Consider the following 72,089-nt stretch of genomic DNA (forward strand, 5'->3'; position numbering starts at 1 on the left):
TACATAAACAATGGACAAAATTACCACATAATTTTGTCCATTGCTTCATTTGTGGTTCTCACCAAACCTGTTTCCAGCTGCAACATGCAAGTTTCCAGTCAAATACTTCTAATAAACAGACAAATCAACTCTTTGCTAATATTTATATTTATACTTATAATGCCACACTACGTTGAACATGTATGTGATGTTGAGCTTTTAGTCAATGGCCAAAAACACTGACCACTACTGCTTTAATACAGACAGAAAAAAAAGATTTTAATAAATAATTATAAATGTGACATGCTTCTAAATAAATGAAATCAACCCCTATCATATTAAATTGGGAACAACTTCTTTAGATTGTGCTCCTGCTAGAGAAATGGAAAATGGTTTATAGCGTTTTGACACCATAACATAATAAATTTATATTAATTAAGTAATAATTCAAACAATCCAGTCAGTGAGGACATTGTAGTTTTTCTTGAGTGAGGTCTTCAGTGAGGTTATGAACAGGCCTGTGGTTTGGCCTTATCCTCCCAGAGCATGACTGCTTTCATTATTTTAACAATGTGAGGAAGAGAGGACAGCCATAAACACATCAGAATTTGATAAATGTTCCAGTCATCAACACCAAAATTATTTGCTGTCTAGTAAGAAGGCTTCATTGTAAACAGACACAACAGGGGAATATGAGACAACCGCAGAAGCTCAATTATCCTCGTTAATAAGGAGATTTTTCCAAGGCTTTTTACCATGAAACTGTCCTCAGTTTTATCATGTAAATGCCCTTGGCACACCTCCTTGATTCAGGAGAATAGACTCATAATGAATGGCTTTCTAAAATGGATCTAATTAAATGTCTGGAGCAACATATTACCTAGGAATTATTTTATTCTCTGTCGGTAAGTTAGGTGTAAGGGGTACTGATTAGTGATGGATGGTTGATTTAGTGGCAAAATTTTAAGAGCATCGTTGCAGTAGTTTGTAACTTTAATTATTTCAGTTCTGTTGAAATAACAGAGGGAGGATTCTTCAAGGATTGTTTGGCAGTGGAATTTAAATCAAAAAGCTGCCATACGTGCTGTGATTACACCATAAACTCATCGTTAGATGGACACCAGTTGAATAAAAATATATATTTCTAGACATCTGAATGTCTCAAAGAAAGACAAACTTCAAAGACATCAGAGCAAAATGATGAAAAGCAGACCAGTTTAACATTGGTTTCAACCTGAAAGTACTGTAATACCTTTATATTGCCTAGCGACACAAGCACAACAGTGTCTGTCTATGAAAGGGAGTATATTTTATTAAAATATCCACATTAATCACACAGGCAGGGAATGAAATAAATACATTTGGTCACCATGCTAAAGCTGATGTTACAATAATGAACCCTGTCTCTGGAGTTTGGCCTCATGTGACACTGAACATGAGTAAAAGGAAGAAATGAAAACGTTCTATTCATTTCAGAATTTGCAACCTGTCATAGTGGATTTTACTGGAAATTTGTTTTGTTTTTTTACACATAAAATAAACGTGTTGTATTACAGAAATAAAAACGTCTCTGAGGCACGTGCTACTCAATACTCCACATGAAATATTGAACCTTTAAAGCCAAAACAAAGTCCCTAATAACTTTTGGAATAACAGTCTATTCAGGAGCAAAAGAAAAGAAAGTGAATTTTGATACTAATCACAGACATTGATTCACCAACTTCACTAACAAATTCACAAATGGTTTTTCCAGATTGTTAAAATTAAAAAGTATTAGGTGAGGTCATTCATTTGGATGATATTTAGAATAACCTGTATTCTAAGAAAAGAGCAATGACTTCAGCTGTGTAGGTGAATACTGCCACCCAAAGGGACAAATGACTCATGCAAAGCTGATCTGCATCATAACACAGGCCTCCATTACACTATAAATAACAAACTCATACAAAAGTAAGTTCTTAATGTCTGTATGTCAAGCCTTTAGCACACACTGAAGTAACTCAACCACTGGATGGATTTCCATGAATTTTGAAATTTTCAAATATAATGATCAAAGGATTAATCCTCATGACTCTGGTGATAACCTGATGTTTCATCTAGCACCACTTCATCTAGCCAGGGCTGGATTGACCTCCAAGGGGAGGTCTGTTTTCAGGCCCCTGTTGAACCCACTATACATGGCAATATCATTATTTCCTAAGCAATACTTAATAGCTGACATGCTTAGTCAATTCATTGATTAGTTGGTTGACAAATTTGATAATTTATTGATTGTTAAAAATCTTTTTTAAGCAAGAGTGGCAAAAATTTCAAATGTGAATAGTTCCTAATTCTTACAGCTATTATAATAAGCTCTTTAGAGTATGGTCAACGGCATTCCTGTCAGCCTTACCTGTTTGTGTTTCGTGCTAATTATTAGCAACATGCTAACACTTTAGAAAAAGATGGTGATTACAGTAAACATAATATTTGCTAAACATCAGCATCTTAGCATTGTCATTTTGAGCATGGCATGATGTTGTTAGCATTTAGCTTGTCATAGAGCTTTTAGCATGGCTGTAAACTCTCAGCATCTTCTTCAGGATCTAACTCTTAACATCTTTAGTTCCTTCAGTTCTTCACTTTACTTAAACTTAGAGAAGGAAAGAAGGAATGTTTTGATACTTAAAAATTGAGTAAAATAATTTGGCCACAGTTTTATTTGCCCACAAATAGCATAAGGGGGTTCAGATAACATATCCTCCTTGACATTTATTAGTGCACCACACACCAGGAATTAAAAACCGCAACATCTTTAAAGTCAAGGCGTATCACACCACCAGGATTTATTTTTCCCCAAATGCTCCCTTTATGGAGCTATAATTACAGAATTCTCATTTCCATAAATCCATCGTAAAATCCATCTAACCTTCCATGAGAAACGAAAGCTTTGTGTTCTGATCGTCGCTGAGATGAATCAGTGCTGGAGTTATTACTAATACTTCAGTTTGTGTTGCTCACTGGGACTAAACATTCTCACTTTCCCTCACTCAAATAGAAGCAGTTTTAAACTTTGCACCATTTCTTGGGTGGCTGAATGGTATAGTCATCTGGGCAAATGGAATGATTACTTGGGTGTCTGTCTGCTCCTGTGGCTTGTGCATGGAAGCAGGTATGACTAAAATGGTGTCTGTGGCAGGAATGTTGTGGCTTACCACAGCTATGTATGGAGAGAAGCTTCACATAAACAAAGTTGCCTTGTTTTAATCCAGATTCATATAATTCAAACAAGACAGCTTTAATACTGTATATATCATGTCAGGTTTCTCACTGGGCTTTGAGTCAACTGTCTGACTTTCCAAAGGTTACAGACAGACCCCCCTCAAATAATTCTCAAACAGCAACCTGTCACTCTTTTCAGCCTGAAAAATAGATCTAACATTTCACTCCTTTGGATTTAATTTTGATATTCAGAATGATTTTTCTACTCAGTCATCCTTTACTGAACAATACGTTAAGCACAGTTTGCGACAACATCAGCTACCAGGCAAATCGTCTGGGTGAAAATAGTACCACCAGTGTTTTAGGGCCCACTTGAGAGTAAGAGTGAATTACAGCACTTCTTGCTCATTTATCACAGCCCAGGGTTCAAACTTCAGCTGCAGAGACTGTTCCGATCACGGCCAGGATTCTTCTTAAGAAGAAACGTGCTGCCAACAAGAACAACCACAGCTGGAGGGGAAAATAAAGCCTCTTTCTTCAACATGAAAATTAGCTGTGTTGACTCAGTGTAACATTTTGCAGCATTTATGTCTAAAATGGGGACCTAGTTCAGCCGTTCTCTCTTAACACTGAATGCACAATGTCATGCCCCAACTTGAAAGTTTTACTCAACTATATGTGAAACCAAAGAACTGGACAACGCTGGGAAAAAGTGTCTCTAATTATGTTGTAAGTATAATGAGGATTTCCACTGAGTACCAATTGAATATTATGGTGCAACATATACTGCAAGGTGAATAACCCATGCATTAAAAGCATAGAGTTTGGTATGTTTTGAATTTGAATATTTGATTTACTCGCATAATAAAAAGGAATAGGACATGACTAAAAAATATTTCCACTTTTCACCAGATGATGTCCTGTGTGAACCAGATACTTTTTAATGCACACCATCAACTTCCTATTGTGCACAAGGACATATATGTTGCACATGGGATACCATTTGGTGTGTATGAGAATCTAGCCATGCGCATTAGATCATTTCTGATTTCTGCTCTGCACCAGGCCCAATCTCAGTTGTGCATCACGTAGTGCAGTTTTTGGTAAGCATTAGCTTGTTTTTGGTTAGCACCAAGTTAGCTTCTGGTTCACACAAGATAGTCTTTGATGAGCACTAGTTTCCCATCCACACCAGAAACCTAAACCTGCTTAAACCTTCATGAACCTGCATTCACAGATAAGTTTTGCCACCTGGAGCAGAAACAAGCTGTAAACAACACAATTTTCAGTGTATTAAGGTGATATGCCGTATTAGTTAGAAAACAGGTGCCTATTTACCATCCAGCTGACATGTAGCAACATTAGTATTTGGAGCTGTGTTTGTGTCAACATGATGAATGCATGTTCATTCCTTTTAGCTTTGTTTTTGGTCTCCACCAACTCCTTAGAGAATTTTCTGGCTCTGCACTATGTTTTCAAATGTGTGTTTGCTGTTTGGTGCTGAGCAGGTAGTGTAGAGTGGGTTTTTAGAGCTTTCTTGCTGAAATCAGCTGCAGGTGAAAACAATGCTGACAACAATGAGCTGAAAGACACTAAAATGCTCCATAGAGCTGAGAGGCACTGTAGAGTCTGGTGATAATTTTCTGCAGGTTCATCACTACTTGCATCTCTCTTCACAAACAAGTAGTCATTTGATCCATTTTGTAATATAAAATATTGTTTACAGCCCCTTTAAACTTAAAATTGGATCTTTCTTCCCTGGTGCCGTTTGAAGTTAACTATTGTCACAGTGTTGCTCAGTAATCAGATCAAGTATGCAAATTTTGAAGCTGTTTTCACAAACTCTTTTTCTAAATTTTAAAACTCAACAATCAGCCAACGCTAACAATCATGTTAATGCTCCTGGTGGGAAAAACTATGAACTTTTGGTGAAGTTTTAGTAAGTGACTGGACTCGAGGAGAAGCAGTTCCAGTAATCTCTAAAATAAAGACAAAAGGCAGGCTCCACTCTCCCTCTCATCAAACATTTGCACTTCCTTTGGCAAATTCCAAAACAGTGACTTGTCCAATAAAAAGATGAAACATGTTTTCACTGAAACACACTGTTGTGTAACACTGCATCCTTAGGAAAAAAATCTGATGCTCACTTTCCATATTTTCCCTGTCGTTGAATGTATTTCATATTATATGTCCAGAGCTGGATTGAGTCCTCCAGACATGTCAATGTCGACAGATTGCAAATTAACGAGCAATGGGATCATTGAAAGTTGTCTGTCATTAATAAATGACCAGAATGCCTGAGGGTTTCTGTTCTGCAGTGGCTTTAGCTTTAGTGTGATTTCTCAAATAAAAAAGTCCATAAAACAAAGCACCTCTTTTTGTCATTTACTGACCTTAATAAAATTGCATTTCCCTTTTAACCAGAATACTTTATTACTTTTCATTTGACCCATAAAAGTAAAGTTTTGTTTGTTTAATCTTATTACCAAACACATATTTCACGTTAATATACCGCAAATTTGACAGTATTAGTCGCCGCGAAGAGAGTGCCAGTCAGTCTGACGTAAACAAGCTCAATCCGATGTAAGTCTGTATAAATATAGTGCATATAGATATCTGAATAGCTGGAACAGCAGAAGCTATGTTTTGAGGATTTTCTTCAGTTTCTTTCATTGCATAGCAACAATGTTTACTCAGGCCTCTCAACAAAGACTCCCAGAGGCCACTCCACACTGCTACAAGGAATCTGTATTCTTTTTGGCTGTGTACTTATATGGCTAACTTGTTGCAGATGTGTGATAAGAAATGCAATTTGGGTAGAAAAAAAAACTTTTTTTCACACATTCTTCTCTCCGGTACTATACAATAAACCTTGCAATAAACCAACAAAAATGTAGGTCCATCACGTCTCATTTCTGGAATCAGCGTCAGTGTTGTTTTTATATCATTGATCATAAAATGACAAATCACATCGTCACTCTGGACATGTTGTTCCAAATGGTGTGTATCACTCAGGTGCAGGCTAATGACGAGCACACCAAAATAAGACAAAATCCAAACAGGGTGTCTTTTCATTTTTAAAAAAACAAAAAAAACAAACACTGTGACTCATGGTGATTTCAGTAAAAGTATCATCAGATTATCAATGAACCAGAGGCCGTCTTCAGACTTTATTGGCAGAGTGGAAAAGCTAAATTGGATTTATTTCGAGAAGTCAACTCACTGATTCTCGGCTGCAGATGTCTTTACAGAACAATTATTGGCAACACTGTCAGAACCCACAGTTCGGGATGTTCGTTTATATTTTTTCTCTTTTTGCTTGATTTAGTTACACAACCTAAATTATGAAGGCTTGTTTGTTCTTTTCAGGATTAACAAACAGCAGATTTTTCTGGGTTGTGTGCTGTTGGTACCACCAGTCATACCAGACATTCCAGCCACCTCCATTGACAAATCCTGCGTGGCTCAAGGTTTAAGTCCTTAGAATACACACTTAGTCACTGCCAAGTCTGTTATGTAATTAAAGTCTGCTGTTCCTGAGACCTTTACAGTGGTCGTCCCTCTCAGCTCTCACACAATATGAGGACAGCGGCGGCCATATAAGGGTAAGGCTACTGTGTCATCGCAAAACTTCCCATAATCTCCCAGGCAGGAATGGTATGTACCCGGGGAAAATGACAATTTTTACTTTTCAGCTGTCTTTGATCTGTGCTGGCATGTGTGCCTGTGTCCTGTTTGTTCCTTTTGCATTAATTCTTTCACATTTCCTTGAGGAACAGTTACATGTGTGCGTTCAGTCGTTTCTGTCTGTGAGACTGTGAGAGCTGCGAGCCTGTAATTTGTTTATATTAAGAGTTTTTTTCCAATGCATTCACGGCTGACGTAATGGGAGTTTTTGCTCACTGAATGCACATTGATTGATTGTTGCTCAAACAGAGTCATATTCATTGTGGTAGCTGGAAATATGCTACTGAGCCACCGCAACATTTCATTGTATTGTCCAATGATGATTAAGATGGCGTTTCAGAATGATCTGCTCCCAGTTTTGGGAAGAATTTAATCAAAAACAACGCGTCTGTAATCACAGTCTCACTTTATTTATGGATGGCAAACAGTGCAGGGGGGGCACCAAGTCAAGACTGTTATCATTTGGATTAATCTTCAAAGATACCTACACATACACTCCCAGACTCTCTGTGGTGAGGATTTACCACTTTAGAGGCGTGAAATAAAACATCTGGTACATCAGAGTGGAACACCCGATCAGATCTAAAAGCCATTGAATACTTTAATAATCATAATCTTACGGGAGTAAGATGCTCTTTTCCCGGATTCAACAGGGAAAGAGATCTGTAACATATTTGTGGTACATTTTGCGTGTGTTTGTGTGTGTGTGTGTGTGTGTGTGTGTGTGCGGTGTGTGTGTGTGTGTGTGTTGTGTGTGTGTGTGTGTGGTGTGTGCGGGGCTCTCTGAGGTGTGCCAGAGTTCATGTATTTGATTGGGTTCAGATGCTGTCAACAGTGCTTACTGAGTTAAACTGACTAAACTGAGCTTCTTCATGCACTTGTTGTACTTATGAATCTATTTTTATTTCTCCAACTACTTCTGAAAGGGGAAGATAGGGTTATAGTGTTTTGATGCAGTCAGTATAGGACAAGACCTTTGACATGTCAGCGCAGGGGAAGCGCAGGTGTAATGAATAACACTGACAGTGGCTGCATTCCATTTAGGTGAGCCATTTCCATGTTCCTGGTATTGTGCATGCTGCATCACTAGAAAGAGCTTACTGGGACGCTTCATGCAACAAAGCTGTCACTAATGCTATAAAGCATAACTGTGCTTTTCCACTTATGACAAATCAAACTGTCTGCCCTGTCTGTCTCTTCGTCGTAAGTATTCTGTAAACAATTTTCCCTCTTCTTCCAGGAAACAGTCGATGAAAGTCACAATTTGACAGCATCACTCCTGCAGCAGTTGATTTTGGCCACTTTAAGGTAGCTTTGAGGTAGCATTACAAGCTGTGTAAGCTCAACATTGACATCTTATATAGTTGATGTAGCTAACGTGTTAGTGGACAGTTGCCTTTTCATGCATCCAGCCTATACAGAGCAGTCATTTGGAGTTGTGTCTCAGGCGACTTAATGAATATATGTTTATATATATTATTAATATTGATCAGAGCAGGTTTAATCTTTATAACAGTACATAACTTAGTTTAAAAATTATAGAAAAAGTTGGAGAACGTACTTAGAGATAAGTCTTTCAACCTGCAGATACAATATAACTGTAAGTAGTAGTGTTATACACATTAGCTTCAATAGAGGTTTTGAAGGCTACTTTGCTACTTTTGTTTGAGCAGTATTGTAATGATTGTAAGCTATTTTTCTCTCTGTCCAAGTATCGAAGTAGTCTGTACCACTTTGTTTTCCAAACCTTTATCCGAAGCCTGAGTGTCGGGACTGTGAACCGCTGATCCATTTTCATCTGTCAGAACATGAAATTATTGCTAAAGCCAATATCCAGACACAGCACAAGCTTGCACATGTAGTTTGTAGAACAAAACAGGGACAGAGAAAGGGAAGAAAGAGAAACAAATATTTGGGTCGCTGTCATTTGGCCACAAAGATGGCTGAAGGCTACATGCAAAACTCTTTCTCCGAAGTTTCACATTCCAGATATCCCACACTAATTACTGAAATAACCAAAAAATGAATACTTTTATGATGACTTTGTTTCCATCATATCTTGTTTATAAACCGAATGATTGCATTGCAGTATGATCAAAGTCCAGTGCCAGAGGAAAAGGACGGTACAAACTGATATAGCAGATTTAAAATTGTTTAGTGAAGTGTTATGTTGGCCACTCTCCCTGCCGGAGCTGGCTGTGTCTGTTCTTTGTCTGGGCGCGAGTTACTGCTCTGCCATTTCCCTTTCTCCTTCCCTCCTTCTCCCTGCTGAGGTAAAAATGAGTCACTGAGTCAGCAGCAGCTGGTCTCCGTCATCCCCAATATCGCCCAGGATTCCACAGGAGACCAGCTGCCGAATCGTTACTCTCTGACAACATCACTTCCCCTTTGCCCTTTTATAGACATATTCACTGCCGGCATAAAGGCTTGTAATGATAAGATCTATGATGATTAGATTTTTGTTAACGTAAGTCGATTTGTAATTTACATGTTTTGGATTTTTGTTTAAACAAACCCTGTGTTTTCAACCTATGCTGCAAATTCATTTTACTGCCTCCTCTCAAGAGTTCATTCCCCAATAGAAGCCAGTGAAGGTGTACATCATAGAAATCAGTGCTGTTTTTCTCTCTGAGGCCACCTACATCAGCAGGAAACAGGCCCCGACAGCGGGGCAGGGGTTTACAATAACACTCACTCTTAAGAGGCAAAAGCCTCAGTGACTCTTTGAGGACCTCCATACATTATTTTTACAGCGACTTGGCTTCTCATTAGCTGCTATGTGTTATATTAAGAGTCCCACTTATATTTCTTAGGTGACATAAAAAAAACCAGTGGAAACATGGGGTCAACATATTCCCCCATCTATATGACTGAAATAACCTTTTCTATTTCAAAATTAAAGACAATCCATCCAAAAGTCAAACCTTCCAGTAGCACTAGAGCAAAAGTCAGGGAATCACCAAACCAAGTATGATTCACTCTGTGTGGACTGTTTACATCTGGAGAAAATTGTATGGTAATCCATCCAATAGTTAATGAAATATTTCAGTATGGACCAAAGTGATGGGCTGATTTCCTAGGGATATCCATCCTGAGAAGCCATGCTGCTAGCATGGCCAAAAAAGTAACCTTTACGAAGCAGCTGTACTGGGTCTTGGAAAAGAGGATATGGTCAACTTTGTTTTGGAGTTGGAGTCTCCAGCGAATTCTTGTACTTTCTTTTTCTGTTTTACTGCATAGAGCAAAAATGAATCATAAAAACAAAAGGGAGATATCCGTTTTTGTCAGAGCTGTTGAGTACGGATGAGTGGCTTCCATTATTGAATGTTTAAACCGAGGTGTTTAGTTTTCCCATTCCACTGGCTGAAAGGACAGTCAGGTCTCTGTCTCGCTCCATCTCATCTTCCTTCCCGTTTTCCTGTGAGGGGAGGTGTCGTGCCGTGTGCTGCTTATTTGAGGAGTCTCTATGGAATCTGCTGTCCCTTCTATTTTGACCAGGCAGCCATGACAGTGGAGATGAGAGCCTGGATCTGTCACTGCCCACTGACAGCTCACTGTCAGACAGCCCATTGTGCTTGATGTTTATCCACAGGGCTTTGTGGAAAATACAGCCTTGGTTCTTGGAGACACCATTTCACCTGTTTTGTTTTCCAGGTGGAGAACTGCTGGGCCTACCCGAAGGCCCTTCTCCACTTCTTCTTGTGTAGTTTATCGCTCCACCGCATCTGTCCTCAGTTACTTAAGTAAAAGCAAAGCCAGTGGAAAGAACCAAATGTGTTTTACCTTCTGGAGAAAGGGAAGATAAAATCTCTACATTACGTATTAATTGTTGCTTGGAGCCTCTTGTTCAACCTTCTGGCTTCATTGACTTTGGCAAGCTGAAGACGTTTTAGTATTAGAGCACAGGGCACTTTTGTTTTTCAGCTCAATAGTGGTTGATGTTGCCTGAAGCAAAGACTCTCATTGATCCAAAAGATTAACTTTGAGGATGACTGGGCACGGTTTTGTTCAACAGATCATTCCTGCCCTCAGGTGACATAGTCTCTAATGACTAAAAGCTTTGCAGAATTAACCCATAACGAGAAATTAAAATCATTAATTCAAGTAGAAGCATACTCTTCCCAATAGGGAGCTGTGTTCTTCACAGTATAATGCAAATTGTGTAGTGTATGCAATTGAAATTATAATCCTTAACTTCCAAACTCTGTATTTGACAGTATTTATGGTCTGTCTCTTTCCCACAATAGCCAACCAATGTATTTTCATTCTTTACCTCTCTATATCCTCTTGGAGTCAACCTGTTTTAAACCTAATTTGCAGATATAAAGTGTAATGCATTTATGAAACCTCATTTGAAAGGTAACATATTCTAGTTTCTGGAAATATGCTTGTTTTGCATGTGACTACAACCCAACTGAAACTACATCAGCTCATACATGTTATTTTTTAGTATTTTTCAGTCACCTGCAAAAAAAAAAGAAGGTCATATTACATAACTATGAACAAGATATACTTTATACAAGAACAAAACAAAGAAAAAGTTCCACAATACTTAAAGTCAAAAACTGCACTGTGAATCTTCAAGGCCTCTAGGTCTAATAGTTTAGTTTAGTAAGCCTTTATAGTTCACCTTTTCACTGGTGCCCATAAACCTCTCTAAATGAAAAACTGAGAGAAATGTGCTTTAACTCTTTAATATAAAATAATATAAAACATACTGAAGCATTTTGACGCCTAAGAAACCTTTTGGAATAATTCAAAATAGAGCTGACCTTTGTCTGCGTCATAAACTCAGGCTATTGGCCTTGCCTCTGAAGTGCCCACCCCCCTAGTGTGCTCTGATTGGTCAGGGGAGACGTCTTCAACAAGTTAGAGTCATTCAGAAAAGCTGTGAAAAAAAAGGGTTTTTTTCAACGGAGAACGTCATTACGTGATATGCTCCCTGCCATGTGACCCTGAAGTGAAATGTGATTGGATCTTTGATCTTCACAGGGAGGCCTCCATTTTGTAAACAATAGCAGACCCGCAAACACCGCAGCAGATGCCCCCGAGGGACAGAGAGAGGAGAAGCAGAAATAAGATGAAGATATTCATAACCTGGAATACTTTTTATAAGGAACCCTTTTGATTTTTGTGACCTGTGGACCCTTACGGACTAAAGGAATACAGATAACGGAGAAATGGAGAGAAAATCGGGAGTGCTGGTAAACAATGTTGGTAGATATTAATAAATTATATTTATGTGCTAACGGTTAGCGCAGAATGAACTGAATATTTGAATTCTGGAGACTCTAGCTGATTGAGGTACAGCCTGTCTATACTGACAACCGTTCAAGCCGTACACGGGCCGGCGGGCCGTGTGAGGATATAAGCAGTGTTCAGTGTAGTGCAGGGAACACAGTGGTGGCGTGAACGTGGCGGCTGATGTTGTTGAACTGCTGCGGAGAATCACGCACGTGTGTTCACACTGGCTGCGTCTCTGCTGCTGCAGCTCTATCCGTCTACATAGAGTTTGCAGGTTACTGGAATGTTGGATTTATTTTAATTGTTAATTCATTTCTGATTCATTTTTGTCAGAAAACGTCACTAAAATGTGTCTGTCTCCACATGCAGCTGCGCAAGTGGTTAAAAAATATAGCTACATTTTTCATGTCCTTATCATATTCAGATTCAGCCTAGACAGAAAATATAGAGGTAGGAGTCAGTTTTGTGTAATGTTGCTGGTCAACCTGCTGATGTCTTTTATCTCTATTTTTAACGGGAGATGCGCGCGGCGCATAAAAATAAGCAAGAGGCTGAGTCTCATGTGTCAGCAGGTGTGTGCGCTCTAATCCGTAAACATAGGCACCGAAGTGAAAATCAATGCATCCAGGCCGGGAACACACTGTATCAACGCAGCAGAGACGTAGCCAGTGTGAACACACACGCGCGTGATTCTCCGCAGCAGCTGAGCAACATCAGCCGCCACGCTCACGTCACGCATCCAGTGTGTTCCCGGCCTTAGTGGTAGAGTCTGCCCTGAATTCAAATTACCACCTACACGTAAGTGATTCACAGGAAACGATGTGCATGTAATCCAGCATGCTGTTTGAAACTTTATCTCACCAATAACAGCCTCACTGCTTACTCTTTACTCTTCTAACACCAAATCAGAAATATATGAAGTTTCTGCTAATGCAAACGGAGTAGTTTTTACTGCTGCTAAGACAACTGTTGTGACACATTCACAGGAAATACACAGTATTTGTCATAGAGTTTAGGACAATCGCGACTGTTCATCGCAACTGTGTCTACAAAACAATGACAACCATCATTTTCAGCATTTCTTGGCAGCAAATGCCACATGTAGTAATGGAACAAGAAGAACCAGCTGCAGTGAGTTGTTACTGTGTGTTCAGATAGAGAGCAACAGTGTGTTTTGTTACCCTTTCGCACGGACAGGTTCAGCCCTCTAATTTGTGCGAATTACACAGGGGAAATTCAAAATACGAAAAGAGCTGCAGGTGACCAGCTGTACACCTCCAACTTCTCAGCAAGATATTTAACTTTACTGTGCCAGGCTGTTGTGTGGACTGCCATGTGCAATAATTACTGAGTCCAAGAAGTTCTTATCTAAAAGCATATTCACATTACAGAACAAAACAGTACATTACAGTTCCTTGTTGGTCAGTGCAGTATTACCACTCCAGATTTCCTGGCGGCGCCTTAGCTAACAATACTAATGTTGCTAGCAGGAGTTTGTCACATTCCAGAGCAACTGCTTGTTGATGTTTCGCTTGATAGATATCCTTTTTTGTCTGGTCTGCATATTTCAGAAACACGCAGTTTTTCATCCATCGTTCACTTCCAGCAGTGGACGGCAGTGAAGTGCGCCAACAAAAGTCAGCACAGCTCGGGTCAAAGGTCCACGGCGCTCTCCACGAAGCAGGGACATCCGTGCGGGGCCGACACAACGCACCACATACACAACAACGGCAAGGTGTGTGTATAAGCTGTTTGTTTTTTTTTGTCAAAAAAAGGTGAATAAGCATACTTCCAAAACTTTTAACTATTAATCGAATGCATAAAGCGGTGTTGATTACTTTCCACAGAAGAATATTCAGTACATATTATCGCAAGAGGACACATCGTTCCTTGATTATAAAGTTTACAGACCGATGCCAGAAACTCTTTTATTGCTACAAACAGTTTTTGGGGGGGTGTTGGATTGGATACCAACCAAGCCCAGGAGAGACTGTGCTGAAGGTTGATACCAGGGACATGATTGAATAAAGATGTCCGGATTGATTTCAGATGAAACTCTAAAGCTTCGCCATGCTCTGAGTGAATGCTGATTGTTCTCAATTGTAATTGCTCACCCATTAACACAAATTATCACTTAAGTGTAAAGTATGACTCCGGGTGGTTAATTTTGTTGAGCTCTCCATTAACAACAGTTACTGATAATGAAGATATTATTGTTGGATGTTGGCTAGCGTTACACAGAATGGCCTGATGTGGGCTATTACAAATGTTTAAGGGGACTTTTCTGGTTCTTGTGGGATATAGAGACTGGACACCCCTCCCTGTGTGTGAGCTGCTCTGTGGTGTTTGGCTCCCAGGCCCACATGACACCATGCTTCTGTGTACTGGCCAGACGAACTTTCCCTCTCATTTAACTTTGGTGACTGCTTTTATTATATTCTTACAATCTGCTGCACAGCTCTGATGAGAAAGTGAAGAAATTAGTTCAAGGCTCACGAGGAGAGGAAAAGGAAAGCTTTTTTACAGCATACTTGGGAGAAAACGTGTCTCACTGGAAATTCTCAGCGCAAACTTTTGGTCACTGAGTTCTGAGGTCATTTTCTTTCAACTCAGTCTCACCCTGGGTGCGTTCTGTCCAGGGGTTCACTTCACACCCCATTTTAAAATATGCTGCAGTGGCAAGTCCAAAGAGATCAGTGAATAAAGGAACCCACAAAGGCTGAGCTGTGGAGCCGATCTTGTGTAATCACTGTCAGTTAGTGCTCAATCTGAATTGAGGCGAGCACAAATAAGACCTCAGGGCAGCAGAACAAGCCTCAACATCTGCAGCTCTCCTCCTCTCTTCCCATCTTCTCAGAAAATATGGCTATCGGAAACCCCATAGCTAAAAACACCTTCGCCCCATCATCTGGTCCTCTTTAACACCCGGCATAGGACCCGCCTGCTTGGGCTCAGTGTTTGTGTGATACTTCAGCGGGACCTGGCAACTTGTGTTTTTTTTTTTTGTTTTTTTTTCATCACTGCTGGACCAATTTGAAGGATTTTCACTGAGTTTTTTTTTTTCGTCTGCCACCTCATGAAGGAGTCAATTCTTCGCTTTCCAAAAGCAACAATCTGCACATGTTGATTCTCGTTAGAGCTGACAGTGTTGTGCCTGTATCACAGTGATTTTCAGACCCGTCTTTGATCAATACTGATGAACAGTATATGGTATCAATAAAGGGCAACTAAACATTTCAATTGGGAAAATGCACATCACTTTCACAGCCATCTGTTTGTCATTTTTGCATGTGTGTGCCTCGGAGCGTATGTCCACAAGCTGTTGCTATGTAGACAGGCTGTATACGATCCCTTAGCTGACCATTGGGGGAGCGCATCCAAACTGGCAGTAGGTCAAATGGCAAGCCCAATTCCACAGAGGACAGTGGGAGTGAGAGGAAGGACATGAGGAGGCAGGGAAAGGGGCTTTGAGTCACGCAGCGCTAAGTGAATCACGCCTCGCTGCAGGGCCGGGTGACTGACTGACTGGTGTTTGGATCTGTCGCAGTCGTGGAAAAGCTGGAATCTAAGCCATGATTGGAAAGACACTCCACATGTGTGCACTTGACAGGAGCGTGTGCTGATGAGCCCACACACTTGTTAAGTCAAAAGTCACATATGCAAATTTTCACAGATATATGCAGACACACGCACATCAGAAAGGTCATTTTCTGATTGATGAACCTTTTGAAATGTGGCTTTGGTTATGTGAGGGCTAGTCATAATTTGTACTTACTTAATTTTATAGACTTTTATGAGCCACATGTGGATCTTAAGAAAAATGTAATCCTAGAGGGGAAAATAACAAAATGTAGCTCAGAATATGATAGTTTACATACCACAGAGGAGACCGATTATGGGGACACACAGAGCAAAGACAGGAAGCACTAAATCAAACACATGTTGAAATCTCACCTTAATGCTAACCCCATAGCTGACCCCATGCCAGCTTTGGGCTGAGACGAAAAACTAAAATTGGACACTGGGAGGAAAAAGATGAGTAGCTGACAATGTTTATTTCTCCCATCACTTCCTGAAGGCTGGGGAAAGTCGGCTCTTTAGGATGTATCGTGTGCTTCAGTTTAGCTGTGTAATGGTGTGTAATGCTGTATGAAGCAGCTACTTTTCGCGTCGTGCTCGTCTTCATGTCACATCCATCATGTGCATCCCACATGATATGTCTTTGTTGCTTAAAGGCAGCTGCTGAATCAACCTGTTTCTTTCCTCACAATAACCAGATGCCCAGAAGTGAAGACAGACATCATATTATTAAACTTCTCATATGAAGGCATTCTTAAAAAGCGGGGGTCATACTGGTACAAACCTGGTCTGGGACAAACCATTGAATCATTGACCTTTGAGATAAAGTGAAACAGATTTCCCAAAGCATAGGGAAACGGTTTCATCACAATAACCTTTGTGATTTTCTTTTGAAGGCGATTGCACTAACCACAGCAGGAAGGGCAGCCAGCATCCCGCTCCAAAACTATTTAATCTTGTTCGCTTATAGGCTGGAATGTGGATGATAGCCATGGGTATGCAGACTGGGAAGTCTTAAATCACCAACAGAAGTTTGCTTCTATTCTGCAGACTCATGCTTTCTCTTCTCTGTCCCATTTGTTTGAGTTCTATCACCGATCTTGCCAGGCTTTATATTCTGTTATGCAGAATGCAGCCATGATGTCACTAGCCTTAAAGCTGCTCTAATGGATATTTATATGTCAGTGGATCAAATTACTATGTGTTCTGTGCAAGGGATCGATCATAGTGAGCAACAAACAAAGCTTTTTAGCACCTTTTGGCTCATTGTTTTGGTTTTAGAGCCCACAACTTTCCTGTTTTGATTTATTCTCAACACTTTCATTATCATTGTCTCCAGACATAAAATGGCTGACAAACTTAAAATGCGATACGTAAGTTGTGTTTACAACTCGTGCTTGGCACAAACAATCATTTATTGCATGTGTAACTGTTTTACTGTCTCCTTGCAGTATGTCTGCAGGAGTAGTTCATAATTTGCATCAGTTAATTGTTTTCACAAATGTTTTGGCCATCTAACTGAAAAACCCATGAACATGAAAAACAAAGGTAATTATTAGAAATGTTCGCTATTTTTCTTATATCAAAATCTATTCAAATTTGAATATTTTATGTTACTGTCATATTTATCATTTTATGATTGAACTCTACTGTATGTGGCCAGCTACTTTTATGCCTAGTAGAAAAAAAGAAAAATGTATGAAAATGTTTGGTTTTGTAACTCTACAGTGAGCCTGTCTATAGAGCACAGTGAGTGCAGACGATGAGGATCTTCATAGCTTTTGTACTTTGGCCTGGTCCACGTTAGAGAGATCAAAACGTAGCAGCTGACCAAGTCTCTATCAGATAAAGAGGCCCAAAGACCTGAGGACATTTCATGCACATGTGGTCTCTTCTGCAGGGTTAAACCCCGGGGAATGAAGGAGCTGAAGATAAGAATCACCCAGAGAATCACGGCTGAGAACCTGTGAAGTACAGTGCCTATTACTGAACTATTCGAAGTATTCTTTAGGAATTATAATAACTTCCCAAAATATCAGTTCAGTTATAAAAGTGTCTCTTTTCAATTTTCTTGTGATCACTTGAGCAAAACATTCAGAGGTTGCTTCTTTGTGGCGGAACCACCTTTTCCGCTACTGTCTTTTCTATTCACTGCCGGTCAGCACGTGTTACACACGTGTAGGTAGTTTATAGGTTTTGGGGAATATATCAAATCAGCAAAATTTACTGTGAAATATGTGTGATTATATTTAGGATGCAATCCAAACTCACCACTACTTTACAAAAACACCAAAACCTACTTTTAAGTTTGAGCTGGTCTCTGTCCGCATGCTAATGTTTAATTGAAATGACATTGGAGCAAATGGTAGAACACGTTTGAGGTAGCAAGAAAAACACAGCAGGCTGCCATGGGACTGTATATCCTATATTCATGTTGGTTTAGGTTTGGTGGGAGAACAAATATTGAAGTCAGATTTAAAAATGAATCCTGTGCGCCGCTTTCCTCTGGAGCTTACATAAAGAGATGGCGACCGCAACATCCCTCCCTTTCTCTCTGCAGCTGTAGGACTCTCTCTCCCTCTCAGCCACAGAACACCAGCCTCACTAGACATCTCGTATGACTCCTGTCAGCATGGTCATTAAGTCTTTCAGTCTGGGTCTGTTTAAACAAGCTCCTCTGGCGGCCAGTGGCCACACAAAACCAATTCCCAGCCATGGGATGATTTGCTTCTCTCTGCCCAAATTCATGCCTTGGTCCATTTAAGGGGTGGTCAAACATACTTATTGTAAGGCAGAACAAACACTCCAAGTCATGTTTTTGTTAGCTTCCTTGGCTGCTTGCAATGGTACAAAAACTGCATCCACCTGTTGCTTTTATCATCTAAGAAGAATGTATCTTATCTGCTCTGTGAGGGAGTCCTTGAGTGATTTGAGCTAAATGCTAACATCGATGTTCTACCATGTTAGCAGGTGTAATATTTACCATGCTCCCTATCTAAGTTACAAATGTTAGCATGTTAGCAATTGCTAATTAGTGCTAAAGACGAAGTACAGTCGAGACCGATGTGAATATCATTAGTGGTGCAGGTATTTCGTCACAAACCAATATTGGACATACCTGATGATAAGGGGGGGGGTGTTAAGGGATTATAATTCATCCTAAAAGGGGCATTGATGTCTGTACAAAATTTCATGGCAATCCATCCTATAGTTGTTGAGACATTTCACTCAAACCCACAAGTGTCAACCACATTGTTCTGCTAAATGAAAAGTCAGGGGATCACCAAAGTCAATAGGCTTCATCTTCTGGGGACCATGAATGTCTGTCTAAAAGTTCATGTTCAACCCATGAGGTTGTTGAGATATTTCAGTCTCAACCAGTTGGCCCAACATTGCAATTCAGTGTCATGCATCGCTAAAAACATTTTCTCAACAAATTGTTGCATATTGCAAAACGGAACACTGAAACAGAGCAGGCTATTTTTGCACAAAAGAAGAGTGCAATTTCTTGTTCTTTGGTTACATTTGAACTCAGCCATGGCAAGCGTCACCGATCTTAATTCCTAAATCTAAGCCAGATTGATCCAGATGTTCCAGATACAGAGGCGTAAGGTATCCTCACGGGTCTAGACAGGGGACATACCTGTCTGTCTGAGTCCAGTTGTAGCATGTCATCAGGCCAAGGACATCAGTGTCTGCTAATGACAAATCCATCTGCTATTGCTGGACAGATTCACTGAATACTTTGTATTCCATAATGTGAGACATCTGTGTTTTTGTAGCAAGCCAGTCAGTCCATCCCCATCCAACAAGCTGGTGAGGAGGAAACGATTTTTATTTTCAAGGTACACTGGAGATCTACACAACCCATTCATTTGGATCTCTGAGCTCTCCATAAACACTGAAAACCACCTTACCGTCAGTAAGACAGTCTCATATGATCACACACAAAAACAACACTGGATACCGTCTCCCCAAGATGATTACCTTTACAGCCTGAAATGTGGCTTTGAGGACAGAGACTGTGCTGCCCATCATCTGTTTCTATTTTACCCTTTGCTTGGTTACAAGCTCTCCCTCCTTCCACACACACTCACACTCACGTTCCTGACCCTTTTTCAGCCAACGTGTCAGCCAAAACCAGGGGCCACACTGGGCACTCCAGAGTGTTTGAGGCCATCTGAATGTTAACATGCTGCCCTCCAGACCGGACAAGGTTTGACCCTGAACTTGAGGTGAGAAAACAGTCTTATATGCCAGAATAACCTCAGGTGGATAAGAAAAAAACAGTTTTGACTGCTTTCCTTGACATGGCCATCTTTTTGCTGAGTGTTGAAAGATCCATTACTGCTAGCTACCCTGCCAGTAGCATTGTGGATACCACTGGAGTTCCTAAAGGGTCCTGCACCAACTCCCCATGGGAAACAAGGTGTTGAAATATCGTCTTATGACTAGAGTCAGGTTATGCCCTTGTCATAACATTCTTACAGAGCTAAATGATTTCCTTTGGGCACTGTTGGTATTGCTTACCGCTGGGTGATTGTCATGTCAAATAGTAGCAGCAGGCATGTGTTTAAAATGCTCGAAAGGGCTTGCGGTTTCCAGCCCTCTGTTTGTTTCCCAATGTGAGGAGTGTGAAGTATGGCCTCTACACGTGCCGGGGAGGTTGAGAACACTCAAAGAGTCCTCAGGCTCTTTTTGTGACATTTTAAGGGGGTAAGAGTTGAGACTTTTGAGTGCAAAATCCATTATGACCGTTAATCACCTCATTCCTATCTAAATGGTTTTAAAACCAGAGCTTTAAAAGAGTTCTTGCGTTACCATTCCTGTAAAATTCTGGACATGTAAACCACTCACTGACCTTTCCTTTGCTAGGGCTTGCTAGGGCTCAGATCTCAAGTGCTGATAGCATGATGGCTTTGTATCCAAAATGATAAAGTGAGTTATTCACCTCAACACAGCCTGTGCTCTACAGCGATGCAGATCTGACAGTGGACAAGGATCAATGAGAAAATTGCATTGTTAGCAAAAGTATCAACAATGAAAGACCTGCTATTTGGTGAGAATGTAACAGGAACCAACGTTAAAGGAGACAGACAGAGACTGGCATAAACAACATTTAGGACACAAGATAGGCATAATGAGCCTGGCATTGTTCTAAAACAGCATGCTGCATTCTGTGAGAGCATTTGGTCAGCAGTGCCAGCCTGTGAGAAGAGACACTTCTGCCGTGCAATTTGTCTAAACCAAGAGGCATGACCGGAGAGTATGTGCAGTAGTTAAATGAGTTGGATCCTTGTGTCTTAAGGACACAGGGGTAAATGTCCACAGCCTTGGTCTCTATGGCGTTCCATGACTGGTTAGGTGTAGCCACAAAACAGATTGATGGTTCAGGTAATGAAGCCAACAACAAGACACAGACAAAAACAGATCTTTTTGGAATGCATGCCACAATATAGTCTTGCTCATTTCATTATAGTGGGGCATTCTTCACAGTCAGTCACTGGCAAGAAGTTTGACGTCATATTGTCGACAGATCAGGCTTAGTGAATTTTGTTTCCCCAAACTGTGCAGACAGCTGAATGAGAATTTGTTTTTTTGGATTTACCAGACCCTAACACGGACTACTTGAACCGAGTGACATGCCACAGCTCTGCCTGCCAACGGCAGCCGATGTGGTAGCATAACCCTGTTGTCGTACAGCTAAAAAGGCCCTTCGAGTGCTGAGGCTCAAAGTTAATGAGTTGAATCTCTGCCCCCTGGCATGAAGCTAGTACTTCCTGCAGACTGAGAGGAGATCAGGTTGGCCTGCTGTACTCTTCAAGAACAACGTCGTCTGTATGCAGAACAACGTGACTCATGTATCCTGAAGTTCTTCTACTTGGTGGGGAAGATACTTGAGGAGAGGACAGGAGGAGACAAAAAATTAGGGACCAAACCCTTTCACCGTTAAATTGCAGGATGATGATGATGATGAGCCCAAAACAAACTAGAATTTTTCTTGCTTGGCTAAACAGGAGTAGTTAACTTAATGTCTTCCTGATAAATTGCAGCATTACTAATCTGGATGGATGATTGTCGAAGCACTGCCACTGATGCTGGCAAGCCCGATTTTTGAGCTGCCTGTTTATGTGCTTGTGGTCAGAACTGCATGGAAATTTTTCCATCTGTAAATAATCAGACGCAGGACATTATATTTAGGGGGTGAACGTTGAGTCATACTGCACAGACTGATCCTTTACGTCAGTGGTTCCCCAATCTTTTTTTGTCTGAAGCACCTCCACAGCTCTGTCATATTAGCTCAGGTGCTGCTTAATTGACATCTCTGGTAATGTTACAAGGGTGTCAATTGGAATTGATTTTAACATCAACATCTTCCATAGTAAAGTCGATATTGTTGATATTTTTTCATTCAGTGGAACCTTGGAAGTTTGCAATCACCACTGAGGTGAAGTTGAATGGTTTTATCAGTTATTCAAACATTTATTCAACAATGTATTCATTAGGCTACTTTTAGTTAACTATTTTAACAATTATCCATTGCTTTTAGCTAACTGTGTGACTGTGCTAACTATTTTCACACATTCTCAATCACAACACATAGGCTAATGTTTAAGTGTTAAAACTGGATAAAATCAAATCATAATTGCCAATTTTTCAAAATAGTTGAGCTACTCTACAGTATTTTCCTACAAGGAATCACCGCTTCACATCATTCTTTTAGATAAAACTAAGGACAATGGGGAGCAAACTGTAAGATATAGTGTACTGACAATCACACTTTGTATCCTTGAAAACATCTGGTATATTGTGTTTTACTAATGGTAAGAACTTACAGTACGTGTTTAAGGTAATGAATCAAAACTCTGCACATTTTGACAGCACGTGTCTCCTTGTTATACTGATATGATTACACCCCTGGTGCTCTGAGGAGACAGGATTTGTGTTGTGACTTCCTACTGTGGTTTATCAGTGAGGATTCTTAGACTTCAATTTGAATGTTATTTTGACCCAGGCAGCCTGCCTCACATATCCAGAAATAATATACTGCTTTTATTAAATGCCCAGTCTGATCTATTTCAGTTTTTCTTATGGAGAAAATGCATTTTGTATTTCCCCTCACAAAACCCTGCTTCAGCTTGGGCGCTATCGTGTTTACCTCAGATTTACCAAGGCAATATAGTATGTTCTCAATAATGCACACACTGTGTTCCTGTTGATGCCACACTGTGAAACCCTGTAAGTCGTTGTGGTGTTGATGTTGAGAGTGCAATTATGGTAAGAATGTGCGGCGATGTGCCTGGGCAGACTGTACTTTGCTGTTTGTCTTGGTGGTGGTCTGAGGCTGCTTAATAGTGGCGCTTTGGTACTGGAAGAACACTGAGCTTCTGGATTGATGAAATATCCCTGAGATCCAGCATCTGAGGGACTGAAATTCATTACACATGTCCCCAGTCTCCACAGTTTAACCCTGTGATCAAGCGCTGCCCCTTGATCACCCGTGGAGAGAAATACCACACAGAAGTGCTCTCCTGTTCTCCTGAGGGAGTTTGTTGTTGAGTGTGAGAGCCACTAGACTCTTGAAAATAGATAAATAATGTTGGTAAGCCGCAGAATTTAACTGAATTGAATTTAGAGAGGTCTTATGGCCTTTTGGTGAAGAGAAAGAGACATCTGCTTCTCAGTCTAGCATGTGGTCTTTAGAGAGTTCATTACTTTTAGGGTTTACTGAGCCATAAGCTTTGGAAAGGATAAATAGCTGTTGATGTGTCATTAGAAATTAGCCTGCTGCGATGAAGTTATCTGAAGTGGGAAAGCTATGTGGTCATGTCAAGGTCTTGGGATGTTGGGTAGTCTAACCAGACAGCAGGTCCTGTTGTAGTGACTCATCAACTGGAAGTGAATTCCAATGTAAAATTAGCCCAATATGGACAAATCCCAGTCAAGTGTAGCATGTCGAACTGCTGGGAACATTGGTGTGCAAGAAGGCACGAAAGAGACAAAGGAGCTGGGTATTTCGATCTGCTTTTTGTCTGAAAATGTGAAGCCACGATTCCTCAAAGCGAGTTTTTTGTTGAAACAGTCTAACAAATTTGACCTCTGACATGCCAAAGCCCTTGCGTGAAAGAGATAAATTGGCTCTCTGTCACCTTGTTAACAGGCAAGAATCAATATCTGTCAACAAAAGACCTTAACCACAATACCGCGAACCTGCTGTGCCTCTATCACAGGCGGTAATAAGCACATCATATTTCAGCAACAGGCATGTGATCTGAAGTGACATGTTATTTTCTCCTCGCTTTTTTTTCCTGGATTGCGATCAATGTTTTTTATTTTTTTTATTTTTTTTAGGTTTTTCAGAAATCACATGAACAAAATAATGAAGAGTGTGTACGCCACGTGACGTGCTCATTATTTAAGGCAAGAACTTTCCATCCATCCATTTTTGCATCATACATTGTACATAGATGACTAACTGGAAAACAACCAGCTTTTATTGGACTATAAATGTGGTCACTAACAATTGTAAACAAATACAGTGATTCAGTCTGGGCTAAAGTCTGGCAACATGTACTCTCCCCTGCAGCCCCCCGCTGGTCTGTGCAGTCTGCACTCCGCACCACTTCTTTCTTGTGTCTCACTCAGTGGGAGACAACTATATACTGAGTACAGCATGAGCAGGTCAGAGGTTAGGAACTCAGTGGTGCGGGACGTCTCTTCAAAGATACTTCTACAATCGTGAGGCGGTGTGTGAGTGGCAGTTAGCAGCGGGTAGGCACATCAAGAGCATGTGAGTGCGAGGTGTGATCACTGTACGCTTGTGTCTCTTTCTTCCGCCAGACACCACTGTGCTGTGGGAAGTGCAACAAATCAGCGGTTAGATTTACTGACATTGCTACTGACGCCTGACTACTTCAGGACTCTGGGCTTTCTATGAATAACATGTTCTGACACGTTGACTTTGTAAAATCTGCTATAATTTTGCGTCTTTTGGTTATTTTGGGGCCTTCAGCTTTTATAGTGATTAACATGTCTCCTTTTATTGCATGTGCTTTGGATACAAATGTCTGCTAAATAATGTGCTATATGGTAACTCGTGTGTAGTGTTAATGAATCGTTGATTTTGTATATGTAGACTATGTTGTGTCAACAAAATTATGCTGAGATAATTACACTCTGGCGCTAACAAGACAGCTTGACAATTGAAAACACAGACACATGCAGATCCATGCTGGTTGTCAGCCAATGCTCATCAGAGGCAGCATGCTGTTATTAGGAATTAATACCACCGTAGTGGTCAGAGTCATGGCATGAGCAACACTCCTCTGGGGGAAAGCGCCTTCTCTCACTCTGCATGTGCCCAAGCCACAAGCATCCCTGAGTTACATAAGAGTCCTTTTTTGTGTAGGCGTAGACTTCCATGTGTCTTTTTGTCTCCTGACGGCCACTCAGGACAATGAAATGAGGTTCTAATATCCTGATAGGATTAGCCAAGGGAGAATCTGTCATCTTGATAAAGTGATAGAGGCGAGGCCTGATCTGTCTAAGTGTATTTCCAGGATTCTGAAATGAAAAATGTGCTCTGAAGGGAATGGGGCCGGGTGTTTGCCAGACTCATGCAGTCTTTTTCTGTTGTCAATGGATTATTCATGCAGCGAGGAAGGGACTTACATCTAAACTAAAGAAAACTTAAGTTGGACTGCAGTGAAGAACTAAAGTGACCAAATCCAGACATGGATTAAAAAAAGCACAATTTATTCAAATGTAAAACAGCTCTTGATGCCTTGTTTACAAAACACTGTTTAGTAAATGGCAAACTACACTTTCATTATATACATTCACAATAGATGATCAGAATATACAGTAATGGTCCTCTGATTGGATAAAACATTCTGGAACATCTCTGAAATAAGTGGATTTATCAATAGTCAGGGGGGAAATATAATTTTTATCATCACTGCATAATTAGTGTGGCGCAGCAGAAAGAGGTGCTTGTTTTAGGTTTAAAGTGCATTTCCTGAGTAGATTTATTTGAAGGATGACGGTCCTCAGAATCAGGCAGAGAAGCCATGCTTTTCCTTCACAACCCATATGCTGTCAATCACCTTACCATACTGGAAGACAGAAAAGGCTTTGTTATTACTTAAGCAATACTCTTTGTGCTTAACATGTATCATTTCACCTTTGCTTTGCGTGTGTGCCTGTGTTCCCACCTGATCATCAGAGACCTGCTCCAAGTAAACATGGGTAGTGTTGACCACTTGCATGCGAGTGTAGCCGTAGTCTGTGCTGCGGAAAGCGCTCCACTCTTTGGGGTTTGGATTGAACCTGTCAGTCCTCTCTCTGCAGCCCTGCAGAGGAATCAGCAGTGACTAAACTGAATCTGTTAGAGATGAACCTCATGTCTTTCTTATACTCTGTCCACAAAGCCCTGTGTGACATTTACAACTGTGGTTGTGCCTCGGTGTGAGTCTGGCTGCCTTTCGATAGGCTGATGACTAATCCCTCTGTGGCTGGATGACAAAGCATGCCCTGCGCTGCTCGCTACCACATCAGAAAACACTTAACCAGAGGAACAGCTGGTACTAAACTCCTGTGGCAGACCAGCTGCCGCACACACTGGCCTATGTATAATACATAACATTGTTTTTGTTGATGTTGCTGTCAATTCATGCATTGATCTCTGTGGGAAAACGTTAACAGTGATGCGGTGATGTGAAAGTACTTACAGCAGAGCCTGTGATAATGTGAACAGGAGCTCTGGGGTTCACGTAAGGCTGCTCTTTGCTCCCATTGTACACCTAAAGAGAAAAGCACAGTGAGTCTCTCTCTGATTCAAAACAGAGGCTAAAAAGACATAAAGAGTGCTGTGAATTAGATAATATAATAGCTGACCTTGTCACCATAGACAGGCCAAAGCCTCTCATATGTGTGCTCATGTGCCCATAGCTCCAGATCCACTCCTGTGAAAGTGATGATAGTCAGCAACCTTCCATAGAAAAAATAACTGCCCAAACAGCTCAACGAAACACATCTTGCTGTGTAATCTAGTGTTCCTCAGATCCTCTGCCCATTTAATTTTGAAATTTCTCAGCAATCAACAAAAGCTTAGGATCAGAGCAACCAAAACTTTCAATGTTCCACCACAAGTTAAATAATTAAATGCAACAAACAAAGGTCTAAGAAATGTAATACAGGAAAAACATTTGGGAAAGAGCTGGTGGGATATCAGCCAGACCAAAAGCCTGCTTTTTTACTAAAGGATGTTTGGATTGCTGCGCTCGCTGCAACTGTTAAGACATTAGTCTGTCTGAGCGTGCAAATTTGTGATCTTAAACACCCATTAGCAGCACGCAGCTGGTTGTCGAATAGGGTGCATACCATAGCTGTAAAATAGATCCTCTAGACCAGGAGCTGGTGGTTTGGTGTCATTCCGTCCCCGTCGTACCTGAGATATAACAGAGAGGAACAATGACGGCGTGATTTGGTATCAATGTCCGAAACACTACCTGCTACCTGAAACACTACCTGGTAGAGACCCATTACGCCCATGCCAGCCTCTCTCGAAACACTGCCAAGTGCTGAGAGGAGCTATTCTAACTGGAAACTATTTGGTCAAAATTACAGTGATTATGAGAGCATACCGTACCCAATGTGCTTATGGGCTGTGATGTGGACTGGCCAGCATGCAACATGCTTGACACGTCTGCTACCAGGGCCAATTAAAGTGTCAGGGAGTGCAACAGGAAATAAAGCCCACAAATACCTTTATATGATAGAATAAAACCTTTAACAATACAGACGTGCTGTTGTTTGCATAACCAAGGACACAGCGCAGAATAAACAATGAGTCCTTTGTAGGTAATTTATGTAATGTTTAAGGAAATTATATAATTCTCTAGCTTTGCTGAATTAAATAAAATCACATCAGGTATGTAGTCGTATTACCAAAATGGTGATAATTATGCTTTGCTAATAAAACGTCTGCCCTCAGGAATTCCAAGGGGTGTGAGTGGCACCATCCTCCTTCACTCAGTGAGGACTGTAGAGCTTCTCTAGACTTAGTTTCCATCTACATAAGATTACCTGTCAGTATGAGTTTGACACAGACTTCCCACCAAAATAAAATCAATAGTTTTGGTTCATATGTACATTAGGCAAAGACTATGAACTCATACATGGGGATTCTGTGGTCTACACTTACATAGGAGTCAAACCCGGTACAGTCATCCTGGTCATCATCGGAGCAGTACATGGGTCTGTGTCCCATGGTGATAATCCATGGACGCACTGCTCTGTTCTCTGGCTTGTTGGCCTCCTAGATCAGGAGATGGACACGCATATGTAAACGTGTGCCAGATTAAGAAAGGGAAACAGAGGTTAATTCAATTTTATTTGAGACAGAATGATAAATCAGTAGATTTATAATGGAGAAAAAGAGAATGGAACTACTTTGAAAGATAGTATTGTGCTGAAATGGAAGTTTAGAGAAAGGCAGAGAGCAAGTGTGGGAACAAAGGAGAGCATTTAGTCATCGTGAATGTGTAATTGGTGTAGTCATTAACCTCCAGGTCTTTCTTCAGCCACTCATACTGCTTGAAGAGGAGCTCCAGGCCGTAGTCGAGATAGAAATAAACCTCAGTGGAGAGGGAGATGATGTGCGCTGACCCCAGGTTCCAGCTGCGGACACACATCATTAAAATCATGCACAGCCTCGACCCAGTAGAGGAAGTAAGAGAGCAAGAGCAGGCTTCACTTTAACCTCCGGATTGTGTGAAAAACACTCCAAAATGCATGCATGCATTGCTGGCATGTTGATGTTGACCACAGATGATTAATTTTAATGAATTAACACACATTTGTTTCTCTCAATCATTTCAAGCCGCGTGGGATTTGGGGGTGTACTTTTAACTTAATGTGAGAAGACATGGAGCAAAAAGATCTTACAGTAATAAGAATGCTTACATGGGACGTTAAAAAAAAAAAAAAAAAAGGCATGTGTTCTGTACATGTGTGCTGTATGTTTCCAGTAGCAGTTGAGGGATTTCCGATTGCCTCTACGGTGTCCTCTCTTCCTCCCCTTGTTCATAACCGCGCACATGAGCGAAGGGCTCTCAGCCAGCAGGCCTGTCTGGGTCTGGGCCCAGGGACTGAGGAGTGGGCAGCTGGCCTGTGGACTAACAGGGTATTATCTTACTGTCTGAGAGAAGGAAGTCTGAAGTGGGCTATGAGTCACCTAGTCAGATGTATAGCTCCTTTGTGTAGTTCCCTTGTTCCTAAGATAGGAGAGGCAAACTAAACTAAGAGAAGGGAGCGATGCTATCCTCTGCTCCCAGTTTCTCTGGGCTGCCCCTTACAGCTCATTAATGCTTGCCTGAAACTGAGTAGGAGGTTTGGTACAAGTTCACATGATACTCTCATGGGGCCTCTGTTGGAAAATAATAGATTTTTCCTTTCTAGCTTTGTGCGTACAGCTAGCATCCACTTCTTGCATGAAATGGTCTTCTACTGACCACAACTGCTTGTGGTTCTTTCACCTGCTTAAGCCCGTCAAAGTTCATCTTGACTAAAGCAACTAATATCGTGTTCTTTTCCCTTACCTGTACCACAGGCTCTCAGTCTGGCCTGGCATACTGAAGCGATTCCTGTAGTTGGAGAAGTTGCTGTGAACAGAAGATCGTGAGAAATGTAATTAGATGGAGTGATCATACAGTGTACGCTCCTTGAATATCTAACAAACAGCAATTAACGCCACAAACTGCCGCTCTCTCTTATTTTGCGGTGCCTACAGCACAGCTCTGCAAGACCTGCAATCCATTCAGAATACAGTCAAGATAATTCCAAGCTTCGCTATACAATGTGACTACACTTTTATTTTAAGGCTGACTTCTTAAAATAACAGTATTTTATGTCCATTTTCAGTTTTCACTTGGCAGACAACGCAGGGCGGTATATCATCGGATAAAGATGACCATCAAACTGTGGTGTTGACATCTGCTTCTAACCTCTAAAAAAAAAAAAAATGTAGCCATCCCTAGATATTCTGAGAAACCATACACTTTGCTGTAGCCAGGCTATCAATGGCTGCCCCTCCAAATTAAAGGCTGTAGAAAAACATGGATGTAGCCTCTGTGACATCACCCTATAGGTTTTTAAGAGGATGTTTTGAAGCTTAGAATCTTGGTCAGTTTCTGAAGCCAGATAATCAAAATTTGGGCGATGCGGGGGAGCCCTGGGTGGAGCCGAGATCGGATGAGCAAGTAGGAGCCACCATGGCTGAGTGTACTACACCTGTCAATCAAGAAAAGAGGCCTCTAAATGCACCCTTCTTTAAACCATGACAAGAAGACTGTAATTTTAGATCCAGCAGCCATTAGAGGAGTCACATTTAAAGGCACTTCCATAGTGGTTTTAGCATTGAGTTGTGGTGGTTCCTACTTGATCCAGATATAGTAGGGTGCTTACCTAGATCAATCCACCACTACACTTACTGTATATATCATCACTACCACAATCGCCACCACTGATTTCTAGACACAGACACATCCTCCAAAAACTCGGCATCAGCTGAAAGAGCACCATCATCCACATTAAACCAGTCATGTCCAAATATTACAATGGGTGCACCATGCAAAGAGGGAAAAACTCTTTCATGGAAAGCTCTCCTTGACGCCAATCCGCCAGTCTCTTTTCACAGCTTTTTAATTGTCTGCAGAATGAAAGCAGGAGCCAGTCTTCTCAACGGGCCATTAACTAAGCGAGGTGATGGGAATAATTGTTTTCTTGTCTTACGTAAGGAAGAAAAAAAAAAGGCTACATTCTGGACAGCAGCCGGGGCAGGGTGAGACAGTTCAGATCCCTCCACTGACTGGGTTAATGTTGAATTAGGGGTAACTAGAGAACAGCAGGGTCAGAGGTCAAAGGTCATGAACAGGGACACACAAGGAGGATCGCAGAGACCTTCACCAATGCTGAATAAGTCTACAAGTAATGAGACCTGAGGTTTCTGTGGACACCTACATCAGGTTTAAAGGGCCAAGATCAGTATGATAATCAGTAAAAGCTCAGTTTGTGAGCTGTGATCAGTCAGCAAGGAGAAAACAGTTTGATTCAAAATCTCTTTGTATCCATTTTGACTATTTTATTTTACTATTACCCCAAATCAACACAATCTTCAACAGTTTATAGCTAAAACTTCAAAATTTCATGTTTAAGTCTTGATTATAAAAAATACTTGAAACCAGTATCTAAGCATTCACAACAATGCATCAAATGGAGTTAGTATATCCTAACTGAAGGGCAAAATTCATTCAAGTTAAACGAGGGCCAATGGGGTGTGATCTGCTCCTGTGGAAACCAATTAAGTTCTGGAGTTCTAAGTCATGGCACTGAACCAGGAACAGTCAGAAGATGGGTTTATACTCCCACCTTGTGGCTAGGAAGGGAACCGGCAAACATCTAGGGGCATCTGGGAAGGCATTTCTAGTTAGTAGCAATAAACAATCAATTTTCATTTAGTGAAATAATACACATAGTCGCTCAGAATCCAAACACAGTGATATAACCAGGCTTACCCTGAGGAAAAGGATTTTGCCTGTAGAAATAAAATCAACCACAGGCTTTAAAGTATTTCGTTTTGTGGCTCAGCTGTGGAAAATCTGATTGAGTACAAATATGATAAGCTTATATTTGTGTCATTAAGCTGCACTGAGATGTTCCAATGTAACATGTGAGTCATCCTCTGTAACCCAAAGCATGCTTGTTTCCACGTGTGTTTGCTTTTCCACTAAAACAAAGTTGAGATAGGCATCTGGTGGATGTCAACTTCAATGTGAAAAGCCTGACTCTTAAACTGACCCAACAAGATTTTCCCTCCTCATCAAATCTTCCTTTTCATCATCTGATGAGCTTAATCCAAGTAGTTGGAGAAATTAAAGGAGCCAGTTCTAGTCGTCAAGAATCATATCACTAACTCCCATCACAGGACATTGTTTCAAACGGCGACAATAACTGCCCAGTTCCCCCGAGGACCTGATGAACCATACGTTGTGCTTGGTGAACAAAGACAGTCTTGATTGGGGCCTTAGCATCTTCTGTGGACCCGCTGTTCTCATACTGCTGGAATGCTGACTGAAAACTTTTGTGGTCAGCACAATTTCAATTGCCTCTTACCCATTAGGTTTTGAGGTTGGAAAGAGAGAGGAACAGAGAAGTATAGTGAGAGGGGAGCACAACAGACGGCAAGGAAGAAAGGCAGCAGCCAGCCGTTGGGAATATTTGGATTCTTAACAACACCGCAGAACAAAACACACATTTAGGTATAGGAGAGGGAGGGAGGAACTGGATTTCTGGTTATGTAATGCAGCGAGCTGGTTCTTGATATCAGTTTCTTATGTCAGGCTGCAATGCCAAAGAAAAGAGACTACTGTTAGCAGCTCCTTAATGAAGACCAGGCAGTAGTCACATTACACATGGCAAGGCCAGACAAGGACTGTCTGTACAGTAAAGCAAGTAAATATTATGGTACAGGATCAGGCACCAAGTCTTTTAAAATGCATAAACACACACAACCAAGACCCGCAGATGTTCTTGGAATTCGACACACACAGTAGCTGCTGATCCTCAGGATAAAAAGCATATGAAGGCTGCTGAAAATCTTCCATCATCTTTAATAAAATTCTATGGAACTGAAATTGTAATTTACCTCGAAATCTACTGAAAACATCTGACTAACAACATATTGTAATATATTACAGGATATTTATCTAAAGGAAAGATAAAAGCAATAATATAATATGTAATACAGTATGTCATAACATCTATGCAAAGACCCTGCACGTACAGCTGGACTCTAGGCTGCTATGATTTGTTCAGGCTTTAACACATGATTATGTCCATAATCAATAAATCTGGCTTTTATTGATTAACTGATAACTTTTTGTCCGTAACTAAAATTAAAAAAATTAAATTAAATAGTCAATCGTACATAATCATACAAACTGTCATAGATCCGACAATGAGAAACAGCAAATTTGAGAAGCTAGAACCTGCCAATGTTCAGGATATAGCTTGAAAATAATGACTCAAGTGCTTAATCAATTATCAAATTAATTTTCAGATGATAGACTAATCGATAAATCGACTAATTGTTTCTAATTAGTTTTACCACTATTGAGTCTCTGCATTGTTCTCTCCCCTGTTTAGTCTCTTCGTCCACAAGGTTTCCAGGACTTAAATGTGAACAACACATTCAGTGACGATGAGTCAAAACGCAGACAGTTCCCATCACCACAGCCTGACGCTGGGAACTGAAAAACAGATAGCGAGCTGATGATTCCCAGTCAGATAAATGTTTGTTTTGGAAAAGGTTGCCTTGTTTAGATGTTGGTGGTTCCTGATGCTGCTCCAGCCTTTACAGACCAAAATAGTTCCCATCTGTTCAAATGGTACAGTGAGGACTTTTCGGCAGACCAACGTGTTTTCTAGCAGAAAAACTGCTGACCAGAGAGGGATTTTTTTTTTTTTTTTTGAGAGGGGGGGTTGCAAGCACCCCCAAAAACATGCACATTCACACTTTACTTTAAACATAAAGGAAAACATTGGCTAATAGAAAGCAGAAGACAGACAAAAGACAAAAGACAGCTTTCATTTGACTCACTGACCACGAAATGTCATCACACTTAAAAGAAAGATTTCTTTGCAGAGTGTGTGTCTATTACACCCAAAGAGTACAAATGTCACAGTAAGAAAATAGACATTTATTGAGTACCACCTACTATGTAGCTTCGTGGTTGCCTGGACAGGTCATGTAGGGCACGTAGGCTGCTATGGACTGGATCTGCCTCATGAACTCATCCCCAATCCTGGCATTGTCCTGGAACATATGTCATTTAGCTGTTAAACATGACGCCAAAGATTTTCCTGTTAGACAACAATGTTTCATTTTTCTCCTTTTACTGACACTTAGCCAAATTATCTTTAACAACTGACTCAGTCCATTTTCCAGACAAATGCAGGAATGTTTCATCAGCCTACCAAACAAACCTCATTGAAACCAGAAGTGACTTTTTTAAAACACTGCGGTTCATGGCTGTCCTGACGGCTTTTACCTGCCACAGCCATTAATGACCTTTCAGACAAAATTCCCTTTCTCTGTTTTTCTATTTATAATATGAGTGAAGCCGCAGGATGTACTTCTACATTCCAGCTGAAAGCACAGCTTGGTTATTAATTTTTGCAGGAGTCTGCTGATTGCATTTAGCATTCTCTCCATATTAAAAAAAAGGGTACTAATAATGCAGGAACTCGTTTCAGGAAAAATGATATTAGCATCCAAGACAAGGTTATGTCCGCTAAATATCACAGATGACAGCTGGGAGGTTTTCAGATGAGCAAATATGTTATTGGGTCTTAAGATTTGAGGTTTTGAATGGCATTATTTTTATTCATGAAATACTTGGGCGACATGAACCGGACTCTCATCTTTCACCGCAGGCTTAAGGCATTTCGCAGTAATGCTAATCATAAGCTGTGTGTCTCAACCACAGCTGAGTGCCTTTATGTGCACTGCTAATAAACAGTGATGAGCCTTGGGAAGGGGACAGTGGTGAAAGGTAAAGTGGCTTATCTCATCTGTCGTTGTGGAATTAGTGGAATATCAGAGCGGCTTTAAGAGTATAAACTACTGATGAAAGAAATTTGCTGTCTGATTTTAACTGAGCTCAGGTATCATCAGAGTTTATGAAATTAGGATGACGGAGGAGTAAAATACCTCATGCATGTCGTAGGCAAAGTCCCCTGTAAAACAAAAACAAAAAATATATAGATTTAGCTAGAAATATTGTATTTTCTCATAAGTTTGAATTTATAGCATCAGACTTAAAGGATCAGTTTCCATTTTAGAGAGTATGCTAGATGAGTTAGATGAGAAGAGCATGTACGGTTAATGTGCAGCTAGGGCCAGCAGGCAGTTAAATTAGCTTAGCATAAAGACTGGAAACAGCTAGCCTGTCTCTGCCTGTACTGTTGGAACTAATCAATTGCTGAGCTTTTGAGGTGTTGCTTGTTTAGCATACAGACATGAGCGTGGCATCAGTCTCCTCATACAACACTCAGCAAGAAAGTGATTAACCCCAAAAGGTCAGAATATTCCTTTAATAAGTGACTAGGACTACAGTTAGCCTGAAACCAAAGTGTGATCGTGCTTTGTGAGGCAGTCACACAATTATATACTCTGTAAACACATAAAGTGGATGTAACACAAGTTTGTGTTCGATTTGTTTTCTAGCATGAATCTGAGACAGGGACCAAAAGCTAGAGAGCCTGAGATTCTGTCAGATTTTTTTGGCAAACAAAATTTGGCATAACACAGACCTATATTCTGTTTAGTTTCTACTTTCCACCTACTAATATTTTCAACTCTGAAACTATGGAGCAAGCAAGTGACCGACATCCAACACAGGTTGTTCAAAAGCGAAAATGACAAATGGGTATTATTATGTTGATTACAGCAATTACTATCTTGATAAATTACCTCTTCATCAGACATTTCTGTTGGATCTCATCTCACTTACTTGATTTGATTTATGTTAATACAATCTGTTGTGAGCTGTGCCAAGTATCTGTGGATGACTAATGCCTTGGACTCACTGACAAAAACTTTAATGTCTCTTCCACTGACTTTGCAGTGCAGAATGTTGCAGTGTTTGTGCAAGTGTGGAGCTTACCTATGTGCAGGATAACGTCGTACATGCCAAGCTGTGTATCTTTTTGTAATCGAGCCAGAGACTGAGGGTTTTCATTGCCCAGGTCACCATACAGAGCAAACCTTGGATTGAAACTGGTGCTGTCGTTCAGAGCAATGAAGGAGAACACATCACTCCAGCCCACATCGCTGCCACAGTGGTAAACTGAAATAACATAGGAGAGATATTAATCTTTACATGTCATGTGGTGAGACAGTCTGACAAAGAGAAAGTCAGTAATAATAAAACCCAACCCACCATAAGCAGCAGCAGGCTTGAGTTCTATGAGAGTGACTCTGTGGATGTACATCTTCCTCTTCTCCTCTCCTGAGTCCACGAACAGAGTAGCGTTACCTCTGGTGGTCATCTCAAAGAGCCGACCCCCCAGAAGGCCATACTCCACCTTGCTCTCTGTCTTATTGAAGGTGGTCCAGGTTACTACCATGGAACCTGGCACTCCTGTGAAGAAAAGTTAACAGGTGTTGGAAATGTGATGCAGATTGATCTGACAGAACTACTGGATTCACTTACCGGTGCATATGTGAAAGCCAAGAGATGCTGACTTTGCACAAGAGTGTTGCTTTTGATCTTGCCGCTGGCAAGACACTGAGTTAAGCTGACCACTGGCCAGGTACTCAATTCATCAAGACATCAACTCATTAAATGACTACCACATGTTTCACCTTCATAGGGAAAAAACAAAAATATATTTCTGTTGTACTGACTTTGCGCATCAGGGTAACATAAGCTATATGTGTGGCAGTTTAAGCAGTGATCTGGTGCATTTGACCTACAGTAAATGACTTACAGAGAGTGGACAAGTAGTGTTTACATGCTGCAGGACTCTTTAGCAGAACATGCTTCTGTTGCTGGGAGTAAACCTTAATGTTTCATTGAGGACTTCAGCCTTTAATTAAGCTACATTACATGAAACTCACAAGCTTTTTAATATCAAGATAACTGAAAGTGAAATGGACTTTTTAGTGAACTTGTTGCAGAGCCACGTACCAGTAAAAGTACCGGTGCTTTTAGTCATTATATCATTGAGTGATCTGTACAAAACATCTGCAAATCTGCAATCCATATGACCTGGACACTGGCTTGTATTCGTATGGGGAAAATAGCATCCCTAATTGAAAACACACGAAGCCGATACAAACCGATCAAGTACTTACCTGTATAGGAGAGATGCACCTGCTCTGGCTGGGTCCAAATGGGAGGAACACCAAGCACCAACAGGGGTGCAAGGCTTAACAAGGCACAAGCAGCATGAACAGGCACCATTTTGACACTGTACAGCAGAAACAAGAGGCTAGTTAAAGTAGCAACACAACACACACCCAGATAATAAAATTGTTTGCCACTGCAATCACATGATCTTTAAAGCTCTCATTCCAAAAACTATATGATAAGGGGATATAAAACAAAGCAGATAAATATATTTTCTCTTTTAAGCCTTCCAATAACTTACCCAAGTTAGAGCAAGTTCACACTGCTCCGTGGCAGCAACACACAAACACACACAGACTGTATTTTGGTCTTTGATGAGAAACTGGACATCAGTCAACCTGCAGTCACCCTGAATGATGAAACTGCAGAACCAAAACAGCAGAGTCAGCGAGAACTGCACGGAAAGAGATGATGTGTCAATAAAAGCAGCTGATGTTGTTTTTCATTGTGCATTCAGGGAAGTACTTCTGTGAAAGTGAGCTCAAGTACAACAGAGGTTAGCCCACAAGCCACAGCTTGCCTCGAATCAATAAAGTGCTAAGGCAAACAGCTGATATCATATGCCTCACTGATCAGGATAAGGGCAGTATAAGGGCCATGGGTCACGACGCATATGCAAATTTGAGCCAAAACCATCCCAGATATTATTACTGATAAGTTATGGTTACTGAAGACGTCAGTGAGATCAGGTGACTGGGAGCATGATTTAAAAACACTGGCGTGGACTACCCCTTTAACGAATCTGCACCACTAATATCTCAAAGGTCGCTAGAGGGTGCACATTGGACAAACTGCATTATGAATAAGATGCTTTATTCTCTGATATTGGGCGGTATTAGCCTGAGTCAGTTGGAAGTGTCTGTTAGCTAAGCTATCTGGCAGTCGCTTCAAATAAGGAAAGGGAAGGTTTAGCTCTAGTATCTCCGCTTAGAAAGGGAAAACCAGGTGAGTGCGACAGAGACACTATTCAGGATAGGTTATCAAGTTGTCAAATGTAACGCAGCTGAAGAATATCCTTACGTTAAGTATTTTTATAGATCACAGGATGTAACGTCAAACCTGTTTTAATTTCGTTAGCTGATTGACTCAATTACTTGTTATTAACAGCTAAATTATAGCACGTTAAGCTATACCGTGACACAATAAAAAGCCGTTTATTTTGTCTTTGAACGACACTTAGAGTTTAATGACACGGAATACGGTTTTTCGAAAAAGCGTATCAGTCTTTCTGACCCGAATAAGTAAGCTAAATGTTAAATTAATAGCTTAAAACACTCACAACACAACTCAGCTGTCTGGCCCGGAAAGCAGTTACTGACTACGTCATTGTGCAGAAGGACAACAATGCCCACGTGGATTATGGGAAATTGTGTTTTATTATGTTTAGCCTAAAGAGCCTGTATGGACTGGAAAATGAAAACTTTATTCTCTTTTATTTCATATTTTGTGTGTGTTTGTGTTTTAGGTATAGTAATTTGCTGTAACTGAGTCTCTTTTTGTTTAGGTATAATGGACTCCAACAGTGAGGATGGAGACTATCAAAATCTTGAGCATGCCTTCCACCATGATGCAGCCCAGTACAGAGTGACCTACCCTCGTGGGGGAAACACGAAAGAGGTGACCTGGGTATCTCCTTTTAAAATACAAATCTATTTCCATAAGCTGGACCTCTTTTGCTGCTTATCATAGTGTTATCACCATGCAAACTGTATTTTTCTATGCAGGTGGATTATGATAAAAATGAGGAGTCCAACAAAAAGAGGTAAGTCGTGCATGTTTTGTGTTTACTACAGCAATTGCATTATGTTTTTTCTCATTTCCCTCAGAACATTTTACCCTACCCAGGTATCCAGTGAGTCGCTCTGGTAACAACCCAGGCAGAGTGAAGCGGGTGGTGTCCTGTAAGAGGAAGACCCATCATCTGATGGTGGCTCGGAGGAAGCAGCTCGGGTCTGGGAGGAATTATGATGCTGCAAACAAGGAGAATGAGATGAACTGCGTACAGGACATGCAACAGGAGATATTTGACATGGACCCCTGGGAGTTCCCACTAAATGTCAACAATAACCACAAGGCTGGCAGAACAGGTCCTGAACAAAGCGACTACTCTACACTCACTGAGGTCAGGAATACTATCATGGCTCAGAGTATATCTCTGTTCCTTTTGCTGTGGCTCTTTTTATGAATTAGTGTTTTTCTGAAATGCTTAATCTGTCTGAACCGATCCATATTTTTCAGCTCACAAGGGATCATAAAACAATGACTGATGTGCTCTTTGGAAGAAATCTCAGACTGAAAGTAGCTTTAACACTGTGGCAGAGAAATGTTGGAGAGCTACTGACATACTTTCTGAGGTACCTAGTGTTGGTTGGTTGCAAACATGTGTCACGCAATATATGTGATAGAATTTCAAAGGTGTCATTACATCACTGTCTTTGTACAGAATCCAAGACACTGGTGCGTTTGTTGATTTTCTGCCCCTGATAAGCAAAAGGTAAGCATTGTATTTTGCAAGAGACTGAGTAACACAGCCTACAAGCGAAGTACATGTCATTTAAATCTAATTCTCCTGACAGCATTGACAAGGACTCTACAGAGATTACCATTGGCTGTTGTGTTGACCTCTTTCCTTTAGTCAAAAAAGTCCTTGCCAATCCATACGAAGAGTGAGTATCCCTGTTTGAATGAACCAGAATGATCACAAAATAAAATACATAATGCACATAGAAGGATTTACAGGATGTATAGTAGCAGGATAGATACAGAAACGGAAATAAATGATGTCATTTATACTTACAGGTATCTTATTGTTGGTTTAAACTGGATCAATTCAGTTTTGAAAAAGTGGTGGGAGGAACTAAATGCAAGTGGCTACAGTGGATCATCTAAACCTCTGTTAGATAAGTAAGTTCTTTTTGAGATATGCAATACTTCATACAGATAAATGCTGTGTATATATATATATATATATATATATATACAACTTAAATTGTCTTATCAAAGCATTAAGACAGTCAACAAATGAACATAAACCCATACAGCATCACTTAATATTATACAATATTTTACAATGTGTAGATCAAACTGTTGTGATAAAGTTGTTTTTTGTTTTTTGTTTTTTTTACTTTGTTGAAGGAATTTCCAGGTCTATAATCAGCAGTTATTGGAGTTATGGCATCAGGAGCCTTCACTGAAATCTGCTCCAGGAGCTGCAGGAGATATGGCAAAGGTCAGTGCTGTACGTATGAATACAGGGTTACCACTGTTATCGTTGACTTTGAATGTTCTTACACTGTTCATACTGTACAAAAAACCTGTTGGTCTTACTTTCCCTGATCTTTTTCCCTTAGGCCATTGATTCCTTTCTGTCCCAACTCACCTGACAGCAATGAAGAGCCAGATAACAGATCTTTCTCTGGTAACAGTGCCCTCAAATATTTCGAAAGTATCCTTGGTGGAAAGTGTAGATAGGACCTGCTACTGTGTTTTTAGATTGCACTGTATATTGTCTGTAGAGATTGGTGTATTTTGATCAGTTAAATACTGAGAATGTGCAATATGAAATTAACTGTGGCAAATTTGACATTATTATTATACAGTTTAAGTTATGTCACAGAAATGTGGATGCTTTGATGGCTGTAACAATAAACACAAGAATTTTGTTTCATTGATATGTTGTTTGTGTGTATCTCATTTAATTGCCCCAATGATGATAAATAAAGTTTGTATTTTTAATTTTAAAGTTTGTGGTTATAATCTTTTTGTGTGTTTAACTTCTTTTGTGGGAAGAGACAGCACTGATACATTTCTGTTAATTAATAAAAACTCAATGCACACCTTCTGTGAAACTATATACTGCACTTTAACACAACACAGTATTTAACCTAAAGCTTTAGTGCAGTTTATCACCAGCACCAAATTTCAGTTGAATCCCCACGGTTCAGCCTCACTCGGACTTCAGCCTCACTCAGTCTTAAAGTGATTTGAGTGAAGCAGATATATGGGTTAACATAGCTCATATCTCTCAATTTACATGCAGGTTTATCTGACTTGAAACAGATAAGTGGAGGGTTGGTGTCTGTCATTGTGATGTGAACCTGAGGCTGAAGTCCAGACGTGATTGGGCAGGAGAGGCTGTGTGAAAGGGCCAGCAATTCAGTGAACTCTGAATCTGTGCTCAGCAGTCGACAGTCTTGTTTGCACTCTCGTGCTTTTCATTAAGTCAGAAGAGACTAATACAGTAGGAGCATTGGAGAAGATTCAGGTATAGAGAACAATATATTTCTGTCACCTCATTACAAGGGCCTCTACTGAAGGTAAGCACACTGACCTTAAAGATTTCAGATGCCTTCAATTTTTTTTTTTTTCTTTCTTAGGTGGAGTATTGTTGTGTGTTCTTCATTAAGTTCACAGAATTCAATAAGAAGCTTTCATTAACTAAACCCACAGGCACAGGAAAGTGAAGGATGAAGTGTTTGAGATGCTGGCTGCCAGCAGTGGCCCTGCTGTTGCTTAGTGTGGCTGGAGTTAACATGGAGCATCTCCAAGCTGAAAACCTGAATCTGCTTCCTCCACACGAGCATAATTTGGTCCTGAACCGTGGAATGAGAGGTATTATTTGCTTGTGTCGACTTTCACTTTCAGTTTGACTTGTCTTTTTTTTTTTTTTGCTGTCTGTCTCAATGATGTGTTATTGGGGAATGAAAAACACTTCTAACTTAGTAGTAGTAGTAGTAGTACAGTGTAGTACTGAATTAACTTTATCTCAGATTATCTGTGTGGATTCTTCTGTGGGTGTGGGTCAAATTCCAGCCTGTAGACCCAAACTGCACAGTGACTCATTATGAGGTGATTTGTGTATCTTAGTTAGATAGTTTGTCAGACAGTTGTAATACTCTGGCAATTGATCAAGGTTTTACCATGTTTACATGGAAAATATTGAGAAACAGCGATGGTATGCTGTTAAAGTCACTGTAATGTCTAGTTCTTGCATGTGCATTGCTTTTTTACCACAGTGTATCTTTTGACACTGAAGACATAGGATGACATTTTAGGAAAAATTATTACTTTCTTGCCTTGAGTTAAATAGGAAGCTAGAGACCACTCTTTCCCTTTATTAATTCACAGTTATGACTGTTAATGTTTATGTTGCCCAACAGTGCTGCCCAGAGACTGTCATGAAATGCTGATGACCTCTTCAGGCCAGGCCAGAGATGGAGTGTACCTGATACAACCAGGTGACTCCCCCATCGTAGCCTACTGTGCCATGCAAGAAGGAGGATGGACTGTTGTTCAGCATATCACTGTTAACAGCAGCGTGGATTTTGATCGTACCTGGGCCGAGTACAAGCATGGCTTTGGGGATGTCACTGGGGATCACTGGCTCGGGAATGAATACCTTCATGAGCTCACCTGTGGTCCTGGGCGCTATAAACTAGGAGTAAAACTAGTGGACCCAGACGCCATCACCAAGATGGGGGAGTATGATCCTGTTCTAGTGGAGGATGAAGCATCAGCATACAGGCTGAGGCTGGGCTTGTTCCAGGGCACAGCTTTGGACGCTCTGACTCTGGACACAGAGAACTACCTGCATGACAACCAGAAATTCACCACTAAAGACAGAGACAACGACAACTACTTCCAAAACTGTGCCAAGCTGGAGTTTCAGGGGGTGCCTGGAGGAGGTTGGTGGTACGATGCTTGTGCTGGTGCCAATCTAAATCGCAGGAACGTCATCTATTGGCAAAAGGACTGCAACAAGGAGCGACTGTGCAAGTACGCATGGATGATGGTGAGACCTACAGACACAGTCAAACTGATTCAAAGCAGAGACTGCCAGAAGGATGAGCTATAAGGACACATTTTTTTTAGCATTTGTGATAAATGTTAGGGGTTCAGCCTTTTTTTTTTTTTTTTTAGATTTTCTTTCTAACGAAGACTAAAAAGGGTGACATCAGTAACTTTCTCTTTTTAGCTATTATGCTGGACATTGAATTCACCACGTTTTATTCAGAAATGCATGGACATGGACAAATGCATGGATCACAAAATACTTAAAAGAACAAAAAAAAAAAAAAGATCATCACAAACTTGAAACACAGTATAAAAAAATGCATCACGGTTTTAGCTCTAGCTTTGTTTCCAACATACACCATGTCAATACATGAAGCAAAGCATCTCTGTCAATCCCCAAATTGCAAGTGCAGATTACTGGGTTATCACAGTTACAAAAAGGTGTTTCATGACATTTACCTTTTGACACATGTAAAATATCTTTTGCATGTCATCTTCCATCCAATGATTACAGAAAGGAATATTTCACAGACAAACTGCATTTTTTTTTTTGCCACAGTACATTACAAGTTTGCCAGAAATACAATGAAGATATGATGATATGACATTGATTTAGCTACAGTAATTCAGAGAAAACAAATACTGTATTTCAGTGCTCAAAGAAAAAGAAAAGATCCTGAGGATGAAGAGTAATAAACAGGTTATAATAAACATGTGCTCTTAAATCCTCCATACTGTCTCTATGTAAACACTGATATTGTTCAGCAAGTTTGTCATGTAGTTTGAGTAAAACGACTGACAAGCCATAGGGTAGACCAGTAGGGTGCAGTTTGGTGTTCATTATTCATTTTTTAAATTTCATTTATGGAAGAAAAAGCAGAACATGTGATGTGAAAACAATGAATCTGAATCTATATTCACTCTTCTTACAAACGACAATGGCACATGTGAAAAAGGCTTTGATTATCATCAAGTTACAATCTTGACTTGAGCAAGCAGATTCTGACATCGGGACGACACGTATTAGCCCTTGAAAATAAAATAGCAACTCCAACATGTGCATCCTCAATACAAACACAATACCTACACTATTAAACAGATCTTTTGTGTAAAGCATCAACTTGAGGGGGAAACTGGCAATTTTAACACTTTAAAACCAATATACAGTGACGAATATTACACCGGAACAACTTTATTATGGTTTCCAATTATCCAACAGTGCATATTGAATACTCACAGTACAATATGAAATATTCTGTGTGTTAGTCAATAGCATTTCATTTTGGGGGAAATACTGATATTTTTAATATTGTAGAACCTATATACAGTGTCACTGATTACAGTATGTCGGGACAGTTTTATAATCCTCTTCCATTTCCATAGTTTGAGCAGTAAGTAACATACACTATAGCAGACCTGCTGATTAATATGCAACTTTTTAAGTTGCACCAGCTTCTTTAGATACCATATTTACTTTTGATATCACCAAATGTATCTAGAATTCAAGTTCATAAAGCCAAGATCATCAGTACAAACATGATTTGCAACCATTGTCATAAACCATCTTAAAAAAAAAATTCTTCATGTCAGTTTGGAGCTGACCACAGGATTCTGTCCATACCAGTATAGTTTCTCCTCAATCCGTTTCTTCTTCCACTGGCAGAGTAAGAGCATGCGGAAGGTCTTCTGAAAAGTCTTGTTACACAGGGCGTAGCACATGGGATTGACAGTGCTGTTGACATAGCACAGCCAGTAGCCCAGGTGCCAGAGGGAGAGGGGGATGCAGTCTGAGCAGAAGGTGGAAATCAGTACCATGATGTTATAAGGTGTCCATGTTAGGATGAAGGCCAGCAAGATAGCACTGAGAGTCTGAGCTGCCTTCCTCTCCTTGATCAACACCATCCTCTTTCTCTTGGTGATCTGGTTCTTCAGCGTGGCGTCTATGGGTTTAGATGTCGAGGAGGTGGATGGAACGCTCATGGACTCGGCCGAGGAAAACGTCGATGATGCCATTTTGGTGTCTCCATTTTTGCTCTGGTGCTCCACATGGGTGTCTTTGGCCATAGGTTTGAACTTGTAGGACACACACTTGCTGCTCCTCTGAGAGTTGCTTTTTGGTGGTGTCTGGAAGAAGCTGTCCTCGTCATAGCTGCTGAGCTGCTCGCTCTCACTGCCTACTCCGCTCTTGCCAGCTTCGCAAGCCTGGTTCCTGAATGAGGGCTGGAAGCCTCCTGGGGACACAGGCCTCTCCTCATCTTCTGAGGAGGCATAACTATTGAAGGTGGTCAGTTGACCAGCTTTGGACCACTCGTCATTGGTGGTGGCTGCTGATTTGGCAGCATTGCTCCTACTGGAAGACGACCAGGAGGCTTGGTTCCTGTCATGCGAAGCCGATCTTAGTTTACAGCTAAAACAGGATCTGATAATGGTCTTCTGAGGCTGAGTGACCCCAGAGTCTGTGGCATAGTTAATCCCCTGGAGCTCAGCCAGATCCTTGGTCCTTTTCTCTGTCTCCTTGTAGATTCGACAGTAGAGGATTGTCATGACTGACACGGGGATATAAAAGGCTGCAATCGCTGTCCCAAAGGTTATTACTGGCTCGGAGAAAAACTGGATCTGGCATTGCCTCTCGGGGACAGTTCGTTTTCCTACAAAGTACTGCCAGCAGAGTATTGGTGGAGCCCACAGAATAAGTGACACCAGCCAGGCTAAACCTATCATAATCCCAGCTCGTTTGGGAGTCCGTTTGGCCCTGTAGGTCAGAGGCCTGGTGATGGAGAAATATCTGTCAAAACTGATCACCAACAGATTCATGACTGATGCATTACTAGCTACATAGTCTACCGCTAACCACAGGTCACAGGCGAGGTTTCCTAGGGCCCAGTAGCCCATCAGTATATAAGAGGTATACAGATTCATGGAGAAAACACCTATGATGAGGTCTGCAGCTGCCAGACTCAGCAGGTAGTAATTGTTCACTGTCTTTAGTTGGCTGTTGACTTTAAAGGAGAGCATTACCAGAACATTCCCCACAATTGTGATGAGGCTGACTATAGCTGACACAGTCGCAATGGTGATCACCTCCCAGAGACTGTGCGTCACTAGGTGGATATCCATTGTACTGGTATTTACAGTGGTGTTCAGCATGTTATCCCCTTCCATGGTCTTGTGGTTATTGGCATCCAACCATGACAAGTGTGTTTTGATTTGTCATCTTCATGAAGATCTTCTGGGAAGAAAAGAAAGAAAAGGTCATACTTTAGTTCTGCAAAAAAAAAAAGAAGAAGTTCAATTTATGACCATTAGATGGCATAACTTAAGTACTTCACCAAATTGTCACATTCACACTGAGGAGGTGAATACACCAGATGTGTTTTGCTCTTTAAATGTAAATGTAAAACCTCTGCATGCCAAACGTCTCTTATAGATAATAACATTCTCTTCACTTTTAGTGAGTTATATAAGTTCTACGTTTTTCCTGATGCATTGTTTTTTTCTGTTGTTTGTCAATTGTATCAAATTAAAAGAAAAATCTTCACACAGTTCACAGAATAAGATCGAGTTCATGTGAGTATACCCATATGGAGCAGTTTAGGCAATCTCTGCAACCATCTGGCATATTTCAAAAATCCAGGTCAATACATAATTTTGCTCCTTGCTGTAAATCTATGCCATAATATTAATAGTGCATAAACTCAATTCATTAAGATGTTATGAATGATTTTGGTCCTTAGAGTCTGCTTCCATTCACCAATCACAAATGTCCTAAGTGTGTAAAAGAAGCATTTTTTTTATGTATCTGCTTTGATTGATGTTTGCAGAAAGTGTCACAGGGTGGCGGTTCCCAGAAAAATGTTGCAACAACACTGAAAAGGTTCTTAGGCTTTGAGGGACTTAACACAGAGAAACAAGCGCATTTGCTCCCACATCAAGAGCTACAGGCAATTTCCAGTCTACCTGCAAGTTTTTGGACTGTAGGATAAAAAAAAGAATTGTCTGGTTTTCAGGTTACTATATTGAATATTCTTAAACCAGTTATTGAAATACAACCATCCTCCATAGCTGAGCATACAAGGTAGCTTATGTGAGTAATTCTATCTCATGATCATAGATATATTGTAATGTAAGAAAAACACAGGCAAATCAAATGAAATAAATATTATTAATGAGAAATTACTATAATTTCTTTGTTCTTTATCATTCAAATGTGGTAACATAATTTCCAAAATTGCATCCAAAAGTGTATTAGTGAAAACCATCCCTGATGAGGGGGTTAATACTATATGTCATAAAATTTGCAAAAAGTGTATAACATGACAAATGAAATCTGAGCCTAGCTTTGAGTTTGCTGAAACATCCAAACCTCTGCCTACCTTTCAAACTCACTGTCAGCCATGCATCAAATTGCTATTTCAGCAGTTTGTACCTCATTTCTAAGAGGTTTGCACTAAAATAATCAAATAAGGAAAACATTTGCTCTGTGGAGAGTTTGTTTCCTGCAATACTCTACCTTCTCTGCGGCACTTTAGTCTATGAGATCATTCACAGAAACAGAGGGGCCTCTCTTTCAGGTAACTTTTTGTTACCTGAACTGGCCCAGCACCGTCGAATGACCTGCATGATGGAAAAATGACTTGTCACCACAGTGTTTAAGCACTGCTGTTATGAATAACTAAGTCATAACCACGTTGAGTGCAGTGGTACAACTATCAGACACTACTGACAGAGTAGTGTAGTCACATATCACCCCCTTTACCAGTAGAGGGCAGTAAACGCCCTCCACATACGAAAGCTCATAACCTACATGGTCCTTCCACTATCAGTTTGGAACAAGTGGTGTGTGTGCACATTTCATCCCTGGGTGCTGGACACTACAATTAATAGTGGATGAGGGGCTATCCCTGCCAACCTGGACCTGTGTTTTTGAAAAAAGCCCACGGGAAATTTCTATGGCTTGATGACTTTCACCTACAAATGCATGACTGTGCCATGTGATCTTGCTCTTGCCTTGAAGGTTCTTATTAAATGTATTGAAGCAGCATTAAATCCACTCAGTTTGAGAACATTTGCATATGCCAATGATTACACCCTGTGGGGAAAACACAGATTTCTACCCATTCAGACTGAACAGTATTTGATTGTGAGGCTATGGTGAGTCGTACTTGTCCACAGTGTCTGTTGAGCTAATAATTGTTCACTCCCTCATTCCAGCTTTGCAGAGAGGACACTCCTCTCTGAGGAAATACCTCAGCCAACTGGGCATCGGTATTTTCAGCCATGACAATTGCTCTGCTTAAAATGAGGGAATTTCAGCACCGTGTTGCAGCCCAGCATCTGTGTCCTGTGTATGACCTTCCAAGCTCTAAAATTATATGGTTAGATTGTCCCCCATTGTTGCTTCCTATTGATAATGACCAGTACACCCACAGAGTATAAATCCACCATCAGGGAGGCACAGACTCCGTGAGGCTCTCAGTGTGGAGCATCAATGAACTTAGGCACAGATCACCTCCGCAGAGAAAATCCTCCATGTGCGTAGTAACAATCGAACCAGTCTAATCCCGTGAAACATGTTCATGAAGAACCAAGGAAAGCAGTCAATTAATATATTAGCACACTTATGGGGGCCAATTAGCTCTCAAAGGTAATGTAATTCAGATCCTGGCTGACCAACCCTGACCGCTACTAGTATCCATAGACCAGGAGTGTAGGTGGGCTCTGACAAAAACACTACAACAGGAAAATTGTGGTACGTATCAGGACATTGTAGCTTCAGAAAACTGAATGCAAGAAACTTAGCTAAATCCTCTCTTTGAGGCTGAGATATCAAACCAAGAACTTAAGGTTACTAAATGTAATACTGGCTTAAAGTTATTTCATTTTCCCAAATCCCACAGTGCAAGTTTTCAATAGTTTTATTAACCCAAAATGCCCAACCTACGGAAGGTTATTGTACTCTGAGCTCAAGTAAAGGGAAATCTCTTAAATGCTTTCTCTGCTGGAGAGTCAATTCATACCCACAATACAACGTTTTGGACATAATAACTAACTCGCACTTGAGCAATGACTTCCTCACTCACTGGCATTCTTTTGATGGTGCCAGATTAGCAGGAGTGCCAGTGGCAGCCCGAGGCCCACACAAATAAAATTCCAGTCACTGCGGGGGTCCTCCTGCAGGACTTGGATTGTCCCTCATCTTGTTATATAATGGCGTTTCGCATCACATCACTCAAATCCCCACATGATTACACTGTTTACCATTAGGGGTGCCATGAATCTGTCCACAGAATTCCCTGCTATTTTCTGGTATGTACAAACTTAGCCATTGTTTTTTTTTTCTTATTGAGTGTTTATCTTAGCATGTATCATTTATCACAAAGAGGCAAAATAGCACTTTGGTTTCCAAAGCTAAGGTTTTCATTTTTCCACACAGAGAGAAGGAACGTTCTTACTAACTCAAAGCCTCAATAACAATTTTAGCCTCAGTAGCAGCATTGCCAACTTTGGTCTTGACTGTCAACAACTACTGGAGGGACTGTCATGATTTGGTGCATATTTTCATGTCACCTTCAGAATAAATTGTACTAATTTTGGTTATAATCTCATTCCATAATCAGGTTAAGATTTTACATAGTTAATTACTGTGATTATCATCACCAAATACCTGCAAGAAATAACATTGCCATCAGCCTCAGCTGTACTTTGTGTTTAGCACTAATTAGCAAATGTCAGCATGCTAACATGCTAAACTAAGAAGGTGAACACGGTAAAGATCAACATATTAGCCCTGTCATTGTGAGCATGTTAGCATGGTGACTAGCCCAAAGCACTGCTGTCTTTACAAAACTGCTTACATGCCCATCGGCTCTTTGGTTGTTTACCTCTTATTAGCAGGGAAGTAACACAGAAATATTTCAGGTGTTAGCCATTTGTCAGTGTGTTTATTCCCAATTAACAAGTGTCAGCATATTAAAACACACTAAACTTAGATTTTTGCACGGCATCAAACATTTTTCCAGTTACCAATATTATTGTGGCTATAGACTTTTAGTGTTGTTTACAGTGTAATTCCTAGTTTATGATGTTTTGTCTAATTTTACTCTCTGGGCACATTTACTCTGGGTAGGAATTCAGTATATCTGCTAGTGTAAAAGAGGTTTTATTGTTTAATTTTTCATAACAAAAGTGGATGGGCTGAACCATCAGTGATTATGTATGATGCCACAAAAAGAATTAATTAATTATGACTGGTACAGTGTTTGAGAAACAAGGATATTCCTGAGTCATTGATGACTGTTGTATTGCTTATACACACAAACTCAAGCACGCACACACACACACACACACACACAAACAACAGACTTGTTCTGCCTCTTGACCTCAAGAGGTAGAACAAGTCAAGCTTGCTAATAGCTTCTAAATCGAAGCAGGAAGCATTTTAATGGTACACTCAGAGCTCAGAGAGTGGGGTAAACATGGACTGCATCACTATAAATAGTGAATATGGTCTGTTCTGGACTGTTTTTGGCCTTTTTATGGATGCAGTTTGGTGTCAGATATGACGCACAGTGTGGAAGAGCTTTGTGACGCTGTCTGGTCAGAGGAAAAAAAACAGGGGATTTGAAAAACAAAGACACTACTGCAGAATTTCTGGTAGCATAGGGCTTGTATTTTACATAGTGTATGTGAATAAAAATATAATACCCAGAGGTCATTACAGTGAATCAGTGCCAGATAGTGGTGCACAGAAATCTTGCTCTTATACCGATGCCAAGAAAACCAAGTCTTCCTTATTACATATGCATCCTAAGAGTATCAGACTGCTCACTGAAATATTGTGTGAGCACATTGTGCATAAGTAATGGTCATTGATCCAGTGATTAACAATGCCCAGTATGTGAGTGAGGACATACTAGGTAACACAAATCCGTCCTGAGCCTCCATACTGATTGCAGAGGCGGACATGTTGAACAGCGGCTTCCTGCGGGTCCTACTGGCACCTGGCCATCACTGCTCCTGTGCTGTAGTGCCATACACTGGCCCCCACCAGGCCTCCCAGTCATATGTAACCTTTTTCTACACTCTCCTGTGGCTGCAGCACAACTGCTCTGCACAGCAAAAACAAGAAAGCGAAAAGTGTGTGTGTGTGTGTGTGTGTGTGTGTGTGTGTGTGTGTGGCATTTGTGAAAGAAAGGGAAAGAAGATGAGAGAGACCAACAGAAGAAGAAGAAAAGGAAGCACGAAGCAAAATAGAGGTGAGTCAAAGCAAAGAAGGTGAAGGACACCATGTGTGTCTGCGTGGTGAGTATGTATGATGTGCAAATCAGCCCAGAGCTCTTTGGCACAATGGTTCGTGCATGCTGTAATCAATCCACTGACCCATGGTTAAGACTCCTGTATACGTGGTGATCTGGAAGAGGACCTAAGAAATGCTTGAATCATTCTGTATATCAGCCATCGGATGAGGATTATAAATGTTCACATTAAGAGCTGCTCCAAAACATGCAACCTGAAATATTTATCAGTGTGTTAGTGTTGGTCGCCAAAGATAGAATACAGCCATTACAGGCTGAATCTGACATCTGACTTCATATATATATATATCTATATATATAGATATATATAAAGTCAGATGTGGGAAAAGATGAGAGCATCTCTGAGGATGTCTGTTTTTTAACATAAACACACTTTTTTTTATTCAGAGCCTAACATTTCTCTCCCCTGTGATTTTAAATCAACCTTCAGTCTCTCCACTGTGATGAGAAATGATGAAAATGATCATTGGATGAATATTATTATCTGCTTATGGACACCACAGTGGTTTTGGCAGCTGCTGAAGGGAATTAAATGATAACACTTGAAGCCTCTAGGAGTTCTATTTTATGAGCAACTACCACATTTCATTAATGCCCCATCATTTGGATAATGATCTGGCTATAAACTCATTTGTGTGAAGAGCTCTCTAAATATGAGTCTTTGTCTGTTGCTGCCTGTGCGTGTAGATTGTCTGTCATTTGTTCCCAATTCGTAACACGCCGGTTTTCTTTAGGCTGATGTTACATTTATCTGCAAAAAAACAAAAACGGTTGTTTGACTAACCTCCATGCTGTTCAAATATTAATTTTCAATGAATGGTGGAAGCATATTCTAAGTTGAGGGGACATGCAAAACCACTCAAAAACAAATTGACAATAAAACATATCTGTGTGTCTCCCTCTCAAGTTATCATCTCAGTGTGTCAATATGCTTAGAATTAAGCTTGCTGTTATATCTAATATTAGAGCAAAATGAGACCTGTTCTGATGCCAGCTGGACAATTCCCCCCCACCCCAAAAAATGCAGTTTATTTAAAGAACAACTGCTGCGGAAGAGAGGTAAAGTGATCTACAATCCAGTCACAATTTGTCCAAACCTACCAAACCATAACTGTTTTTTAGCAGCTGTTTCCAGGATTTCTTCAAGACTACCAGCACCTTTCTACATTTATTGTAACACCTCACAAGATCTGCGGGGACTGGGTGGACTCGTTAAAATCACGCTTCACTGCTTAATCCTCCCCTGTTTTGTCATTTCCACTTAATCAAAAAAAGACTTGTGGGAAAGACTTGTGCTTTAGCCTTTGAAGAAAAATATTGATTGTTTTTTGGGGGGGAGGAATAAAATTATGAATTCCAAATTTTAGAACCATGCAGCTGAAATTTCAAGGATAGTCTAGAAGTCTAAAAGGAGATAGAAGGAGAAGAGGGGAGACGTGGTGTGGAAGAAACTGGATGGTATTTATTTTAACACACATTTCTTCAAGTTATTCATCAGTAACTAGTAAGCTTTAAAATGTGCCTGATATATGACTAAATAAACACATTCAATCTAATTATAGCACATTTCTATACACCAAGTCTTCCAGAAGAACAGATGCACACACACCTTTCCAGGAGCACATCCTCAGTTGCTTTCATTAAGGTAAAAGGCTACATTAAAAATACATGCTCAGACCTCTCAGACATGCACTTGTGCACACATGATGCTATTTCCCCTTAAATCCAGGTCATACCTTCGTGCATTAATAAAAGTCATCAGTCGTGATTCTCTGCAGACTGTGAGTCAAAGTCATTGATGTAAAGAAAAAAAAAAGACATATACTCACAGTTGAGTTTCATCACATCTCACAGTCTGCTGTTTAAGGGCAGATGGTGTCCCCTGGTGAGAGCAAAGTTCATGGTTAATCCTTTTGTTTTGCCTGGGAAGCCTTCGGGTCAAGTGTGGCACTGAGGAACAGGATCACAACACAGTTGGAGAGAGGATTGAGGTGGTTGAGAAATCCTGCTGACTTGACCCTCGCATGCCAGAGGGGTTCGGGGGGGGGGGGGGGGGGGGGGGGGGCGGTGTGTGTGAGCACAGGCAGAGGAGAAAGAGGATGAAGAGCAGGAGGAGGGTGGAGACCAGGAGGCTTCGGTCATCCCTGCTCAAGAGGCGCAGAGTCCAGCATCACCTCCCCATCAGCCATCCGTAACAGCCACCGTGTTTCCAGATGAGAAAAGTATCCTCAAGTTGCAGAGCATCCTTCCTCAGTCATTCATAAATGAGTAGAATCTGCTCAGAAGCCAAAGAAAGAGGAGTAGAAAAAACTTTTCCTCCCAGACTGAGCTGAGCTAACTGTGCCGCCTCTGAGTTAAGTTGAAGCAGAATGTCACAGAGAGGCTGCCTGACGCCTGAGCCAAGTCACTGCCACTGCCACACTGCTGCCGCTGCTGCCTCTGCTGCCGTTGCATCTACTCTGGCTGACAGACACAGATGTAGCTGACGTTAGCTAGCTGGGAGGAGAAATTCCCATAGGGCTGAATGGTTCATCATGTTTCGGGACAGTGAGCATGCAGCTCAGACCACAGAGTGTAAGAGAAAGAGAGAGAGAGAGAGGGAGAGGGAGGAAGGGGGTGGGGGGGGGGTGCGAACAAGTGTGGGGGGGGTGGCCGAGTTGGCTTCAAGGGGTTTCATTTTGGAAGGTGTCGGGGTGGGAGGGAAAGTGTGGGAGGGAGTGTGTGCGGAGGTGGTGGAGAGGGTGGTGTTTAGTCAGACAAGTCAAGCCAAACCCTGTCTTTGTGCTGGGCTGCATGTTGGTGTCACACAAACCATTAATTACCTCCATTGGCATGTCTTTTGTGTGTCTTTTACAGAAGAGCGAGAAGAGACGGTGACCCTCGTTATCACCAGTCCCGGCTCTGTCAGTGTTTGAACAACACTGAGGAAACATTAAAGCAGTGTTGCTATCAGCAATCTATGATCTGCACAGCATAGAACACCACTGCTGCCTTTGTGCTCACATGGGAGAGCACTGACATGGCTGGGCCAGATAAGCAGACAACTGAAGTGACAGATGTTTCTCACTAGGACCTTTGTGTGTGTGAGTGCGTGTGTGAGTGTGTGTGTGTGTGTGTGTGTACAGCGTGCGTGTCATTGTGCTGATTGGGGAATTATTTGCTGGCATTAGGCAACTGTCCTGAATGGGTGTAAAGTCCTTATATGTTTTAATCTGGATGATGGGGGCTGATCTGTGCCATGAGCTCCCATCAAATCACCAGAGAGATACACTAATAAATCCAGCTGCTGCCAACATAGTACTTTGTATTGTAGAATATACTGAAGGTATTTTCCCGCCATGTAATTTATGGCGATGTCTCATATTCACAAGGTCACAGGACAAAACTGGCTGTTTATCTGGTGCTTATTCATCTCAGAGAATTATCAAATTACCCTCAGTTTCTATAAGCTCTGGATGTACAGTGAGTATATTTGCTTTATTGTATAGTATATTAAAGTGATTTCCAGCCTGAGCGTCGGGATGCCCCCAAGGAGCTGCAGGATAAATCTGATGATAGCTCGTATTTCAACCATTGCATGAGAATCCTATTTTACTTTAAAGGGTCGCAGGCCAAAAAACATCTGGGAAACGCTTGATTTATTAAACACTAACTTGCTTGTGAACTACCTGGAATCGAATGAATAAAAATGTCACATTTTTTGTATTTTTATAGCAAGTTTCTAGATCAGATGTCAGAAACTGTTTCACAATAAAAGACAAAAAAGAAAAAATACTGACAAAATACAGACAAAATAAAAATGAATGATATAAAATAAACAAAAAATTTAAATAGATACTACTAATCTGGAGTTGGTAGCCATGCACTGATAATAAAATTACTGGCACACATACACAGAAGAAGCTGGTTAGTGGATAATAGACGGACAATACTCCCTCCTATGCTTCATATTGACATTTGTCATAATGCAGCTCTCACACTCAAATGATTTTGCTACTAGGTCAGAGCTATATGCCGATGATATGATTGATGCGTTTCATGAAAATCTCACCACGTCTGTTCCACAGAGCACTGTATATATATACAGTATATATATATATATATATATATATATATACTGTATATATATATATATATATATATATATATCCCACACTCCACCCTTCACACTGACAGTCTGATCTAATGCCATTTCCAGGCAGCTGGCCAAAGGACAGACACCTGGCTCATCATTACCGTTGAATCGCTGACCTGCACAAAGTTTATAGGGAAGTCGTATTTTTTTATGTGATACATCCACACATTAACGCACACACACTCGCACACAAAAGCACTGATGCGCACACCGGCAAGCATGTCGCCTTTCAGGCTCATCCATATGTGTCTTATTGATGAAATCATAAAAGTCCATTAGAAATAATGACAAGCTGATGCATAATTAACTTTCTAATTAAATGTGCGATTGAAAATTGATAATAGATCAATAACTGAAATGACGCATGTGACCTTTAACAGCAAAGCTGCAAAATAATGGTTTTCTGTGACCTTTTTTTTTTTTCTCCAGATATCTTTTTCATTTTGATCATCTCCACCTCATCCTCTGGAGAACAGTACTCACAAGGCTACTAATGATGGCTGATGATAGCAGATGTCAGGAGAGCACTGGAGTCCACTATCTTTCAGGCATCCTCCTCTCTGCTCATCTGCATCCTAAAGGCATGTCTGTTTTTCCACAGGTCACTGTCTGATCGCTGTGTGCCTGCGAGAGAGACAAGATGAAGGAGGACATCAACACAGCCAGAGATGGATTGCATCTGTCCACAGTCCACAGGGCTTGCTCATCTCCTGACCCAATTGTGCACCCATATGCTGGCAAAAAAAAAAAAAAAAAAGATCAGCCTGTACATAGTGCAATTCTAATATTTTTTCTTTCTTTTTTTTTTTTCCATGCTCTATGCTAATTCTGGAAGTATTCTGTACAGTTAAGAACTGTTCCTGAACTAAAACTTACATGAGATTTATGTAGTTGAATACTGGTCTCTACACTCACTTTGTTGTGGATTTTTTTTTTTTTTTTTTGTATTAGCCAAATTAAAGATGAACTCCCATCACTATAAACGATACAGATCCCTCAGAATTACCTCGCTGACACGATCAATGGCTCACTTTGGAGCTCCCTTTAATCTAGTTGATCCCTGGCATACTGTCTCTCCACGCAGAATCGACTCCTCTGCTGTCCTTCTCTCTTCAAGGCTTTGATTTGCAACAAATGTTTATCTGCCATCATGCCTGCCTATTCATTTTTGTTTTGTTTTTTTTCCCCTCTGTCTCCCACTGGCCCCGAGTAACAACTCCTTTTTGACATAATGATTTGCCAATACCTTGCACTGTTTCAGCAGATTTACAAGTCCCCCTGCTGTGGAGCTCGCTTTTAGAAAAGACTAGTTTGTTTGCAGCTCTTAGACGATCAGACACAAACATTTTCCTGTTTCAAGCAATTTGCTGCACAAATAGCACCTTTTGATGAGTGTGCGATTTTTAAGAAAGTTATCCACTATTTGATCAAAACTACTTTGTACTTTGTACTACTATGTTTAGGCTCATGAATAAGAATATTAAGTGTTTACTGAAATTAGAATAGAAGCAGTATCAATGAGTGAACCAGCAGCTCTGTGCACCTCCTCCAGGTAGCAGTCAGCTGGGGCTGGGTGGCACATGAGCTCTCCCTCTCTACAATGCAACTTTAATGTTGCCTCCACAGAGGAGATTAGGTGGAAGGCAGCTCTGATTGGTCTGTTATTGTGGACCTGTGGTTTGCACTCCTTCCTGGACATCCAACACCGACTCCTCAGACACTCCTGCGTCAACAACAATAACCTTGTCTGGACGAGACCCGGGCTAACCTCTGCACGTGTGAGTGTTCATGTTCCTTTGTGTGAGTGTGTGTTACCAAAGGAAAAAAGCAGCACCACTGTGAACCATACTGGTAAGGCTTTAGATTACATCCTGATAATTACCGTGTCATTATTTATTACATACTGTAATAACCTCCACAGGTCCTGTCATATCATCAGTTCATCATAATAAAGGAACCAAATACAAACAATTTCACTACTAGACAATTGCTTAATTAAAGGAGCTATTTGTAAGTTTTCTCTGCTGCTGAATGTGGTTGCTTGCTGGGAGCAGGTGGTGGTGTCGCTTCACAAGGTCATTGTTGCATTTACAAGACAAGAGGTTATAAAATGCCCTCTGGGCAGCGCTATGTCTTCAGGGCAGATTGGAGGCTACAGTGAGCCTCTATCAGAAAGCGGCGAGATACAGTAGATAGCTAGCTGCTTAGCATGCTAACTTCAGTACAGGAAAAGATGTGATAGAGGTTAACATTGGCATTGCTTTCCACCGCTGGAGACAGCTCTTTGTGAGTTAAGGAATCTTTAACTTGCCGTCAAACGGCCCTTTCAGAACTATGTTTTTTCAACCGCTGAACTACAGTATTCCTACACACAAGCACACCTACGCTTAGCTCTGTCCAACTCAAACAGCTGATCTGCTCAAACTGTAGTTCTAAAGGAAAGGGGCTGTTTGATGAAGCGGTGAAAATATTCAAGATAAAGGGTGCACTTTTTTGGGGGGGGGGGGGGTTAAAGTGGCTAAAATACATTTTTGCGAATGGCCCAGTTCACAGCAGCACATCACTCAACTTCTGTGCCAGTGCTCCTGGCTGCTTCTCCAAACTGTCGATGGTCTGATCCGAATCTACTGCAGGTAATACACCGTCTATAGATAAGTACTTCACACAACCCCATATCAAATATCCTGAACTATCAATTTAACCTCTGCATTGGTGCGCACAGAAAAAGGAGCCGCACTTAAATTTGCCCTGTATAGCAGAGAGAGCTGGTTAGTTAAAAAAGATTTTATCTCTTTTTCACAATAATCTTGCAGCATATACAGACTGTATAATGAAACAGTCACTTGCTTAATGCAAGCAGCACCATTAAGGCTCTCCCTGAAGTCTATCAAGTGTTGGTATTTTGGACGGCTTTTTACTGCTGATTGGTACCTAATAAGTATTTCACTGGTACCCCATATAGGTAAAATAAGTAGACTGTAATCTTTTGGCTGTAATGTAAAGCATTACATCCATGTTGATCTATATCTGAGGAATGCAATCAAAGAGCAAGTAAAAAAGAGAGAAGAGAACAGAGGAAAAATGAAAATTAACTTTTTTACAGCACAGGTGAACACACATCTTCACGGAGGCGTATTTGCAAAAAGAAAACAAGTAAGCACAGCTGGATTAGAGGTTTTCTCCCATTTCGTGCCAGTGACATCACTGAGTCAACACTGTCCTTGTTTATGCAGGTGTGTGATATGCGTATGCGCTCATGTGCATACTGAGGCAGATCCTGTTGTGGACACTGTGTACAAGATGTCCAGACTCCCTCCCTATCAGGTCGTCCAGTCACCATCCGTCTGAATTATCGGTCGCCAAAAAAAAAAAAGAAAAAGAAAAAAGGGTGTCAAGGCTTCAAATGAGCTAGGTCAATGCTGCAGAGTCTTATCAGCCTCGGCCAAATTTCCACTGTGAAGAGGAAAAAAAAAATTTAACACCTTTTTAAAGACGGCTAGCCCCTGGCTGACCCCAGAGAGAAAAAGTAGCAGAGAGAAGAGAGTGAAAATAATTGATAAAGGGTGTTCAATATCTGATCTCTGTCTCTCTGATTCTGCTTGACTGTCTGGGCCCAGCCCTGCTCTCACGTTGGGCTGTCTTTGCAGGACTGTCTGTGTCTTTTTAATTACTATAATTCAGGACCACCCGCTGAATGGCTCCATCTGCCTCTCTCTGAGGTGAGAGATGGAAAAATCCTCAAAAAAAAAAAAAGAAAAAAAAAAAAAGAAGGCACACCATTCATCCTTATGAACTGCGGTGAAATGGATCCTTGTGCTTCATTTACATTCAATGTTAAATCTAATAGGAGGGTTGATTTCTCATGCAAAATCCTAAAGAAAGTATATTTCAGTGAAACACACTATGGTGGAGATGGATATGGAATCATGTCTTCTGCTTTCATCTGTGGTGAAAAAGATGTATCATGTAGGAGCACAGAATGGAGATGATCATAAAAGTTTTGTGAAACTTTATTGATCCACGTCTCACCCGTTCATTCAATAATATGTACAGTTATTGTATTGCTTTATTTTATAATTGCTACATTTTCATATTGAATATTGTAGTATCGCAATGCCCGGCATGCCTGTTTTATAACATGCCTGTATGTGCTGTACTTCTATCCACTCATAAACTAGTTGCCTGTACATTACATAGCTGAATGTACATTCTATTGCAAACCTGCTTATTAAAAACCAGTAGATAACTATAATAAAATAAATGCATGATTATTATCACTAAACACCTTGCCTTAACAACAGACACAACAATATAAAGTAGACTTGCACTAGCTAAATACAACATATTATCAGACACTAATTATCACTGTAAATCTATAGTTAGAGAATGATCCGTGGCCCTTTAGTTTTAGTTATGATTTCTGTTGTGTATTTTTTTTTGCTTTTTTATTTCTACCTCTTTCTCTATCTACCTCTTTAGCTCAAATTAACATAAAGTTGCAGGCAGGGGAAATAAACAACCATGCCATGTTAAAGATGAATGAAATAATAATAATAATCCGCCTGTTGGAAAGCTCACTAACTGATTAACAATCTGGCAACTTCAAGAAGGAAATAGTCCTACACATTAAATCACAACCTTTCATTTTTACACTTCAGTTATTGAACAAACTAAACAAACAAGACATAACATGGTTACTATTGAGCTTTGAATGTGCTGGTCGTCAGTAACCTTGTTTAACTTTCTCCAAGAACGCAAATAAGCACACACACTCTGAAGTTAAAAAACAGCTTTCCTCGAGCTGATGGTGCATTGCCTAAAGACGCTTTAGAAAAAAGCCTAGAGCCATGCCATATGGTCCAATTGCTTTCTGTTCTTATGATCTTCACCTTCATGATGAACAGACAGAAACGGATGATAACAGGACCAGCTATGGAGAAAAAGATGAGGTCTGTTCTGAAATGTTTGATGTGATGTTATGTCTGTTTTTTTTCAATCTGTTGATCACACAATTCAACACAATCTTTTTTCACAATCACATCAACGGCATATCTTAGAAACCAGTTAGAAATCCAACCTTCAGGTCCTGTTTCAGAGACTAAAGCTTGCTGAAATCAATTTTATCCATGTGCATTTTTACTCCACTACAGTCTTACCACAACCTTGCATGTCTACTTCAAAACAAACATGCGCTCAAAACAAGCACAAATGGTCCACCGATGTCTTTGGTTAAAATTATATAAATTATTGCTTCAAAGATGGAGCACATCCTAGCTCTGAAGTAAGAGGACACACATTACATCAAAGTGCTCCTACATCCATATTCACCCTAAAATTGTGTATGTGGCCCAAAACGCAGCCTTAGATCCTGCTACCAAATACAGCGTGAGCCAGTTTGGTATGTGGGTTTGAGGAACTGACGCAGACTCTTATGCCTGTAGCAATGAGAACACCTGCTGGTCCATAGGCCCATAGTTCAGTTTGAGCAGACACAAGTAGTCGATGCAAACCGTACCCAAGTACATGTGAACACTGTTCATTAATCTGGGTACAGTACACAGTGTTCATACTCAAACAAATCAAATCAGATCCGGACCCGGGTCACTGATGTGGAAGCCCTTTTAAAAATTGCTGGCATGTTTCTATATAGTCGTTCACAGGAAAAATCTGCTCACTGCTCACGTCATTACATGAGCAAGTGAGTAAAAACCTGTGATGGCTTTGTGTAACCTGGTGTTATGTTTGAGTCAGAGTGAAACAGGAAGGGAGATCACTCGCCCTCACAGATGAGTGGTGTTGCTACATTAACCTGTGATTATTCTTGTTTCAACACCACAGCTCTGACATAAAAGAGCAATGCTCAGTGGGCCGTCTCTTACCTGTTCACCAGTGCTGACGGGCTGCTGTGCTGGCTGCATTCGCAATGGTGACTCAGATGAAGGGCAGGCAGGAAGTGCATGACAAACAGATGTCTCACTGACACCTGAAGGAGAATGTGCAAGTGAAAGTCACTTTAAAGTTTAAAGTCAAAAGATAATAGGAAGAAGAAAGAAAGAAACTGGGAAGGATGCGTCATAAACTATAGAAATAAGATGTTTTTACTGTATGTGGGGTTAAGAAATGTCGGTTCCTTATAGCCACATTTAATTCTTTTTTTTTAAATCAGCATGCCTTTATCAGAGAATCTACCCACATTCATCTCACACGGTTCTCTCATCTTAATGAGGGATTGTGCTTTCTATATATTTAGTTTTCACGACTTTCACAAGTCCACCCACTGACAGCTCACTGGGACTGTCTTCTTTACAAAAACAAACTTATACTGACACAGTGCTGCACATCACTCACTGTCACACACACACAGGCAAACATACACACACTGACTGAACATGAATGTAAAGCATGGAATATGAAGGGGGTGCAGGTAACATGATGATCATTGACTAAACACTAAAATGTCTTTGAACTGCAAAATGAGTTCTGCATGACTAAACGTCATCTCATTAAGTATTCCTTTCGTCCACTGAATTAGAGTATTTAATGAATTCATTACCATAAAGTAAATGGATTAATATTATATTCACAAAACCGAAGTGTTAAAAAAAAAGCCATGTTGTGGGGATATATTTCCATCTGTCTCCAGTATTTGTGCCAAGCTAAGCTAACTGGCTGCGGGTTGAGGGCAGACTCACTCCCAAAGTCGTCACACGGACGTTTGGCTAGGACCATTTGATGTCACTGTTTGACGCACTGGGTTCACCTTCAGGGGTCATTTTTCAACATGCAGGGTGGTCCATTTGCGCAAAAAAACTAATAGACTTTCAACATAGAGAACATTGGTTGAAAGTAGTTCTGTCAAGCAGCCTGTTGTCTGCTGACATAAATGGGGCAAGACTGCGCTATGGTTTTCAAAGTCACATTGAACGTTTTCTTTATTAAACCTCATCACAATCTTTCCCTAAGTTTAACCAAAGGCCTTTTGTCGCCTAAACCGAACCACAGACAGGACTCTGGATGTGACCCCCGGTCTCCGGTGTGGCTGTCATACGCTGAGCATCCACCCCAACCTTCTCTTGTGACTCCACTTCCATTACTAAATGTGTTGGCTGTAGCTTCATGTTTACAGTTCAGATGTGAGAGTGGTATGAGCCTTCTCATCTAACTGTAAACAAGAAGTTAATTTCTCTAAATGTCAAATTATTCCTTTAAAATGGATTTATTGACCATCAAGGGAGAAATTTTCCATTAGCTCCCTTTTATAGTTTCCAGTTACAGTACATGAATATTGCCTTAAAAGATTTACTTGTCTTAATGCAGTTCTTATAGAGTCGTACACTTCAGAGGACTAAGAATTTTCTAGATGATAATCCATGTATGATAATAAACATGATGAAAGTGGATCATGTATAAAGCGTTTTCTGCAACAAATGGCTACACACATTTATTCAGGGAATTGCTTTTTTTTAATGCACTGCAAGCATATAATATGCTAATATGTCAACCCCCAAAAGGAATATACAGAGCAGAACTCACCAGACACATATTATTGAGCTATAGATTACACATCATACACAAAATGAGGTATGGTGATAAGATGAGGGTTGGGGTGATCGGGAGAGTAATATATGACACAGCCAGCAACAGTGGAGCAGCAAGCAGCAGAAACATAACGACCACAACACAAGTGAGAGCTTGTTAGTTGGCAAAGAACTAGATCTCATTATCTTGATTCTAATGTGATTGGGAAGTGTTTAAAATGTGATTGGTAATCAAAGAGTCAACCGATACTGAACTACACTGCAAGAACTAATGTGATTCTTCATTCATCATTCATCAATTGTCATTTTTAATCACTGATAATGAATAGTGCAGCTGTGTGGGGACAAGAGATCAACAATTTTGAGAGGCTAGAGGACATTGTCCCATTTATCTCACAGGCCATAACAATCGCATAGATCCCTTACAAGTGCCACAGAGTTCGTTCCTTCTGCACATCTGTAGCCCACCCATTACTGTTGTACTGTACCTCATAGCAAACATCCTATAACAAGTCCCTTTCTCAAGAAATGCATCCCTGTAAAATGTTTTATTTCAAATCACTACAGTGGATTTGGGCCAGGATTGCTTTTTGCTGAGAGTACAGCATTCAGGAAGTTCCAGTTGTTTCAAATGGACTGCCAGATCATTTTAATAAGAGGCTGTTTCACAGTAACATATTTATCAGTCCAAGCAAATGTATATTGATCACTGGAGAAGAATGTCCATTTGCTTAGATCAATGTGTTGTTGCCATACATTGCCAGTTGTTGTACTTACTTTAAACATTGTTTAAATGGCTATTTTGTGCTAGATCCAAAGTTACTTTCAGAGAAAGCCTTCTGGCCATTATTGGCTCTCACTCTTCTTTTATCCGCCTTGTTGTGATTCTTCTACTATTATTTTCTGTCAAGCTGCCAATTGTTCTAATTCAATTCCAGCCATAGTTTCTGGTACTGTAACCTCATAAGTTCTTGTTTTCCCCCTTAATTCTCAGTTTTGGTTTCTTTTACATTACTGTAGAAAAAAATTGGCACTGTGTGATAAAATCACATTCAGTGTGATGATATATATGTATTGAAAATATGCAATGTTTACAAACCCAAGAAACTGACTCAGAAGCTGACTTAAACCTTAAACATACCGGAAATGATGATTTTAGCACATAAATCTGCGTAAGTTTTTTCTTCTTTCTTTTTTTTAGAGATAAGACACAGGTATCGTCATTAGACCTGCAAGAATATCAGCGGGTTTCAATAAGACACAGTTCCAAACATCTCAACAGAAGCCTGAATTGCTAATTGAAATGCTAAAATAAAACATATTCTTGTTAGCCAATATTTGCTAGTCATATAAAGCATTTGTGTACATGCTCTGGCTCTGTGCTAACAAGAACTACGCGTTTAATATATCAGTGTCATCCAGACTAAGCTAAAATAACTCTAGTGTTTGAAACTTAAAAAATCTAGAAAATGCTAACAAGTATTTTGGTTAACTTACTACAATACTGAAACCAGAATGTATGAGTGCATTGTGAGTTTCCTGTAATTGTTAACTACAAAAAAGTTCTGTGAAATAAGGCAGGTCTGTTGTTGTAACTTGATTGTGCTTTGACTAAAAGGCAACAATGCTTAAATTAGGATTTAATCAACTAAATGTCAAATTACCTAATAAGGAAAAAAGAACACAGAATTCACCAGCCACTCAACTCAGCACGAAGCGGCTGATGAAAATGGCAAGGCATGGACAACTATGATGGCTTACTTAAAAGGCTCAGATCCACCCTCAGGCAATGCCTTTTTCCCCACAGTGGACCATCAGTATTCATCAGCAAACCTGTGGAGACAACACAACAGTAAGGAAAAGGACAACAGCGGAAAAATACAATTAAAAAAAGATACAAGGCCCACTGGCATCATAGCATGTATGTCTGAAACATATCGTATATGTTTTGAAAAGAAAGATTAACAATTAATAATCATAAACAGCTAAAGAAAGAACAATGTACTCCGGGAAATTTTGAATGCAATTCTGATCATGATGCATTATGGATTTTTCCCTTATGAATGGTCATAGCGCTGTTGGTAGCCAGAAATGTCCTGAGATCAGAAGACATTGATTTTTACTTTAATACTGAATTGAGATATGGAGCTACAGGAGTAGTCAGTGGAGCACTTGTGTTGAAAACCCAAATCACAAGCCATAAGGAGACTTATCACTACGTATACTGTTGCCTCAGGGGGCCTTTGTCACGCCTGCTACTCTTCGCCTATTGGGCTGAACAGATTGTCGACATTTTGCAAAGAAGTAGAGATACGGTCAAAGTCTAGATTAGTCCCAACAAATCAAGAGACGTGTCTTCAAAATGGATTTACAGGACAAGATTTGACTCGTTTTAGAATAAGACATTATGACAAAATGGAAAAAAAAACCATCAAAAACAGCATTGTACATTAATCCACCGTGACTCATCGCCACGAGAACAAAAGAATATGCTTTGTCTTCTGCATGGTGACTCATTCACTTTTTCCGCCTCCTCTGCTTCTTTCTGTCACTTTCGTTCTCTATCTTTCTCCCTCCGTCTGTATCTCTGTCCACGTTCCTTGGAAAGCATTTCATGGCTGAGCATCTGCTTATCCTCATCCATACCTCACTTCCCTCCTCATGGCCTGAGCTCCACAAGCCTTGAATTTTTCCGGTGACTGACACGCTAAGGCTTACCTCAGTTCACACTGACGCACCTGGGGACCCATGTGTTGAAGCCCTGCTGGATATTCCAACATACTATTCATACAGTTAAACATGTACACATCTGTCGCTCAAAACCACAGACGGATGACAGACACACAGACGTATACACTCTCAAAGCCACGACTCCTCTCTCCCACTCTGTACATATGCTGTCTGGCTCCTGACATTTGCTGTCCAGCAGTGGTAGAGCAGAGCTGTCAGAGCGCATTTCATCTAAATCCTGTCACACTCACGCACCATCAATCCCCCTGTGACTCCATACAGCTCAATGGCAAAATGCCTGCAGAGGAAGGACAAGTAGTAAGTAGTAATTATTTAATGGCTCAGTCAATGACAGTGAGACTCTTTGCTTCAAGTTTTAAATGAGCAGTGTGGAGTTCCAGCAATGTAACACGCTTTGATGCAAAACAAAAACAAAAACAAAGATATCACAACGTCTCTGACGGCTAGCGGTGATGTTTTATCTCATGACCCATTCACAGAAACCCTGTATTACGAAGTACTTGAAAGATCCTGTTGCCATCATGTTAGTGAAGTTTTTTTTTGTTTCTTTTCCCCATAAAGAAGCTCTCTGCCGCTCTTCCATGTTTCATGAGGTTTTTTGTATTTTTATACTGGTTGGAAATACAAGTCTTGAATAACAAAAAATTATGTTTATGATTCATGGCAAGTTTAACCCACTATCCCCGACATACATGACACATGCCTGCATCCCCCGCCAGAAATTTTATGATCTCTGTTTAGCTATAGACTTAAGAGCCCATCTTTGTTCTCTTATTATAATTTTTTTAATATGAAAGAATGATTAATTATCTCCAGAAGCAAAACACACAACTGCCATTAGGTGCCAGACAACAGCAAAAGAGCGGGGTGCAGCAGCGGAGAGGTCTTTTGTGCAACTTTAATATTGTAGTGTTGGTACTGTGGTGAAAAGCATGTGTGCAGAGGCATACTAAAGGCAGCGTGGAAGCTTTTGATGTCAGGTTCTTTTGTGTGCAGGCCCTATGGCTTTTAATGAGGCAACCTGCCTCATTATCGGAGCTCTGTGAGGCCCTGACACAGCCACACCGTGGGACTGCCTCCACTCACTGTTCTGCAGCCACAAATTACAGCAGCTTAGCCCCTCACTGGGACTAGAGGCCAACCTAGCCGCCCTTTCTAATGGCACCCGAGGGACAGAGAATTGTACATACACATATGTTTAGCCAAAACTAGCTTAATAGGCGATTCCTTTGTCATTCCCATTAGAGTGAAAGTTTGACATACAAGGCATGAATTTAGAACTTTGTTCCTATTGATCGAGTGAAAATATTCAGTAAATTGTGACACAAAAGGGCAGCACAGCCTCTGTTGTGACTTTTCTCTCATTTTGTTTGGCAGTAATTTGCCAGCACAGTTAGCTGAAAATAAAGGTTCCCCAAGTCATGCCAGAACTGTGGCCGAATTTTAACCTGGGGACAGCTTAAAAACAGCACAGCCCAGCAGGGATGGAAATATCATCAGCAGAGTCAAATTAATACACCTCACAGTCTGTTAAAGTCAGATTAAGAATATTTCATTACCTGTTCTGCTGTTTTCCCTCAGTTGCTTTAATTGACCTTTTTAAATTTGGATGAACTTTAATATGTAAATATCAGTTTCTTGTTTAAAGCTGATTATTTTACCCAAGCTCTTTACACTGATACCTTAATTAACCCTGCTATTATTTTGTTAACCAAGAATGAATTCAATTACAATTGGATTTTTCAAACAAAAGTTTATAATCAAAGAATTATGTTTTTTTTTCCCATCCATATCCCATCTCTCATGTATGTGTTCTTTTTCATTTTCATGAACACACAGACTATTTGTTAGTTTTGTTACTCTGCTTAATAGAATGAAAATAAAAGATTAAATTAATGAATGAAAGTTGTGTGAACAATATGAATGTGGTTGTAGGAAATCTAATCTGGATGCCTGAGTAGCTATAGGCCCATATCAAATTTACCTTTTTTGGATCATTAAAAAGGCTGTTTCTCAGCAATGTAATGCTTTTTTTGGTAGAATTTAAAAACCTATTACTTGTCTATAAAGTACTAAATAGTCTCGGGCCTAGAATACATGTCTGATTTCTATGTAAGTTATGAAGCTTTCCGACCCCTCAGGTCATCTGGGACAAGTTTACTCAGTGTTCCCAGAATCAAAACCCAGCAAGGTGAAGCAGCTTTAGGTTTCTATGCTCCCCACCAGTGGGACAAACTGCTAAAACTGTCAGCTTATTCAAATCAGGACTTAAAACATTACTGTTTACTGAGGGTTTTTTAAAACTATTTATTTGCTTACCTTTGCTTTTGTTTGTTTCATTTTGTCTTAATGTCCCATTTGTAATGCTTTTGATTTTGTTTTATTGTCTTTTAAATGCAATCTCAATGTCTTTTTAATGTATTCCTATTCCTCTGTAAAGCACTTTGAATTGCCCTGGGTCTGAATGGTGCCATATAAATAAACTTGCCTTGGCTTACAGGCGTTATGTTAAAGAAGATGTTTGCCTTATGGGAGATGGGTCTAATACCTATTCCTATCCTGTCCAGTTCACCGCACAGACGTCTGAAGAATTTCCATGTGATCTGACCACTAACATACAGTAGCTTAACCTTGGACTCTGTCCTTCAGGCTATACCAGGGGTTTTGTGTGTTTTATCTATTTACCTACAAATTGTATATTTCACTTAACTGATGAGCATTTTCCAGAACATAACTTATTAGATTGACTTAAGACATAAAACATTTAGACAGGCAATTCATCACAGAGATCTGTGAGTATTCTTCATTTTTGTGAAAGTTTTGTTATCAATAGTAATGCATTGCAGATAGGATAAATACTTACTACAGCCACTCTATCATTACAATGAATATCATTTGGGAGTCACCTGCATAACAGCATAGGTTTAATGTAAGAAACTGCTTTTCAAAACTAATCATTAGAGCAGCTTTAAAAACACTACTGAACAAGAGTTTAAGTTTTCAGAACAGTCGCTTCTCACAGCTGCATTATCATGCAACAATACCATAACTGTCAAAACAATAAAGTTCACAGTTGTATAAGCATGTTTCACAAATATATTTTATGAGTGTGCACAAATGTATTGATTGATATTTTTGTCCTGCATGTGCACCACAAGACATTTTTGGTAGCACTGTCACTTCAATACATTGAGTTATTGCAGGTGATGTCCCGTGGGTGGCTAAAGTGAAGAAGTGATGGCAGCATCTTTTCACAGCCTCCAGAAAATGTGAGGCTGTGAGGAGGTGGGCCGGTGCCAGAAACACCTGATGAGACCTGTCCTTGATACTGTGGCAGCGGCCTGTTCAAAGCTCCTTGACCAGCATGCACCTGCAGACTCTTAAAAACACTTAATTTAATCCATCCTGAATATTGTCATTGTTATTTTAATCAATTCCCCCACCAAGGACATTCTGCTTGTATTCTTTTGCATATTTAAAATCTATAGACTTTTAATGAGAGTTCATTGAAATATCTCCAAACTCAGGGTCTTTGTGTGTGTGTGTGTGTGTGTGTGTGTTTGTGTGTGCGCTAAGGGCATGCCTGGACTTGCTGAACTTCCTTCTATACTTAGCACAGGCAATAGTCACCCCACTTCTTCTTGATGAAAATTACGCTACATTAAAATAGTGTTTGTTGCCCAAAGCAGTAGGCAAGGTGCCGAATGCTAATTGGGTGAGATGTCTGTCAGGAGTCCTCAGCAGGCTGATGCCTGTGGGCCGTTTACCCAGCACCAACTCTTGGATAAGGTGTTTATTTTGGGCGTACAGCCAGTGCCCATCATGTGGTCCCTCATCCTCCACACAGACAATTTAGCATCCCAGCATACACCAACAAATTACTTGCTCTCACATACACAGCCTATCTCATGAATTTGGCATTAAATCACACAAGCCCCGCTGAATTCCCCATTTGGGTGAACCAAGCTTTATTTCGCCTCAAGCAAGTCTTTCCATATTGTTTCAGCTTTACCAGTTTGTATCATATGTAGATGATTTGGGCATGTATGAATCACAAACATTATTGCTGAATATGTGCATTAGCATGCTAGGAAATATAAACCCGTAAGCACAGTACATGAGGTCCCTTGTTCATCAGTGAGATCAGCCCATTTCAATATCCCTGAATAATTAATTGATACATATAACGTAAAGTGTATCTTTGACGAGGAGAGAGATGAGAGAGCCACTCTAATGGAAAATAAACACACATGGCCTCTCCAGCTGCTGAGAACTCCTGATGCATCGACTGTGAGAAGTATGGCCTCATACAGCTGGGCCATTGAGTAAATATTAAAAGTGACATCTCTTGAGGATGAACCAGGGCTAATTCATAAAGTGCACTTTGATGATTTGAAGTGCCATACTTGTCCTTTTAGGATTCTCAAGCATGAATCTTTAATTTCCATCCTAAATAATGTGCCATGGTTTATTGATGAGACTCACTTTCCTGTGGTGCTGTGTGCTAATTGGTTGAAGATGCACTAAGCTCCGGAGTTGAGTGATAAGAGAATAAAGCTAAGGTAGTATGTTGGATAACTTGTGCCAGTTGTGCTTCAAAGGTCATGCATGGTGTTGCATGGTTATAAGTGGAGAAGACTTTGTCAGATATATTGAGAAGAAGTTGAAAGCAAAATTTCCACAATATATATATTCACACACACACACACACACACACACACACACACACACACATACCATCTCTCATCTCAGTGTGTGGAAGTTTTATTTCTTGTGTGAAACAGGAAGCAAAAAATGGATAACCTTACATGAGTGATGGAGGACAGAAATGTAGCTCCAGTTTGTTTTCAAGCATTGTGGATAAAATGACACTCACCGTCACCCATGTCTCCCTGTCACCCCGCATGTACCTGTCAAGGAGAGTTGAGGTCAAAATCAGCAGAATGACCCAGATTAGCAGTTATTGCAAATGACTAAATCACTGCTGTTAATTTATCATCTGCAGAGATGAGAGTGGCGATGAGTCCCATTTCTAATAATGATTGCAACCTCATGGTTGATGTTCTATTACAATCCCAAAGCTTCAGCCACAGTAAAAAAAAACAAACAAAAAAAAACAACAGAATTCAGAAATTCACAAAGTGGATTAAACAGCCATGATTATATCTTTAATCAATAACTCATTGTTCCATTTATCTCACAGCAAGCCAACTGTGGCAACATACTGTAAAAACCCATAACAGATAATACTGGCTTTGGAGTCTGGTGGCAACAGCCTGCATTGTTTTTATGTGCACAATAACCTAAAGCTGTCTAAGATAACAGCCGAGTCTTGGGGCACAAAATTTAATAAAACTGAGTAAAAAAACAACAGTAAATTGCCTTTATAAGCTTGTGTCACGTTGAAATCACCTGTGGAGCGCACTTGAGGATTCCACACAGGATCAAATGACATTATTTTATCTGTTTTCCCTTTTCAGTGCTGTCTAGATTAAGATCACAAAATCGCACGCCTCTTTATCAACCTCAGGACAGCAGAGACATATGGAGGCCTGCCATGTGCCATGTGCCGGAGCTGCTCCATTCCATGTCCAGGTTACTAGATCAGCATCTCATGACCCAGGTGGTCAAACAACTGCGACAAAATCATTTATGTACATAAACGTGTCTGAAATCTATGAAACTGTTTAGACCCAGGCTACAAAGGCAATTGTGAATAAGGTGTGGTGAGCTGGTGGCACAGTAGTTGAAGATTAATACAGAAGGGCCTGCATATTTTATTTGTCCTAAATACCTCAGTGTCTGACACATTTATACAGTCAAACATCACTTATATTCTTAAGTCAAAGTTACATGCTTGTAAATCAATGAACACCTTACACTTTTCTATATCTTACTATACTATGACGTTTTTATGACTTTTTATGCCTCACTATATTATGATGGTTTTAATGGCCTGCCATATGATGATTGATTTACAGAATGACATGGTGGTGCAGTGGCTACATCTTCTGCTTTGTGGTTCTGGGTTCAAAACCTGGGTCTGGGGCCTTTCTGTCTGTAGTTTTCATTACAAATTTTTTAGACTTACTATACTTTGATGTTTTTATGCCTCAATATACTATAACATTTGTAAGATTTTTTATGCATTACTATACTATGCCGTTTTTATGCCTTACTATAAAATGTTCTTTTTATGCCTTAATATAATATGACATTTTTTAATTTTTATGCCTTCCTGTACTATGAAAACTTTCTGACTTTTTATGAATTACTATACTATGTTCTTTTTATGCTTTACTATACAATGACTTTTTCATGACTTTTTTTGCCTTACTATACTATTAAGTTTTTATGCTTTACTATAATATGAAGTTTTTATGCCTTACAATACTTTGACATTTTTATGACTTTTTATGCATTTGTATAGTATGTTGTTTTTATGCCTTACTATACATGACTATTTTATTACTCAATATACTACGATATACTATGACCTTTTTATGGCTTTTTAAGCCTTACTATACTATGATTTTTTTATGAATTTTTATGCCTTACTATACTTTGACGTTTCTGTGCCTCACTATACTATGATGTTTTTATTCCTTACTATACTATGAGGTTTTTATCACTTTTTATGCCTTACCATCCTGCAACATTTTTTTATTTCTCTTTATGCCTTAGTATTCTATGAGGTTTTTTTATTTCTTTGTATTGCTTTACTATACTATGAAATTTTTGAATTTTTATGCCTTACTATACTATGACATTTTTATGACTATTTATGCCTCACTATACTATGACGTTTTAATGCCTTACTATACCAGCACGTTTTTATGCTTTACTAAACTATAACATTTTTATGCCTTAAAATACGTTCACATTTTTGAAC

At 40.3% G+C, this 72,089-nt stretch overlaps 4 protein-coding genes across 8 annotated transcripts; 2 read left to right on the forward strand and 2 right to left on the reverse strand.

Moving 5' to 3' along the window:
- The first annotated feature begins 6,789 nt into the window (after positions 1–6,789).
- On the forward strand, positions 6,790–40,364 carry LOC111225537 (KATNB1-like protein 1). Of its 4 annotated transcripts, none has more exons than XM_022750473.1 (11): positions 6,790–6,837; positions 13,683–13,846; positions 38,170–38,282; positions 38,390–38,427; positions 38,511–38,787; positions 38,904–39,019; positions 39,109–39,159; positions 39,242–39,331; positions 39,465–39,569; positions 39,801–39,903; positions 40,016–40,364. In XM_022750473.1, exons 3-11 carry the CDS (start codon positions 38,175–38,177, stop codon positions 40,046–40,048), a joined length of 921 nt encoding a protein of 306 aa, XP_022606194.1. In that variant the 5' UTR covers positions 6,790–6,837; positions 13,683–13,846; positions 38,170–38,174; the 3' UTR covers positions 40,049–40,364. The 4 variants fall into 4 exon arrangements, with proteins under 4 accessions (XP_022606194.1, XP_022606192.1, XP_022606191.1 ...); XM_022750471.1 differs by lacking the exon at positions 6,790–6,837 and adding an exon at positions 12,026–12,080; XM_022750470.1 differs by lacking the exons at positions 6,790–6,837; positions 13,683–13,846 and adding an exon at positions 37,425–37,610.
- On the reverse strand, positions 25,445–37,994 carry acp7 (acid phosphatase 7, tartrate resistant (putative)). 2 transcript variants are annotated; one of them, XM_022750468.1, is made up of 15 exons: positions 37,945–37,994; positions 36,907–37,027; positions 36,611–36,726; positions 35,694–35,894; positions 35,418–35,600; positions 34,463–34,488; positions 33,468–33,565; positions 29,292–29,354; positions 28,257–28,371; positions 27,896–28,009; positions 27,073–27,139; positions 26,587–26,654; positions 26,421–26,492; positions 25,905–26,042; positions 25,445–25,805 (listed from the first exon to the last, which is right to left on the reverse strand). In XM_022750468.1, the coding sequence occupies exons 3-15, from the start codon at positions 36,717–36,719 to the stop codon at positions 25,746–25,748; spliced, it is 1,314 nt and encodes a 437-aa protein (XP_022606189.1). In that variant the 5' UTR covers positions 36,720–36,726; positions 36,907–37,027; positions 37,945–37,994; the 3' UTR covers positions 25,445–25,745. The 2 variants fall into 2 exon arrangements, with proteins under 2 accessions (XP_022606189.1, XP_022606190.1); XM_022750469.1 differs by having other exon boundaries at positions 36,907–37,059; positions 37,945–37,984.
- A 485-nt stretch (positions 40,365–40,849) lies between the features above and the next one.
- On the forward strand, positions 40,850–43,266 carry LOC111225831 (fibrinogen-like protein 1-like protein). The gene is made up of 3 exons (XM_022750866.1): positions 40,850–40,981; positions 41,115–41,276; positions 41,825–43,266. Exons 2-3 carry the CDS (start codon positions 41,132–41,134, stop codon positions 42,517–42,519), a joined length of 840 nt encoding a protein of 279 aa, XP_022606587.1. The 5' UTR covers positions 40,850–40,981; positions 41,115–41,131; the 3' UTR covers positions 42,520–43,266.
- LOC111225830 (muscarinic acetylcholine receptor M5-like) lies at positions 42,603–46,681 on the reverse strand. The gene has a single exon (XM_022750865.1). It carries the CDS (start codon positions 45,618–45,620, stop codon positions 44,040–44,042), a length of 1,581 nt encoding a protein of 526 aa, XP_022606586.1. The 5' UTR covers positions 45,621–46,681; the 3' UTR covers positions 42,603–44,039.
- Between the last annotated feature and the right edge of the window lie 25,408 nt (positions 46,682–72,089).

Source organism: Seriola dumerili, unplaced genomic scaffold (assembly GCF_002260705.1).
Source record: "Seriola dumerili isolate Sdu_G_001 unplaced genomic scaffold, Sdu_1.0 BDQW01000149.1, whole genome shotgun sequence".
Lineage (NCBI taxonomy): Eukaryota > Metazoa > Chordata > Actinopteri > Carangiformes > Carangidae > Seriola > Seriola dumerili.

What these genes read in the sequence shown, in the direction of transcription:
- acp7 (XM_022750468.1), bottom strand. Translation starts at nt 36,719, where the DNA reads ATGGTGCCTGTTCATGCTGCTTGTGCCTTGTTAAGCCTTGCACCCCTG. An exon ending in CGACGTTATCCTGCACATAG is followed by an intron (nt 34,489 to 35,417) that starts GTAAGCTCCACA and finishes TTTGTTTTACAG; the next exon opens with GGGACTTTGCCTACGACATG. An exon ending in TTGCCTACGACATGCATGAG is followed by an intron (nt 33,566 to 34,462) that starts GTATTTTACTCC and finishes CATATGTTCCAG; the next exon opens with GACAATGCCAGGATTGGGGA.
- LOC111225537 (XM_022750473.1), top strand. Translation starts at nt 38,175, where the DNA reads ATGGACTCCAACAGTGAGGATGGAGACTATCAAAATCTTGAGCATGCC. An exon ending in CTGCCCCTGATAAGCAAAAG is followed by an intron (nt 39,160 to 39,241) that starts GTAAGCATTGTA and finishes TTCTCCTGACAG; the next exon opens with CATTGACAAGGACTCTACAG. An exon ending in ATATGGCAAAGGTCAGTGCT is followed by an intron (nt 39,904 to 40,015) that starts GTACGTATGAAT and finishes TTTTTCCCTTAG; the next exon opens with GCCATTGATTCCTTTCTGTC.
- LOC111225831 (XM_022750866.1), top strand. Translation starts at nt 41,132, where the DNA reads ATGAAGTGTTTGAGATGCTGGCTGCCAGCAGTGGCCCTGCTGTTGCTT. An exon ending in CCTGAACCGTGGAATGAGAG is followed by an intron (nt 41,277 to 41,824) that starts GTATTATTTGCT and finishes GTTGCCCAACAG; the next exon opens with TGCTGCCCAGAGACTGTCAT.
- LOC111225830 (XM_022750865.1), bottom strand. Translation starts at nt 45,620, where the DNA reads ATGGAAGGGGATAACATGCTGAACACCACTGTAAATACCAGTACAATG.